This window comes from Myotis yumanensis, unplaced genomic scaffold (genome assembly GCF_028538775.1).
Source record: "Myotis yumanensis isolate MYYU_CA2020_CCGP unplaced genomic scaffold, mMyoYum1.0.hap1 SCAF_10, whole genome shotgun sequence".
NCBI classification, from domain to species: domain Eukaryota; kingdom Metazoa; phylum Chordata; class Mammalia; order Chiroptera; family Vespertilionidae; genus Myotis; species Myotis yumanensis.
Genome location: NW_027223761.1, coordinates 37,215,447 through 37,266,688, shown reverse-complemented (window position 1 = coordinate 37,266,688; position 51,242 = coordinate 37,215,447). Strand labels below are relative to the sequence as shown.

General features: G+C 39.0%; 1 protein-coding gene and 1 pseudogene across 1 annotated transcript; both read right to left on the bottom strand.

The window, feature by feature from the left end:
- Positions 1-2,553: 2,553 nt before the first annotated feature.
- On the bottom strand, positions 2,554-4,791 carry LOC139017221 (GTP-binding nuclear protein Ran-like; annotated as a pseudogene).
- Positions 4,792-4,878: 87 nt separating this feature from the next.
- On the bottom strand, positions 4,879-41,020 carry TMEM41B (transmembrane protein 41B). The gene is made up of 7 exons (XM_070425329.1): positions 40,751-41,020; positions 19,965-20,082; positions 16,597-16,725; positions 11,799-11,892; positions 10,881-10,985; positions 8,147-8,285; positions 4,879-6,510 (listed from the first exon to the last, which is right to left on the bottom strand). The coding sequence occupies exons 1-7, from the start codon at positions 40,869-40,871 to the stop codon at positions 6,341-6,343; spliced, it is 876 nt and encodes a 291-aa protein (XP_070281430.1). The 5' UTR covers positions 40,872-41,020; the 3' UTR covers positions 4,879-6,340.
- Positions 41,021-51,242: the final 10,222 nt, after the last annotated feature.

Genomic DNA, 51,242 nt, shown 5'->3' with positions numbered 1-51,242 from the left:
CTTTTCTGCTTAAAATATCTAGAATACAGTTGCTTGAAACTAACTCCAAAATGTCACACATTCTAATGGAATGTACTTCTACCATAATATCCTTAATAATGATGAAACTAAGCTAAAACATCTGGTCAATTTAAAAAAATAACTCATATCTGGCCAGCGTGGCTCAGTGGTTGAGCGGTCGACCTATGAACTGGGAGGTCACGGTTTAATTCTTGTTCAGGGCACATGCCCCAGTGTGAGGTGTGCAGGAGGCAGCCAATCAATGATTCTCTCATCATTGGTATTTCTCTCTCCCTCTCCCTCTCCCTTCCTCTCTGAAATCAATAAAAACATATTTATTTTAAAAACGAGTAATTTGTAAGTATATATTTATTCAACGTCCCCTTTTTTTTAATAAGAGAAAGTTTATTTAGAAAGTTACATAGGCAATAAATAAATAAAAAGAAGCCCTTGGAAGGAAGACATGGACTCAGGGAACAAGTTACAGAGACAAAAAGAAGGAGGACCCTTGGAGCTTAGGAGAGAAAAGCTAACGCCCTTGGGGGAAAAGCAGGGAAGGGGACAGGCTCGGATGTGCTTCTTGGAGGGAGAGCACTTTAAACCCTTTCTTGACTTGAAACAAACAAGCCTGGAGTAGTTTCTTTGACTACACTGACCCATGTCCTGACTCTTCCAACTCAGATTCCAGACTTCACGTTCAGAGCGTTTTCAACAGCACTTCTCTTTTTTGAATGCAGGAAGTTGAAAACTTTGAGCTCTAATCTGCTCAGACCCAGCCTTTGTCCAACTTCTCCTCCCTGAAGTTGCTTCTCTCTGAGCACCCTTCTCATCCCTCTGCACCTCGTCCATGCTCACTACCTGCCTCCCACCTCCTGGGATTTCTAATTTCTTCAATGCTCCTTTCTCCAAGCAACACAGGACGTCAATCTTCCCTCCCATCAGCCTATGTCTTGACCTCAAAGAGCTAATGGTTAGGTAAGAGAGGTAGAAGAGTAAGTAAATCTAACAATATTGAGAACTTTTTCTTTCTTTAGAAGCTGTCAAAAAAATTTCTTGTGAAGGCCATCTTGTGGTGTAAGGCTGATATTCCAAAGATTATATTTTAAGATGGTAGATCCTATTAACTGGTGTCACATTTGTTGAGTCCCGAAACCCTGCCAATGCCTCACTTTGTTTTTTTCTTTTAATATGTTTTTAAGGATTTCAGGAGGGGGAGGGAGAGATAGCTAGAACATCGATGAAAGGGAAACATCAATCTGCTGCCTCCTGCTCCTCCCCTACTGGGGATCCAGCTGCAACCCAGGCATGTGCCCTGACTGGAATTGAACCAGCAACCTCTTGGTGCATGGGAGGATGCTCAACCAACTGAACTACACCAGCTGAGCTCATTTTAGTTTAAATTTGTTTATTCTGCTAGGTGCTTTAAAAAATTAAATTTAATGAAATTGATTATATCAACTCAAATAAAAGTTTTATCTTTCCCTTCCAATCTTTACACCTAATACTTCTTTCTCTTTCCTTAAAGCATTTGGCCAAAGCCTTCAGCACCATATCCAATTGCAGCAATGATAGTGGGATTCTTTATTTACTTCCCAATCTTAAAGAGAGTGCATCTAAAATTTTCTATTAAAAATAACATTTAATGTAGTTTTTTGGTAAACAATGTATCAAAATAAATTATTCTTATTACCGACTTGCTGCAATTTTTGTTATATATAGGTATTGAACTTTATCAAAAAGTTTTCCTGTATCTATCAAGATAATATTTTCTCCTCTTAATGTGGTAAATGACACTGATACATTTTTCTGATGTTTAACTATCCCAATAGTCTGAGTATAAACTCTGTTCTTGATGTATTTTCTAAATATAAGAGCTGGCTCTAGTTATACATTACACACACACACACACACACACACACACACACACACTAGAGGCCCAGTGCATGAAATTCTGGTATGGGTAGGGTCCCTAGGCCTGGCTGGCGATCAGGGCCTTCCTTCGTTCTGCACCACCCCCTGGTGGTAAGCACACGTCATAACGAGCAGTTGAACGCCTGAGGGGACAATTTGCATATTAGCCTTTTATAGTCAGTGTTCATAAATTAAATGAGTCTTTTCTTTACTGCATTAGCACCTTTTACACATCTAACTGACAATCAATGAATGATCATTTACACACCAGGAAAGCTTCAGCCCTTTTAATTTATTCTGCCCCATTTTCTAAAAGCCAAAGAGAACATTAAATTTCTTTAAGGTTCTCAAAAGTCAACTATAGCCCTAGCCAGTTTGGCTCAGTGGATAGAGCGTCGGCCTGCAGACTGAAGGGTCCCAGGTTTGATTCCAGTTAAGGGCACATGCAGGAGGCAGTTGATCAATGGCTCTCTCTCATCATTGATGTTTCTATCTCTCTCTCCCTCGCCCTTCCTCTCTGAAATCAATAAAAATATATTAAAAAATAAACAAACTAATTATTTTTTTAAAAGTCAACTATAAAAAAATTTAAGTTTTTTTAAAATTTGAAATACAACTTTATTCGGATTCTAAACGAAAAAGAATGGGAATGACAGTAACAAACAAGGTTTCACCACTGAGTATTGTGATGCAACTGCAGCTTTCTTATAGTTGAAACTCAATAAGAAAACAACTGCATTCAAAAAACAGCTAAATATGCAGGTCCAAAAAGTGAAGGTATTTTTAACTGCCACATTCTCTCCGAAGCCCATTCATCTTTCAGCATCCCAAGGATCAAGCACAGGTTCTGATTAGCTATATAACAAAGTAGCAAACACACGGCACCACTGACATCACAGGACAGTTGCCTGACGCTGGGCTCCAGCTTCCCTCTCACAGGTTGTCATCCTCGTCTGGAAGCACCGTGGTCTGAGCAACCTCTAGATCAGTGATGGCGAACCTTTTGAGCTCGGCATGTCAGCATTTTGAAAAACCCTAACTTAACTCTGGTGCCGTGTCACATATAGAAATTTTTTGATATTTGCAACCATAGTAAAACAAAGATTTATATTTTTGATATTTATTTTATATATTTAAATGCCATTTAACAAAGAAAAATCAACCAAAAAAATGAGTTCACGTGTCACCTCTGACATGCGTGTCATAGGTTCGCCATCACTGCTCTAGATCATGCTCATACTGTGCTGCCAGCGCTGGGCCATAACAACCTCTGGAGGGGGAAGAGCAGGCATGGCGACAAACTCCAAGTTAGGGTCTCCGATTAGTTTTCTAGCAAGCCAGAGGAAGGGCTTTTCAAAGTTGTAGTTACTTTTGGCAGAAATGTCGTAGTACTGAGGGTTCTTTTTACGGTGGAAGACAATTGATTTTGCCTTCACTTTCCGGTCCTTGATGTCCACTTTGTTGCCACACAAGACAATGGGGATGTTCTCACACATGCGCGCACCAGATCTCTATGCCAGTTAGGCACATTCTTGTAAGTAACTCTCCAAGTTACATCAAACATTATAATGGCACACTGGGCTTGGATGCAGTAGCAGTCTCGCAGCCCCCCAAACTTCTCCTGGCTGGCAGTGTCCAGCACATTGAACTTGATGGGCCCTCGGTTGGTGTGGAACACGAGGGGGTGCTCTTCCACACCCAGGGTGGCTACATACTTTTCTCAAATTCACCTGTCAGGTCGTCTTCCCAGTCCCACCGTCACCAACCAATACAAGTTTGAAAGAACTTGGGGTTCTCCTTGGGCGGCCATGGTGATGTCAGTCAGAATCGTCTCCCGGGCCATCTGACTGAGAACAAAATTTAAGGTTTTAAAAATTTTCTTTTGCCGAAACCGGTTTGGCTCAGTGGATAGAGCGTCGGCCTGCGGACTGAAGGGTCCCAGGTTCGATTCCGGTCAAGGGCATGTACCTGGGTTGCGGGCACATCCCCAGTGGGAGGTGTGCAGGAGGCAGCTGATCGATGTTTCTCTCTCATGGATGTTTCTAACTCTCTATCTCTCTCCCTTCCTCTCTGTAAAAAATCAATAAAATATATATTAAAAAAAAATTTTTCTTTGTTCTTGAAAATGCACATCAGAATTTCAAGAGAATATATTTCTATTTGATGAAAGATGTTTTAATACAAATACTAAGCATGAAAAAAATACCAAATTTAATCTTTTCGGTATAATTTATTCTTATTACATTTTAGTTTGCATTTATTAAGTATCTTAGAAATATTACACTCAAGGTAATAGAATTCCAGAGAGGGGCTATTAAGAGGGGTACAGTCTCACTTAGTATGTCAATTTCGTAGTTAGCTCTCTGTGGTTATTATATGTAACTGTCTCAAGATGTTGCTGAAGCTTAAATCTACATCTGTGGTTATTACACATACTTACTCTCTGTGGTTATTATATGTAACTGTCTTCAAGATGTGGCTGAAGCTTAAATCTACATCTGGCATCAGGCCAAGTATGTGAATCTATGAATATGGGCACCAACGGCATTTAGAGTATAGCCTGCTACAGGATTCTTTCTTGGCAGTCAATGATGATGAATCTAGGAAGGTTGGCTATTCTCTTGAGAGAAAAAATACCCTACTTGGAGTGACAGTTACAGTTTTCTAACAGAAAAAAAAAACCAGCAAAGGGAAAGAATCAATGATAAGGATAGAAAAAATACTCTGAGAATAGAGTAAGTACAATATATACACAATGGAGTGAATAGTGAGACCTCTTCTAAAAAGTCTGATAAAAATTTATTCAATTACATTTTATACAGTAATATTTAGTGACCTTTGTTCAAAATATTATGTTTTAAATTCACATGTAAAAATAACAAAAGCTTATCACTCAGTCTCTGGTCAATAAGAAAGGAAGAAAACCTTGCTAGGTATAACAATAAATAATTTCACACAAAGGCCAGGTGACATAAGAATAGTATATTAATCAATATATTTTCTTCGTATTTACAATAAATCCATTTGTTAATACTGTGATAGAAAAAATAATAAATCAGTCCACATTATGTAGTAGAAACAGGCTCTGAGGATGATCATACCTCTCACAATAAAAACATACAAGGATTTCTCCCACAGTTACAGTACTTTTCAACATGACAGTCTTAACTGAAGGTAAAACTGACAGAGTACTTTACTTTAGATCAGTTATGTCCTAGAATCAAGTGTATTACCATTAAGCAAGCAGCAAAAAGCTGTTTCATTTAAATATAGTAGTTACCATGTGAGAAGTTAATTATATTTTGAGTTATAAAAAGTACAAACACTAAATTGGGAAATTGCATTAACCAAAAGTAGCCCCAAACAAAAGAGGCATTAATAGAAATGAAACAAGGCATTCTTATAAGTATATCATGCATAAAAAAGGATAATTACATAATACAGATGTTAAAGACCAGACTAATAAATAAATTAAGTAAATTTCATAGTCATTGGAACAAATAAACTATATTTAACCACTTAAGTGTTATGCTGTCACTGTTTCAAAATATAAGGTAATATAATTAATATAACATCTAAAACCTGCATGTTAAATGTTTGCTTTTTTTGATCCCCTTTTGAGATAGTAAGAGGGAACTGTGTAACAAAATATTATCTGAATATAAATTATCAACACCAAAATGATACAATTATCATGTAATCACCATTTTGTATATGCACAATGGAAATATTGTGAAAGCTAGAAAAAGAAGATGAAAATATATTGGTCAGAATTTTACATTTCAAACGAATCCATGATAATCTGGAACAGAAAAAAAATAAAATAAAATTCACTAAGTAGATATAACTTGATATCCTTTCCCAATTCAGTAGTACACTAAGATGCAACTTCTAAACAAATCCATTACCTCAAAGGTAAGAGGAAGATGTAAATCTCCTTTAAATACTGGCTTTAAGTTTATGCTCTGAAAGATGGTTGCTATTAGCCAGAACTACAATACTATTTTTAAAAATGTAGAATTTTTGCTTTTGTATATCTACTTTATTAGCAAGGGATAAAAAAGAAAAATATTAAAATATCAAGCCCAGGATAAGTATTTATAGCCAGTTCATGAATAAATTAAATTAACCAATTGGGTCAAAAATTTCCTACTAATGCTGGTTTTAATTTGTTATAGCTACTCTTAGAATAAAGTAATTTAGAAGATGGCTATCATAACTACTGATAGCACTTTTCATGGTGTATCAATTTCCATTCTTTCTACTCTCCTTTGCCACTTAAATGCATTATTTTAACTATTTAATAGAGAATCTTATTTTACAAATTCCTTGTTTCAATTACTGAAGAAGTGATTTGAACACATAAACCTGCCAGTCCTGAGATGATGATGGTGATGATGATAGGAAAACTAAAACCTAGGATGATTTTTCACTCAAATTTCTGCTTTAGTTTTTTTTGGAAGATGGCTGGCAGTATAGAAAGAAGAGCCAAAATCATTAGGACAAATACTGAGTTCCAGGAAACAGCTTCCCCTGCTGTTGTAAGCTGGTACAGTGTTGTTCCTGCCTTAATGGCTATAAAAGAGGGAGGTGCAACACCTAAAAAAACAAACAGACAAAACCAATAAAAACCATCATTGTTCATCTTTTAACATTATAATTTTCTGCATGTATTAATTATCTTTTGAGAATATAGCAACCTCCATTTCGGAAATTTTTAATTTGAAGTCCCTTAAGTTTATTTCCATATAAAGGATTAAAATTTTCATAATCACTTTTTAAGAAAATAAATATAAGAACCCAAGAAAAGTTTCCAGAAAAATTTTACAATTATGAACAACCTTAAAAAAAAGAATGTGCTCTGATCCAGCAATTTCAACTTTCGCAAATAATGTATATGAGCAAAGGTATAATCTCAAGGATGTTCATCAAAGCATTATAATAATAAAAATCTGGAAATAATCTAAATATTCAAAGATAAGACTGAGTAAATTGTCATTCACCCTTGACAGAATATACCTAAAATAAAATAAAATGGTAGGATACTCAGAAATGAAATGAGACTCAAAATACAAGTAAAAAGAATTTATACAAGAGCATACACAAAATGATCATATTTCATTAAAAACCAGAACCGAATGCCCTGACCAGTGTGGCTCAGCTGGTCGTCCCATGCATTGAAAGGTTGCTGGTTCAATTTTAGGTCAGGGCACATGCCTGGGTTGTGGGCTCAATACCTAGTAGGGGCCATGCAGGAGGCAGCAGATTGATGTTTCTTTCTCACACTGATGTTTCTCTCTCTCTCTCTCTCTCTCCCTCTCCTTTTCTCTCTCTCTAAAATTCAATTAAGAAAATAAAAGTTATAATAAATAAAAAAAGCAGAACCAAAAAAATTAATTCAGCCAAAGCTGAAGTTAGCTAAATCTCTAGGTATTTAATCTGTAAAGTAAGAAAATATGGACAAAAATTCTCTTTTGATTCCATAAACGTTAACATTAATTTACAAAATTCCAAATTAACCCTGTGATATTTTTTTAAGTTTGACAATAAATTTTTGAAGTAGCAATAAAAATTGATTTTGATTATTTTTTTCAAAAAGATCTATTCTCGCATGTATTAACTTAAATGAGTACTCATTACATGAGGAATCTGCTCCTTTTGTTGGTAGCGAAACAATTCAACTTAAATTTGAAAGCAGAATACTCTTACTAAAGAACCATTAGAATTCATAAAATATACAAATGAATCTTTATATCCACTGATTAATTTCAAAATTAAGTGCAGCTCCTTGAAAGCAATATATTTGTTAATCCTTGCTTCCCACACACTTTTGGTAATGCCCATAATGAATATTGATTTCAATAAAATAAAAAATAGGATCAATTCTTTACTGAAAGTTCAATATTTCAGTGCCTGATTAGAGGACAAAGGAGAAAATTATTCAAAAAAGGCTTTTTTCTCTCCACTGAAGGAGAAAATGGAGTTTAAAAATCCTGCTTACTAGTAATCCTGCATGATTAAAAAAATATCCATAGAGAATGCTCCTCTTTAAAAGAAGCAACACAAAAATACTTAAATTAAGACAATCCAGCCAACATTTCTGAGTATCTGTTTACACAGGCCAGGCACTGTGCCACTGTCCTGGCATGTCTGCAAAGCATGAAATCCAGCCCAGCTGGACACTGCTAGATATGTACACAATGAGTTCTAATACAGAGTGAACCAGAGACCTTACCTAGAAAAGTGCCAATAAAAAAAACTTTCAATGGCACATTTATCACAGGAGATGTAATATTAATAAACCAATTAGGCAGAAATGGTGTTATTCTCAAAAATATAATGTAGTTAATGAGATGTTCTCTATGACGTTCAACCTGTCAAGAAAAAAGAAAAGAATTGGGATCAAGATAAAGTCAATCTTGAAAACAATGCGCTTAACATAAAATACCTTATTTCAAATTCTCATCCTTGATAGTTCAGAGTTTATCCAATAGCAATAATCAAAAGGGAGCTTGAAAATGACAATGAACTACTTGTCAAATGCTCACTACCAGAGCTAAATTAACTTGGGATGAGAGGTTTTTAAAATTGTGCTTAAAGCTTAATGTTACTAAAGATGGTTCTATACCAACCTAGATAATGATGCATCAACAATGACATTTTAAACCTAAAATGGCAAAATTAAACTTATGACTAGATATAAGAAACACATCAAGTAATCAACTTTTCAATGCCTTTAACTTCCTATAATGTAAAGGGCTAATATAACACATCAGCATACCCAGCCTTCAATTTTTTAAAAAAATATATTTTATTGATTTTTACAGAGAGGAAGGGAGAGGGATAGAGAGTTAGAAACATCCATGAGAGAGAAACATCAATCAGCTGCCTCCTGCACACCCCCTACTGGGGATGTGCCTGCAACCAAGGTACATGCCCTTGACCGGAATCGAACCTGGGACTCTTCAGTCCACAGGCCGACGCTCTAGCCACTGAGCCAAACTGGTCAGGGCACCAGCCTTCAATTTTTAAAAATTTCTGATCTTTATTTTACCATTGGCATGCAGGAGGCAGCCAATCGATGATTCTATCTCATCATTGATGTTTCTATCTCTATCTCCCTCTCCTTCTTCTCTAAAATCAATAAAAATATTTTAAAAATAAATAAAAATAAATGAGATTAAAGTATATGGAAATAGTTAACCAATTAAATATAGGCAATGATTACATTAGTTAATACTTCCTTTGAATAACAAGCTTACTTATGAAAAATAGGTATTCCAAAAATATATGTAAAATAATTTTATTTTATTTATTTTGAGAGCAAGAGAGACATTGATTTATTGTTCTACTTATTTATGCACTCATTGGTTGCTTCTTTTTTTAAATATATCTTTATTGATTTCAGAGAAGAAAGGAGAAGGGTAGAGAGACAGAAACATCAATGATGAGAATCACTGATCGGCTGCCTCCTACACGCCCCCAACTGGGGATCAAGCCCACAACCCAAGCATGTGCCCTTGACCGGAATCGAAACCAGGACCCTTCAGTCTGCAGGCTGACACTCTATACCCTGCGCCAAACCGGCTAGGGGCGCCTCATTGGTTGCTTCTTAAATGTGCCCTAACGGGGGATCAAACCCACAACTTTGGTGTATATGAGTATGATGTTCTAAACAACTGAGCCATCCAGCCAGGACCACATGTAAATTAATTTTAATATTCAGTACATATGCGGTAAAGTGAGAAGAGCACTGGACTAAAAGTCTAGAGATCTGAGATTCTGCACCTTGCTTTACAAGTAAATAAATGTTTGATTCTAGGTCAAATGCTTAATTTCTGTTAATATGCTAATCATAAAACAAAGGGATAAGGCAAAGGTAATCTATAAAATTCCTCTGAGTTAAGTGTTTCTTTTGATTCTTTATAAAAATAGAATTTTCTTAGCAATACTATGTTAGATTTTTCTGTATAGTATAGCTTACTTTATATTGCTAGTCTTTGCAGAGACCCTGACTAAAGATAACAGTTGTGCCAGACCAGTGCAGCTCAGTGGATGAGCATCAACCTATGAACTAGGAGGTCACGGTTGTCAGGGCATATGTCTGGGTTGCAGGCTTAAGCCCGTGAGGGGCATGCAGGAGGCAGTCGATCAATGATTCTCTCTCAGCATTGGTATTTCTTTCTCTCTCTCCCTCTTGCTTCCTCTCTGAAATCAATGAAATATACCAATATATATAAAAGCCTAAGCAATGGTTGGACCACTCAACTGTTCAACCGGTAGCTATGACACGCACTGACCACCAGGGGGCAGACGCTCAATGCACAGGCATGGAAACATGGAACAGACTGATGAATCTCAGAGGGATAGGGGGGAGAGCAGGAAGAGATTAACCAAAGATCTTATATGCATATTAGAGGCCCGATGCACGAATTCGTGCACCGGTGAGGTCCCTTGGCCTGGCCTGCGGGGATCAGGCTGAAACCAGCAGTCCGACATCCCCCAAGGGATCCCAGATTGTGAGAGGGTGCAGGCCACGCCAAGGGACCCCGCTGGTGCACAAATCCCTGTACTGGGCCTCTAGTATATACATAAAAAGATAAGAGTTGTTCCCACAGGTGAAATGCATTAGAGGAGTTTTTCATTACAAGTTTTTCACTGACAACATAACTACATCAACACAAAACAGGTGAAGCATCTAAGTATGTGGTTGCCTTTACACTGACATTTTGACTTCTCTGCTCTAATTGAACTTACTAGAAATGAAGAATTAAAATTATTGTTATGGGTACAAAAACTTTGTCTTTGAAATTATTAACATTTATCATTTGCTTCCCACTTGATTTTATTTTGGCCAAAAGATCATTTTTATTAAAGCCTTGAGTCTGAGTTAATTTATGTAAGGACTATATATTGACCTCCCAATTAGCCAAAGACTTACATTAAATAATTTAAAAACACATGTTTACCTGCTGTGACCATTTTACTGCTTTCTCTGTTAGATATTTGTATACAACTGGTCTCCCAACTAAATAGGAGAGCATATAGCAGAATGAGGCACCAAGTCCAGAACACTAGAAAACAATAAGAAGCCATGAGCATTTTGTAGTTATTCATATGGATATATTCACCTAAGGAAATGCTGAACTACTTTACTTCTTTGGGGGCTGGGAAGGATACTCTGCACGCCATCTCTTGTGCAGAGAGCAAGAACCCATTTGATCGAGTCCTTTCACAGACCAAATTATAACTAAACTAAGATCAGCTAAAACTAACTGACACTTACAATTAAATTTAGTGACTATATCAAAATAGTTAATGTTAGCCTTTAGCCTAAGAATAAAACTTCAAGAGCCAATTTTTTCTTTCAATTGTTTTGCTTGAAAACACCATCCCTAGCTCTTCGACTTAATTCATTGTCAGTCAATACTCTTGGACTATTTGAATTACAAAATACAATAGAACAGTGGTTCTCAACCTTGGCTGCACATTAGAATCACCTGGGAATCTTTTTAAAATCCTGATTTCTGGGCCCCATGATTCCCAGGTGATTCTAATGTGCAGCCAAGGTTGAGAACCATTGCAATAGAAGAAGAAAAGGTTAAAACAGAGCCTATAAATGCAATCAAGTCTATGATACCCCTGTTCCAGGAAAAAAAAGAACCTAAGTTAATCTAACATAATACATCCTTATGGAGGGACTTAACAAATTAACATTAAACTCCTCTTAAAACGAATGAGTTTACATTTATATAAATAAGTGGGACTAGTAATGCCCTCCTCCTTCTCCTCCTCCTGCTCCTCCTCCCCCTTCCCCTCCCCCTCCTCCTCTTCCTTCTATTTTAAGCTGTTTTTTATAGTTTTCCAATTTGATTTAATATACTTACCAAACAAACAAGAAATAAGGCCAGTGGAAATGGATAAAGAAACCCTGAGAGTATACTGAGAAATATAGAACCTGGAATAGCAAATGTTTGCAAGCTGTTAACTTTTAAGTTAAGGATTAAAACATAATTAAGTGGAATTTTCAAGACATAGCCAACATTTCTGGAAAAAATATCAGTACAGAAGTAATCATGTTAATAAGATTACATCCACATTTCAGTATTAAAAATAAAGTAAAATTATATCCAAAAGTTTAAAAAATATATGTCTTCTCAGTTGTAATTCCTTTATCTCGAAGTTCACTAATACAAGCCAGGAATCAGGCATTGGCAAAAAAACAAACAAAAAAGAGGAGGAAAAGAAAAAAAAACAAAAGAGGTCTCCAATAATCTTTTTTTTGTTCATTATTTTTATTTTTTTTAATTGTCTAAAGTTTTACATATGTCTCCTTTTTCCCCAATTGACGCCCCCACCGCCCCAGTGTCCAGTAATCTTGTAAATATGCTTCTCTAATGCACTGCACTTACTCCAAAATATTTTCAGGAAATACGATTTCTGTGGAAATCTAGGTACATATAAGGTATAATAATTCCTTATTTGTAATTTAACTTATACACGTTTGCCTAAATTCATTAATCTAGAAAAAAGATAAGGGTTACAAAATGTAATAAAAGTCACAAATCTTATTTTAAAAACAATTATGTGTTTTCCTTTAGTTGCCAGTTTGGGCTTGGACCCCTTTTTAAGCCCTCACATGATTTACTTACAAGGTCAGTCAAACTGAGTGAACTCCCTCAACATCTCTCCTTCCTACTTGAAAATTTCTGTCTTCATCCATAAAGTCTCCTTCTCCTTCTTTCTCTAGTTTCCACTTTACTCATGTTTTCATTTGAATCTTCTTCCTCCTCATGTGTTTCTTAAACCTCTTGTTCTTCCACAAGAGCTGTCCTGTTTAAAACCACTCAGATGCCTATAAAGAAAATCTAGGCTTTCCTTGACCAAGGTTATCCTACCCAATTACTGCCTCTCATCTTTCTTCCTTGCAAGACATTCTCTCCTCTTCCCTTACAAACTGGCTTACCCATCCACCACTCCACTGAAACTTCCTCCTGGCCAAAATAAATGACTTTTCTCATTTTTTAGCAATTCCTGCATAGGATTAAACATCCTCTCTCATTTAAAAAAACAAAGCACTTTTCTTCTACATTACAGATCATTACATTTCTAGCTTTTTTCTTCTTCTCACCCTCAACTCTTAAGGTTTTTCTACCATTCTGTTGACCATACTCTTCTCTCCCTTTCCTTCAATAAATTCAGCGATTTGCATGGTTTCAAGTATATGGCCATATATGTTGATAACTCTGAATTCTCTATCTTGATTCAATCTTGCTAATCAAACACAAGTCTCAAATTTTCTATCTATCAACTGGATGCCTCCATTAAAAATAAATTTTATCAATTTATTTATTACAGGGTTCTTTAGAACCTGATGGAAAAGTTTCAAACATATGAAAGTATAGAAATTAGTATGATGATGCCCTATATACCTATGCACAAATTCAACAATTAACACTCAACCAATCTTAATTTGTCTTTTTCCCTTACACTGGATTATTTTGAAGAAAATCCGAGACATATCAATTCATGTGCAACTACTTTAATACCTTAAAAGGATAAGGATTCCTTCTCTTTTTACCATAACTATAATACCGCTGTCAGACTTCCAGAGATTTCTTACTATAATTCCTTACTATTCTGAATATCTATTTAGTCTGTATTCAGATTTCCCAAAGACCTCATAATTTTTTTCTTTTACAGCTAGTTTGATTAAATCAGTATTTAAAAAAATGCTCAAACATGGTATTGCTTACTTTATCACTTAAATATAGCTTCCATTTTTCCTTCTTCCAATGTATTTGTTGAAGAAACCAGTCATTTGTAGAATTAACCACCTTTTAAATTTTGCCTATTGTGTCTCTTAGAATGGTTTAATATGTCCCTGTCCTTTATCTTGTAGTATTAATAAAGCTATTCTCTCTGCATGGGAATGTCATTCGAGCTTAACTTTCTAGCTCTGTTTAGATTGGTATTTCTTTTCTCTTACACTGATAAATAGGAAAGATAATGACAAAGGGCCTACACAAAGCACACTAAGTAAGCAATGTTTGCCTTAGCAGCAAAAGCTTTTGTAAATGTATTTGTTACTAAGACATATATTTTATATGTATAATATGTAATCCAATATGTAGTATTATTTGCAAATGACATGATATTGTACATAGCAAACCCTAAAGACACCATCAAAAAACTACTAGATTTAATAAAGGGGTTTGGCAACGTGGCAGGATACAAAATTAACATTCAGAAATCGGTGGCAATTTTATACACCAATAATGAATTCTCAGAAAGAGAAACTAAACAAACAATCCCATTTACCACTACAACAACATCTTAAGATATTGAGGAATAAACTTAACCAAGTAGGTAAAAGACTTGTACTCGGAAAACTATAGGATATTGAAAAAAAGAGAGAGGAAGATATAAACAAGTGGAAGAATATACAGTGTTCATGGATTGGTAGAATTAACATCATTAAAATGTCCATACTACCCAAAACAATCTATAGATTCAATGCAATCCCTATTAAAATACCAACAGCATATTTCACAGATCTAGAACAAATACTCCAAAAATTTATATGGAACCAAAAAAGACCCTGAATAGCTGCAGCAATCTTCAGAAAGAAGAACAAAGTTGGAGGAATCACGATAAAAGATATCAAGTTATACTACAAAGCCACTGTAATCAAAAGAGCCTGATACTGGCACAAGAACAGGTATATAGATCAGTGGAATAGAACAGAGACCCCAGAAATCGGCCCAAGCCATTACGTTCAATTAATATTTGACAAAGGAGGCAAGAACATACAACAGAGTCAAGACAATCTCTTCAATAAATGGTGTTGAGAAAATTGGGCAGATACATACAAAAAAAATGAAACTAGACCACCAATTTACACCATAGACAAGAATAAACTCAAAATGGATAAAAGACTTAAATGTAAGTCGTGAAACCATAAAAATCCTAGAAGAAACCATAGGCAGCAAAATCTCAGACCTCGTTCATTGCAATGTTTATGGGTGCATCTCCTAGGGCAGTGGTTGGCAAACTGTGGCTCTTTGGCCCCTTGAGTGTGGCTCTTCCACAAAATACCATGTGTGGGCGCACATGTACAGTGCGATTAAAACTTCGTGGCCCATGCGCAGAAGTCAGTATTTTGTGGAAGAGCCACACTCAAGGGGCCAGAGAGCCGCATGTGGCTCGCGAGCCGCAGTTTGCCGGCCACTGCCTAGGGCAAAGGAAATTAAGGAGAAAATAAACAAATGTGACTACATCAAAATAAAAAGCTTCTGCATAGCAAAAGAAACCATCAACAAAATGAAAAGGGAGCCCACTGTATGGGAGAACATATTTAGCAATGATACATCTGATAAAGGGTTAATATCCAAAATACATAAGGAACTCATACAACTTAACAAAAGTTAGATAAGCAATCCAATTAAAAAATGGGCAAAGGGTCTTAATAGACACTTTCTAGGAATTTGTCCTAAGAAACACGAAATACCAATCAGAAAGAATGTATGTGCACCCCCTATGTTCATAGCAGCACAATTTACAATAGCTAAGATTTGGAAACAGCCCAAGTGCCCATCAGTACATGAGTGGATAAAAAAGCTGTGGTACATTTACACTATTTCATGCAGCAGTAAAAAAAGAAAGATCTCTTACCCTTTGAGACAGCATGGAGGGACCTGGAGAGTATTATGCTTAGCAAAATAAGCCTGTCAGAGAAAGACAATTATCACATGATCTCACTCATATGTGGAATCTAATTAACAAAATAAACGGATAAACAAAAAAGACCCAGAGACATAGAAGCATAGAACAGATTGCAGAATCTCAGAGGGAAGTGGGAGAGGGTAGGTAGGTGGGAAGAGATCAACCAAAGAACTTGTATACACATATGCATAATCCATGGACACAGACAATAAGGTGGTGAAGGCCTGGGACAGGGGGCAGGGTGGGCTAGAAGGGGCTTATGGGGGGGAAAAGGGGACATATGTAATACTTTCAACAATAAAGATTTAATAAAAAGAAGATTAATCACTAGTAGCCTAAGCAACTTGAAAATATTTAGAAAGAATAAAGTTATTTTCCTGACTAGTTAAAAATATAACATAAATGTCTATAAAACAAAGAAATAAATACTAAGTACTATTTTTAAAAATCCATATCCTTTGAATAATTATCCTTTTAGAATTTTTTTTGACAAAGAAAACCATTAAATGGAAGAAAAAATATCACACACAAAAAGATTCATAACACAAAATCTAAAAAAAAAATTAAACACAAATTATATCTTCAAACCTAAGAGAATGTTTTAAAATTATGGTATGGTAACTAGTAATTCAAAATTATTATTTAAATTAAATTAAGACAACAAATAATCATAAATAAAATAATTATCTCAAATAATACAGAGGGAAGGAAAATGTTTATAATAAGCGAAATAAGCAGAATATAATAAAACATAATATCCAAAAATAGTAATTGAGTTGAAGAGATTGGATTAAAGTGGGAAAGTTTTGCATTTTAATTTTTCAATATTCTATTTAATATTGTTATATTGCAGTAATAATTTTTAAAAGAAAAAATAGTTATGTATAACGGAGCAGCAGATTTTTAAAAAAACCATTCTCTTGAACAAAACTAGAAGACATTTTTCAGTTAAAAGGATACAAAATATATGTAGCAAAATAAGCTACAAGTACTTGTACATAAAAGGTGTCCTTATATTTGGATAAAACTTTCCCTAGAGCCTTGGCATCATCCATATCTCTGGGAACCTTCATATTCACTCTTTCTTCTCTAAAAAAAACAAAATCAAAGTGAAACATTTTAAAGCAGAAATTTGCTAAGATAATTAACATTACAGTCAGTCAACTTCAAAACATGAAGTTTTATCCAAAATGATGCCTTGATCTATATTAAGCATAAATTCATAAATTTTAACTTTAAAAGTCCATACGTTTGTTAATGCTTTAATATAATTAATATGAGACATGTGCTCTACATATGAAAGTTCAAAGTGACCCAAGCTATATGGGTTTTTTAAAGCATTTGTTCCAACTTTGGTATAAATTTTGAATTAAGAAATAAACCACTGCTGAAACCGGTTTTGCTCAGTGGATAGAGCGTCGGCCTGTGGACTGAAGGGTCCCGGGTTCGATTCCGGTCAAGGGCATGTACCTGGGTTGCGGGCACATCCCCAGTGAGGGATGTGCAGGAGGCAGCTGGTCGATGTTTCTAACTCTCTATCTCTCTCCCTTCATCTCTCTGTAAAAAAATCAATAAAATACATTAAAAAAAAAAAAAAAAAGAAAAGAAATAAACCACTGATAGTAGCAATATTTAAAACACATTTAACATCATTTTGGGCAATCCTCACGATAAGCTAAAGTTAATAATCAACTACAACTGAAATTAAGTAAGCATTTTATTAAATTTATAATCTGTACCCTTTCTGAAATATTCCAGCTCAGAATCCAGAAAACTTAAAACATTTTCTGTTGCCTGACTGGTTTGGCTCAGTGGATAGAGCGTCGGCCTGCGGACCAAAGGGTCCCAGGTTCGATTCCAGTCAAGGGCATGTACCTTGGTTGTGGGCATGTCCCCAGTGGGGGGTGTGCAGGAGGCGGCTGATCGATGTTTCTCTCTCATCGATGTCTAACTCTCTATCCCTCTCCCTCCTCTCTGTAAAAAATCAATAAAATATATATTAAAAAAAAAACAAAAAACATTTTCTGTTATATACCTGAAACTAACATAACATTATATGTCAACTATAATTAGAAAATAAATTTCAAAAAACTTTAACATTTTCCCCCTTTCTATTAATTTTACTTTATATTTGGTTTCTTGCTTGGAACTGAATAATTCCTTGCTTATAAAAGCCTCAAATAATCACCTTTGCATTTAGTGTATATTGTGCCCATTTGTTTACATGATAAAATGTAACTGACCTTGCAGAAAAATGATAGAGTACTGCTTAAGTCCTATAAAAATAGCAGGTAAGCCCTAAGCGGTTTGGCTCAGTGGATAGAGTGTCGGCCTGCGGACTGAAGGGTCCAAGGTTCGATTCCGGTCAAGGGCATGTACCTTCTTTGCGGGCACATACCCAGTAGGGGGTGTGCAGAAGGCAGCTGATTGATGTTTCTCTCTCATCGATGTTCCTAACTCTCTATCCCTCTCCCTTCCTATCTGTAAAAAACAAAACAAACAATAAAATATATATTTTTTTAAAAAGCAGGTAAATGCCCAGCTGATGTGGCTCAGTGGTTGAGTGTCGACCCATGAACAAGGAGGTCACGGTTCGGTTTGATTCCCGGTCAAGGCACATGACCAGGTTGCAGGCTCATCCCCAGTAGCGGGTGTGCAGGAAACACCCAGTCAATGATTATCTCTCATTGATGTTTCTATCCCTCTCTCCCTCTCCCTTCCTCTCTCTGAAATCAATAAAAATAAAAAAGGGAAAATAGCAGGTAAACTAAAATGGGTTTTCTCACTATAAATTTAAACACTGCCATATGCATGCTTATACACACACATAACACATAGAAAGAAATAAGCAGAACAACAGGTTTATAATAACACATTATTATATACATGTAATATTATTCTTAAAGCAGAGTGAAAACAAAGACAACCTTAATCTATACTCTATTTCCCTCTTTCAATCAGTTCTCTATTTCCTAATCTCTGATCAAAACCAGACAGAATCTAAAATTCAAACACACTAGTATTAACATAATACATGCTATCTTCCCAAAGGCATTTCAAGAAATCAAAGTATTAAAATATATATAAGTTTAACTATACATTTTCAAGCATAAGAAATTGTTAGTGAGGAATTTAGAGGAAACAGTAACTTCCTGGTACTATGAAATCACATTTCAGTTATCTGTTACCACACCAGGCTGGCCCTGGTTGAAAGTCTAACTACATTTCAGAATTCTTTTGCAAGGTCCATTTCACTGTGAAAAGTACATATTGAGACCATATTATTTCCATAAAACAGGGAAAAGAAAAAGTGCTGGGAGACACAGAACTAATGGATGAGGAAACGAGTAAACAGAAGACAAAATTTGGTCATAAAGAAAAGTAAGAAGGGAGAAAACAGGGATGGATAAAAAGGGGAAAGCAGAGAAGATCATCACTATTTTACAAAATAAGGTCAATATCTATTATAGACTGTAAAATAAACTTACTTGATCACTATTATCATTAAAAAATAAAATGCAATAAACCAAATAGTTTAGAAAATATCAGAAACCACCACTTGTTTCACAAAACTTTAAGTTAGTTTTATATGTATATATGTATGCAAGTGAAGGGAGAAGAGGAGAAGGAGGTAAATAAGCACATACATATATGCAAGATCATTAAAAACATTACACCTTAATTAGAGGAGCAGTGCTAGAAAAATCTTTCATAGAAAATCAAGAGGCATATTTGGACAGAAGTAATTTTTTTAAAAATATATATTTTATTGATTTTTTCTTTTAGAGAGGAAGGGAGAGGGAGAGATAGAAACATTAATGATGAGAGAGAATCATTGATTGGCTGCCTTCTGCACGCCCCCTACTGGAGATGATGCCTGCAACCCAGGCATGTGCCCTTGGCCAGAATCGAACTTGGGACCCTTCAGTCTGCAGGCCAATGCTTTATTCATTCAGCCAAACCAGCTAGAGCAGAAGTAATTTTTTAAAAATAGGTTTTAATTGATTTTAGAGAGAGAAACATTGATGAGAAAGAAACATCTACCCACTGCTTCCTACATGCCCCCTACTGAAGATCAAGCCCACAACCAGGGCATGTGCCCTGACCAAGAATCGAACCACCAACCTTTTGGTACATGGGACAACGCTCAACCAACTCTTACCAGCCAGGGCAAGAAGTATTTAAATAACAGTGTCAATATCAATATGAACTTGCCACAATCCGTGAGAGCTGATATACAATCACCATGACAGTTCTGTTGCTTAAAATTAGTTTAACTTTTAATCTACAGATGTCTAGATATTTTCAGTTTCTTTCAGTATACTTACTCACTAAGCTGAGGAAAGTTTTTATATACCAAAAACATAACAAAAGCCGCAGATAAGAAAATGGACACCAATATAAGAAGTGACATTCTTGCTGACCCAGCTTCTACACAGGCTTTTTCTGAAACAAATAAATAAAAAAAGATGTTATAATTATAATAAATATAAAGGAAGACAGTATTCCAAACCAGCAAATAATTTCCTTAAAGGCTTTACTCCCAAAAAGCTGTTCACACTTTTGCCCCCCCAAAAAACCTGTAACATTAAATTTTAGGTAGTTATTAACCAGGCATAGTACTTTTCTGCCTATATCCATTTTATTTTATTTTTATTTATTTATTTTTAAAATATGTTTTTACTGATATTAGAGATGGGAAGGGGGAGAGAGGGATAGAGAGAAACATCAATTGGCAGCCCACAACACGGGCATGTGCCCTGGCCAGGAATCAGATTGGCAATCTTTTGGTGGAAGGGACGATACCCAACCAACTGAGCCACTCCAGCCAGGTCTGGCCTATATCCGTTTTAGAAGCATAAAAAAACAAAAAAACAAAAACAAAACACCAGAATTTGTAGCACTGGTTTGTTGATAAGCCAAAGGGGGAAAATGGGTATTGCTCTAAGTGCTATCACTGACTTTCAATTTTATTATCTACCAGAGGCCCGGTGCATGAAATTCATGCACGGGCAGGGTCCCCAGGCCTGGCCCGGGGATCAGGGCCTATCGGGGCCTTCTGGATGCCGGCCAGGGCTTTCCTTCATTCCACACCGCCCCCTTGTGGGTCAGCACATGTCATAGCAAGCAATCAAACTCCTGGTCTCCTGGTTGAACTCCAGAGGGGACATTTGTATATTAGCCTTTTACATATATAAATATTGGGAGGTAAAAAAAAAAAAAAAAATATTGGGAGGTGACAGCATAGGCAAAATAACCTCAGGAAAAATGAGGTACTCTGGCAATTACATCAACTGTCATAAAAACCTAGAGATTTTGCTAATGCAGTGATTTTCAACTTTTTTAATCTCATGGCACACCTTAATGAATTACTAAAATTCTGTGGCACTGACAAAAAATTAAGTATAATTTTGATTCATTCACACCAGACAGCTATTATGTTGATTGTTGTCATTTTTTTATTTTACTTAACAATCTAAGGGAAAATAGGTCAGTGCCCCTGATTAAATAGTCAGGTATGGCATGTTTTAAAAATTCTTGCAGCACTGCCATGGCACACCGAATGAAAACTGCTGTGCTAATACAACTGGTTAATGCTTCTCTCTACACCAAAGGCTTCAGAATATAGTTGAACCTCAAATGTATCTGGGTGGCTCTATCTGCGATTCCAAGAATGGGACAATTTGTTTGCATTCCCTCACAAGTTAATCTTACTGTTACCTTTAAAATTTTATGCAAGATAAAAGTATGAAATGAGATCCAGGAAACAATAAGCAGAAGAATGAGCAGGCTGTTTTTCCCTGGAAGCAGTCAATAGTACACCTTAATAGTACTCACTGGGGAAGAGGGAGATACATTATTCCATGTATATACTGATAACATTCATGAGATTTAAAAAATATATGTATACTATAATTAGGATTTATTACTTTAAGTTCTCTGAGAATGGATTTACCACTATGCCCCACCCAATCACTGTCTATATAACTTTTATTCATGCTTTTATGAAGTATGCTTTTACTCTATTCAATTTAGCAAATCATTCTTCATGAAAATTTATAAAGGTGTATCAGGCAAATGTTATTGCCTGCTCTAGTAAGACTCCCCTTCTCTGGCAACAAGCACCTTTCCCATGTCCACCCCCCTCTCCAAAGAGGCTAATCTCATTGGCCCTATTCTTACCATGTGATCCCAAACATAGGCTAGCTCAATCAAGGTTGGACACCTGACCCAAGTAGAAACAATTCATTCCTAAGCATCTAAACCAGTGGTTCTCAACCTTCCTAATGCCGTGACCCTTCAATACAGTTCCTCATGTTGTGGTGACACCCAACCATAAAATTATTTTCGTTGCTACTTCATAACTGTAATTTTGCTACTGTTATGAATCATAATGGAAATATCTGATATGCAGGATGTATTTAAAGGGGTCGCGACCCACAGGTTGAGAACCGCTGAATTCTAAACTAAGAAAAAAAGATACTGCTGTCAAGGTCTTGAGGCTGAGAAGTCAAACAATATAGGCCACAGTCAATAACATGGCAAGCCAAAGACATGTATCAGAAAACATAAGAGGGGAGATTGGAAAAGAAATCCAAAGAGCAGAAATGGGAGATATAGATCAGCTACTAGATTTTTAACTTTCCACTTCACTTGAAACCTGGCTAAATTATTTTTTGCTCATAGATACCAGTGAGATTGTCTCATATTCTTAGAACAACTTCCTTATTTATTTATTTACTTACTTACATCCTCACCCAAGAATATTTTTCCATTGCTTTTTAGAGAGAGTGGAAGAGAGAGGGAAAGACAGAGAGAAATATTGATGTGAGAGAAACCATCGTTTGGTTGCTTCCTACCCTGAACAGGGCCCAGGCCAGAGAGGAGCCTGCAACCAAGATACATGCCTTGACCAGAATCGAACCCGGGACTCTTTGATCCACAGGCCAACGCTCTATCCATTGAGCCAAACCAGCCAGGGCCAACTTCCCTTTTTATTTGTGCTGGTTTAAACAGATTACTGTTCCTTTTCAACCTAAAAGCTTTAACTTTCATGTTATCTTTTGTCTCATTAGGAGTTTATGTTACAATTGAATTAGCAAGATTTTGCTAAATCCTATGTTGAACATAAAGCAATAGAAACCATCAAGCCCTTCCTACTCAAAGCATGTTCTGTGAACTACAGGAATCAACTTCATCAGTGAGGGTGTTGAAAATGCAGATTCTCAGGCCAAAATTCCAGACCTACTAAATCAGAATCTGTATTTTAATAAGATACCCAGTAGATCTGCATGCACATTAAAGCTTAAGAAACAACAATCTGATTCACCCTACCTATTTTAAAGGTAAGTAAATAGAGGCCCAAAGGAAGTTATACTATTAAAAAAAAAAGTACTAAGCAACCAAATAGTGTTAAGTATATCTCCAAGGCATTTTACTATCAATTTACAGTTAACTCATAATCTCTGCTGAAACACCAATTGCTTAGGTTAATGCTTTAATATACTAAATGTAAATTATTCTTACCTGTTCATTAAAGCAGGTTTTCTAAAAGATAATATAAGGTTTATTGAGTTCTAGTATGTGAACACTAAGGTTAAAAAATGTTCTTTTCCAACTTTCTATAATGTATACATATCACAAATCAGTCTAACCTCTTAACTAGTACCTATCACTTTAACTTTGTTATGTTTCATCTTAATCTCAAAAAGAACTTTACTTCAAAAACCAAGACAAAAATAGAAATTTATTTGCTCATATCATACTTCTAAAATGCACTGCAGGAAAAAAAAAAATCTATACATATAAAAGGCTAATATGCTAAGTGTCCATCTGGGTAATGACATCACGTAGCAATGCCTGGCTTCCTCTCCCTAGCAACGACTAGCCTCCTTGCAGTTTCTTCAGCCCAGGAATATGACTTGCTTTATAGCCAGGTGGAAACATTTCACCCTTTAACCAAATGTCTGTGAAGCATTTTCCCATGCCTCATCTCATTTGATCCTCACAGAAGTCCTGGAGTAGGTAGATAGAAGACTTGGTGGAAACCTATTTTCTTTTCATTAGCCAGAAAACAGAGAATTAGAAAGTTTAGAAACTTGACCCGACTGAAAAGAAGTAAGAAATGGTGGACCTTGAAAATGACTTCCGGTTTCTCATTGTGCAGAATATAGTCAAACGCTGCTGCAGTTAAATAGTTTACCGTTTGCTCTCCCTGCATGATCTACAATAATAATCTGCTTCATGTTGATATTTACTGCTGTGTTGCTGACAATTACCTGAAAGAGAAGTTGGGGTGCTTCACTGGGCTGGAAAAAGTTTAGCTAAAACAGGTCTAATTAAGCAAGTTTATTCTATATATAGTAGAGGCCTGATGCATGAAATTCATGCAAGAGTAGGCCTTCCTTTCCCCGGCTGCCAGCACCAGCTTCCCTCTGGCACCTGGGACCCGGACTTCCTTCGCAGCCCCGGCTTCATCTGGAAGGTCATCTGGAAGAGTGTCATAGCCAAACGTCCTTCTGGATGAAGCCGGGGCGAGGACCGAGACAAACCACCACAGCTGTGAGGGCCGAGCCCCTTGCACAAATTTCGTACTTCGGGCCTCTAGTTATAGATAAAAGGCTAAGTTGACTTGTGCATGTGAGATACATATAAAGCTCTCACTGGCGCCAATCGAACGCATGTGTTTCGATCTGTCATTATCAATCATGAATTTGGTTGACACTTCTATTATAGAGAAAGGGCGAATAGCGATATTAAAATATTTCTCCTAATTAATTTCCTTTCAATGTGCATGAATCCATGCACCAGGCCACGAGTGGGACCATAAAATAATACAAAAGATACCTTCAATGAAAAATAAACCAAGCATACTTGCCTTTTTTTTTTTAATCCTCACCAGAAGATATGCTGTGTGTGTGTGTGTATTTTTTAAATTGATTTTAGAGAAAGGAAGGAAAAGAGAGAGGGAGGGAGGAGAGAGGGAGAGAGGTAAGGGGAAAAGAGGAGGGGAAGTGTAGGGGGCAGGAGGAGGGGAGAGAGAGAGAGAGAGAGAGAGAGAGAGAGAGAGAGAAACATTGATGTTAGAGAGAAACATCCATTGGTTGCCTCCTGCACACACCTTGACCGGGGATCAAATCCACAACCTAGGTATGTGCCCTGACTGGGAACTGAATCCGCAACCTTTTGGTGTACAGGAGAAAAATCAACTGAGCCACCCAGTCAGGGCAGCGGCATGCCTGTCTCTTAATACTCTAGTTCAAGCATGTCAAGCTTATGGCCCATGAGCCGCATGCAGCCCACAAGGAATATTTTTGCGGCCCAGCCAATATAGCGGTGTATAAGAAACGTTTTAATAAAAATTTCATAGCTTAATTTTTACAATATCCTGTTATACATAATCTATACCAATAAAGGGTAATAGGCTAATTAGACCAGGAGATCTTCTGGATGTCCTTCCGGACAAAGCCATGGTGGCAGGGCTGAGGCAGAGGCAGTTAGGGGCAATCAGGCCGGCAGTGGGGGGAGATCAGGCCAGCAGGGGGAGGCAGTTGGGGACGAGAATGCCAGTGGGGGGAACAGTTGGGGGTGAGCAGGCTGGCAGGCAGAGTGGTTAGGGGCAATCAAGCAGGCAGGCAGGTGAGTGGTTAGGAGCCAGCAGTCCCAGATTGAGAGAGGGATGTCCCAGATTAGAGAGAGTGCAGGCCGGGCTGAGGGACACTCCCCCCACCCCCCTGTGCACGAATTTCGTGTACCAGGCCACTAGTTATTAATAACAAATTACAACTTTTGCTCATGACTAATAACTATAATCATGTTGTATCCATTTCCCTTATGCGCCTTATGCACAGGTGCACCATTTCTCCCCACTAATATAAGCAGTGAATATTTTAGCGGCAGGTTGCCACATCACTAGTCTTGTACTGAGTTGTTTGGTGTGCGCAATAGGAAATATTTCGCTTTCAAAGAACAAGAAAAATAGACTTTTTGCATTATGCTTATTAATTTGTGCAGTTATTCAGTGTCTGGCAAGTTAATGTTCAAGAAAAAGTTGATTTTTATTAAAATGTCCTATTATTTTATGTTAACAATTAACTCATTTATGTCAGCCCTTTGTATTTAGCATGTCTCTATCGAAATAAAGCTACGTTTCTGACCGGGATGAGCAGCGCTCCCACAGCAGGAGCAGCCACTCAGAGCACGGGTCCACAGCCACTCAGAGGGCAGATCCACAGCCACTCAGAGGGCGGGTCCACAGCCGCTCGGCTGACCAGGATGTGTGGCACTCCCACAGCGGGCCAATCCCTGCAGGCCATGCCCCCCCCCCCCCCCCCCCCCCCCAGTGCACGAATCCGTCCACCGGGCCTCTAGTATATAAATATTGAGTATTTTGACATAGTTTTTGATAGGTTGACATCAAAGCAAAGACACATTGCCCTGGCCAGGTGGCTCAGTTGGTTGGAGCATCGTCCCCTACACCAAAAAGGTTGCAGGTTCGATTCCAGATCAGGGCACATACCTAGGTTGTGAGTTCAATAGCCAGTTGGGGTGGGTAGGAGACAACTGATCCATCTTTCTCCCTCACACTGATGTTTCTCTCTCTCCCTCCCTCCCTTCTTCTCTCTCTAAAAACAATAACAACAACAAATACCAAATTAACATAGGTGTATAGTCTGTATGATTTTTCTGGAGGCCTATTACCTCTTCAAGGTATGGTACTTTTAAATCTATCTGGAATTAATTTGCCTAGCCCTTACTTTCCACTTACTTCCTTGCTAAAATCAGGTCCAGAGTACAAAAACTATTGATACAAATAATTTAATATTAAGGGTATCTTTTAAACTCTTCAAAACCACCAATAACTTGATTTTTTGTTTTTTCATCCTGTAGAATAGATATTTGTGTACACAGAATAACTTCTAAGAATAAATGGTTGATTTTCTCCCCTTTCTTGGAACATCTCTTAGGGTTTCTACTATGCAAGGTGTGCCCTCAAATGTATTGTTGCTTAGAACTAACTATCTGCTAAGAAACCAAGATGGCGGCATAGGTTAACGCTGGAGTTTGCTGCCTTGAACAACCACTTCAAAAATACAACTAAAAGACAGAACAGACATCATCCAGAACCACAGGAAGGCTGGTTGAATGGAAATTTTACAACTAGGAGGAACTGAGAATCAGAGGAGGCGCAGTGCTGAAGTAAAATACTAAGGTGCGGAGTGCGCGAGGTGCGGGCTGGTGGCTGAGGGCATGGTTGTCTGTTTCAATCCGGAGGGAGCCTCAGACTCAGAGCTCCAGATCTGGGTGAGTCTCTAGGGACCCAGACTCAATCGGGAGAAGCAGGACTGTCTGGCTACCGTCCCTCCGAGGTTTGCAGCTGTTGCTGGGACAGAGAGGCAGAGCCCCTGGGGACGGACTGAGAGCAGCCATAACTGCTCCCTCCTCTGCCCTGTTGATCCCGTGGGACCTGCCCCGCCCAAGCCCTGCACAGAGGCATTTGCCCGTTAGCCTCAGGCAAAGGCTAGATTAGCACCTCCCTAGAGGACACAAGTTCTTCCACTGCAGACACAGCTGATTATCACAGCCAGTCGGCCTGGAGGTCAAATCCCTCTAGTATTAACTACAACAATCAAGGCTTAACTACAACAAGACTGCGCACAAAGACCACTAGGGGGTGTACCAAGAAAGCGTAAAAAATGCGGAGACAAAGAAACAGGACAAAACTATCAAGGGAGGATATTGAGTTCAGAACCACACTTTTGAGGTCTCTCAAGAGGCTTCTAGAGTCTGTCGATAAACTTGATGAGATGTACAGGAAATCTAATGAGACCCTCGATGGTGTGATAAAGGACCATCTAGAAAGTAAGCATACACTGACTGAAATAAAGAATATTATACAGACTCCCAACAGCAGACCAGAGGAGCACAAGAATCAAGTCAAAGATTTGAAATGCGAAGAAGAGAGAAACAACCAACCGGAAAGCAAAATGAAAAAAGAACCCAAAAATACGAAGATAGTGTAAGGAGACTCTGGGACAGCTTCAAACGTACCAACATCCGAATTATAGGGGTACCAGAAGATGAAAGAGAGCAAGATATTGAAAACCTATTTGAAGAAATAATGACAGAAAACTTCCCCCACCTGGTGAAAGAAATGGACTTACAGGTCCAGGAAGCGCAGAGAACCCCAAACAAAAGGAATCCAAAGAGGACCACACCAAGACACATCATCATTAAAATGCCAAGAGCAAAAGACAAAGAGAGACTCTTAAAAGCAGCAAGAGAAAGAAACTCAGTTACCTACAAGGGACTACCCATACGACTGTCAGCTGACTTCTCAACAGAAACTTTGCAGGCCAGAAGGGAGTGGCAAGAAATATTCAAAGTGATGAATGCCAAGAACCTACAACCAAGATTACTTTATCCAGCAAAGCTATCATTCAGAATTGAAGGTCAGCTAAAGAGCTTCACAGATAAGAAAAAGCTAAAGGAGTTCATCACCACCAAACCAGTATTATATGAAATGCTGAAAGGTATCCTTTAAGAAGAGGAAGAAGAAGAAAAAGGTAAAGATACAAATTATGAACAACAAATATGCATCTATCAACAAGTGAATCTAAGAATCAAGTGAATAAATAATCTGATGTACAGAATGAACTGGTGATTATAATAGAATCAGGGGCATAGAAAGGGAATGGACTGACTATTCTTGGAGGGGAAAGAGGTGTGGAGGAAAAGGGGTGTGGGAGATGCGGGAAGAGACTGGACAAAAATCGTGCACCTATGGATGAGAACAGTGGGTGGGGAGTGAGGGCGGAGGGTGGGGTGGGAGCTGGAAGGAGGGGAGTTATGGGGGGAAAAAAGAGGAACAAATGTAATAATCTGAACAATAAAGATTTAATAAAAAAAATTAAATAAAATTAAAAAAAGAACTATCTGCTGAACATCAATTATGTACCAAATATTTTGCTCAATCTCAATTCTTAAGAATCTGATGCTGCTCTCTTAGCTAGACCCCCAAGGAATGTTAAAAGGGGCTTCGAAGTTTATAGAAAAGCAAGATTACTGGGCTTGAGTGATGGGTGCAAGATTCAAAGAACAGGTGGAAATTTAGTTGAAGACTAAAAGATGAGAAAAGAATATACAGCCTTGCCCTAGCCAGTTTAGCTCAGTGGATAGAGTGTTGGCCTACAGACTGAAGGTCCCGGGTTCGAGTCCAGTCAAGGGCATATCCCTGGGGTGTGGGCTCAATCCCCAGTAGGGGGCATGCAGGAGGCAGCCGATCAATGATTCTCATCATTGATGTTTCTATCTCTCTATCCTTTCTTTTCTGAAATCAATAAAAAAAAATGCATAAAAGAATATACAGCCTTCATTGATCAGTTGCTTCCCATATGCACCTTGACCAGGGATAGAACCCGCAACCTAGGTATGTACCCTGACTGGGTATGGAACCTGCAATCTTTTAGTATATGGGCCAAACACTCCAACCAACTGAGCCACCCGGCCATGGCTAAACATATTTTGAAGACTTCAACAGGTAACACAGTTCTCTTAAATTAAAAATTAGCCCAACCGGGTGTGGCTCAGCAGTTGAGTGTTGACCCAGGAACCAAGGATTCAATTCCCGGTCAGGGCACATGCCCAGGCTGCTGGCTCCATCCCCAGTAGAGGGTGTGCAGGAGGCAGCCAAGCAATGATTCTCTCTCATCACTGATGTCTCTATCTTTCTCTGCCTCTCCTTTCCTCTCTGAAATCAATAAAAACATATTTTTTAAAAAAATTAAATAAGACATTTAGCATGCTAGTCCTAAAATTAAACTGTAATATTTTTCTTTCCATTATGAACTCACCAGTCCTAAGTAAAGAGTTAGAGGTGAGAAAGGTGTCAGACAACATTTAACAGGACTACAGAACACTAACTACCCTGACAGTTTTTTAACTACACATCTCTGATTGCTACCCGTCTTACAGTTGGATGATGAAATAGATAGACACTTGAACAAATTAACCTCCAAGTTCATTTTCTTCACTTTCTAAAATTAGGCAAACTTGTGTAAACATTGTGTTCAACAGTAATACAAACACTGATAAGAATACAATAAAACTAAGTGACATTCCATTTTGAAGCCCCCTTTCAAACAAACTGGTAAATAGGGAAAACTGGCTATTAGGATTCAAAAATCCTTCTTGAATATAATCCTAATAAACCCAGATACTAGCATGTAATTCATTTACTTCTAAACAGATAAAAGGTAAAGAATTTGTTCTAAGGATAACTCTACATCTAAATGTGTAGTATAAATCCAGGGTGTCCCCAAAAATGTATATGCACTTTGAATGATTATAAAAGTCAGTATTTATTAATATACAGTTCATTTTCAAATTTTAAAAGCTTCTACAGAAATGAATATTGTTTTTATCAATGCGTGTTTTCAAATGAATAAATTTTTTAAATCAATGTCTTTTTTTTTGTTTGTTTAATCAATGCCTGTTCTGATCCAGGCACTGCTGATAACTCGAAGCAATGGAATCACAAACATTAAGAATAATTTCATTCAGTATTTGTGTGCTCTCACTTCGTCAACTGTTACTGGTTTTATACTGTAAACTTTATCTTTTATTTATCCCCATAAAAACAAGTCTAGTGGCAAGTTAGGATAAATTTTCTTCGTTCAAAGTGTAGTCTGGCTTCACCCATTATTTAAAACCAGTGCAACTGTGAAAATTGAGTGAGTTATCAGCTATTAAAGTGCGTATATATTTTGGGGGGACACCCTATATTTATAATGTGCCTTCTTCTGGCTGCATTAGACACGTGTCATTAAGCATTTAGAGCTATCCACACCAGTACTTTGTACATTCATTAACCTCTAACTCTTCCATCATACCAATTCACAATCAGAATCATCCTATTATCTGCTTTCCAACCCCTCCCTAGCCAAAGGTACTGTTAGAAAAAGTCAGATCATTGTGCTCCCTTGGCCTAGAACAAGTTCACATGTTTTTCTATCTTTATTTTTTTTTATATTTATTTATTTATTTATTATTAAATCTTTATTGTTCAGATTATTACATTTGTTCCTCTTTTTTCCCCCCATAACTCCCCTCCTTCCAGCTCCCACCCCACCCTCCACCCTCACTCCCCACCCACTGTCCTCTTTCATAGGTGCACGATTTTTGTCCAGTCTCTTCCTGCATCCCCCACACCCCTTTCCCCCAAAGAATAGTCAGTCCATTCCCTTTCTATGCCCCTGATTCTATTATAATCACCAGTTCATTCTGTTCATCAGATTATTTATTCACTTGGTTTTTAGATTCACTTGTTGATAGATGTTGTTTATAATTTGTATCTTTACCTTTTTCTTCTTCTTCCTCTTCTTAAAGGATACCTTTCAGCATTTCATATAATACTGGTTTGGTGGTGATGAACTCCTTTAGCTTTTTCTTATCTGTGAAGCTCTTTAGCTGACCTTCAATTCTGAATGATAGCTTTGCTGGATAAAGTAATCTTGGTTGTAGGTTCTTGGCATTCATCACTTTGAATATTTCTTGCCACTCCCTTCTGGCCTGCAAAGTTTCTGTTGAGAAATCAGCTGACAGTCATATGGGTAGTCCCTTGTAGGTAACTGAGTTTCTTTCTCTTGCTGCTTTTAAGATTCTCTCTTTGTCTTTTGCTCTTGGCATTTTAATGATGATGTGTCTTGGTGTGGTCCTCTTTGGATTCCTTTTGTTTGAGGTTCTCTGCGCTTCCTGGACTTGGCAGTCTATTTCTTTCACCAGGTATGGGAAGTTTTCTGTCATTATTTCTTCAAATAGGTTTTCAGTATCTTGCTCTCTCTATTCTTCTGGCACCCCTATAATTCGGATGTTGGTACACTTGAAGCTGTCCCAGAGGCTCCTTACACTATCTTCGTATTTTTGGATTCTTTTTTCATTTTGCTTTTCCAGTTGGATGTTTTTTGCTTCTTCATATTTCAAATCTTTGACTTGATTCTTGCGATCCTCTGGTCTGCTGTTGGGAGTCTGTATAATATTCTTTATTTCAGTCAGTGTATGCTTAATTTCTAGTTGGTCCTTTATCACAACATCGAGGGTCTCACTAGATTTCTTGAGGATCTCACTACATTTATCGGCAGTTTCTAGAAAATTCTTGAAAAACCTTAAAAGTGTGGTTTTGAACTCTATATCCAGCAGTTTGTTTTCCTCCATTTCTGTCATTTGTGTCCTGTTTCTTTGTCTCCGCATTTTTTATGCTTCCTTGTGTCGATAAAGTGGTGTTCTGTGCTAAGTGTCCTCTGGGGCCCAGTGGTTCAGCCTCCCCAATTACCTGAGGAGGACACTCTTGGTGCTCCCCCTTGTGGTCTTTGTGCACAGTCTTGTTGTAGTTAAGCCTTGGTTGTTGTAAGTAACACTGGGAGGATTGGCCTCCAGGCCAATTGGCTGTGAGAATCAGCTGTGTCGGCAGTGGGAGAACTTCTGTCCTGGAGCTCTAGGGAGGTGCTAATCTAGCCTCTGCCTAAGGCTATCCAGCAAACGCCTCTGTGCAAGGCTTGGGCAGGGCGGGTCCAAAGGGATCAACAGGGCGGGCGGAGCGAGCAGTTATGGCTGCTCTCAGTCCTGCCTTCAGAGGCCCGGCTTCTCAGTGTCCCAGCAATTGCTGCAAGTACCTCCAAGAGAAAGCTGCCCTCGAGTTCCGACCGATGCCAGACAGTCCGCTTCTCCCGTATGAGTCTAGGTCCCCAAAGACTCGCCCGGAACTGGAGCTCAGAGCCTGAGACTCCCTCCGGATTGAAAAAGACAACCGCACCCTCAGCCGCCAGCCCGCTCCGAGTGCGCCTCTGTACCTTAGTATTTTACTTCCGCCCCTCACCTCCTCTGAGTCTTGGTATGCTTTTCTCTTTCCTTCTAGTTGTAGAATTTTCACTCAGCCAGCCCTCCTGTGGTTCTGAGTGATGTCCGTTCCGTCTTTTAGTTGTATTTTTGAAGTGGTTATGCGAGGCAGCAAACTCCGGTGTTTACCTATGCTGCCATCTTGGTTTCTCTGAGATGTTTTTCTATCTTTAATTAAGGTTATCACTGGCAAACAATAATTCTTTTACAGCACTCTCCATGAGGGCTATTTCAAATCTCTTCAAGTCTTTAATTTTACCTTCCACTACTATCAACCAATGACACTGCCTCCACACTTTAGTGAGCTCCCAATCTCTAACTCAAGATCTGCTCACAAAATTATCTTGCCTTGTCCCGTTCCCCTTATCTTTGCATTAAATGCCAGAATACTCCCTTTCAGATCTTACTCTCAGAATTATTTCTCCATTCAGGTAGTATCTTTAATTCCTCCCTCTTACAAGTACCTTTTCTCCAACTTCTAATATGTATATATACATCCTGAAAAAGCCTAATTTAACCTTAATGCCCTTGTACTAACTTCCTATTTCTCTTATTACTTACAAATCAAAATCTTCCTATGTCTCTAAGATCTTAGGAATGACTCTTAATGGTCATCTAGTCCATTAGTTTTCAATATTCTGTTTCCGTTAGACCTACTTAATCCTAACATGAAGGAAGCAAAATACATATCTCCTGAGAATATAACTTTACAGGGACTCTAACAAGTTTTTAAGTTCACAAGAATTTACTGTAGTACTGTTGGAAGTAGATTTTATTTCAAGGACTTTCAAGTTTTTAAATTATTAATAAAAGTGGTGCCAAAGCTGGTTTTGCTCAGTGGATAGAGCATCGGCCTGCGGACTGAAAGGTCCCAGGTTCGATTCCAGTCAAGGGCATGTGCCTTGCTTGTGGGCATATCCCCGGTGGGAGATGTACAGGAGGCGGCTGATCGATGTTTCTCTCTCATCGATGTTTCTGACTCTCTGTCTTTCTCCCTTCCTCTCTGTGGGGAATCAATAAAATATATATTAAAAAAAAAAAAGTGTGCCGAAACTGGTTTGGCTCAGTGGATAGAGTGTTGGCCTGCGGACTGAGGGGTCCCGGGTTCGATTCCGGTCAAGGGCATGTACCTGGGTTGCGGGCACATCCCCAGTGGGAGATGTGCAGGAGGCAGCTAATCGATGTTTCTCTCTCATCGATGTTTCTAGCTCTCTATCTCTCTCCCTTCCTCTCTGTAAAAAATCAATAAAATATATATTTAAAATGAAATAAAAAAATAAAAAAATAAAAAAAATAAAAAAAGTGGTAATATCATCAAGCATAAATTTAAACAGTTAAAATAACTATAAATTACCAAAAAAAAATAACCATTAAAAATCAAAGAAAGTATATTTGTAGGTAGCAGAAGAAACAGCACTACCTATTTTGCATAAAAGCTCATTCTCTTAAGGCTTATGCCCTACAACTCTGCTACCATTCAACCCACACACCCTCACTCACTATCATCTGATTAGATGTGCCTTTCAGGCACTTCCCCCCATCACTGAAGACTGAGACCAAGTTTATAGCAAACTTCTTTATAATCCTAAAGGATTCATCATCCATTTTTATGATCCATCCAGCCTCAAAATTTTTAGACCTTCATTTCTATTCAACCTTAGCCAACCACTTCCAGGGTACACTAAGTTCTCACATCACCTGAGACTGCTCCACCATGGACATTTTAAACTCCAGTATGTCATTCTTTGATCGCTTGTATTCTTTCTTGAGCTTACTCACTTCATTTTCTACCTTCTGTTGGATTCCTCACTTCTCTTCCTTTCATGAAAACAGCCTGGACTTGATAGTGTATCATCTGAAGCAGCACCTTTGATTGGAATCTTTATCCTTTCCTTATATATACTCTAACCCAAAATAGGAATTACAAGTTCACTTTCTTCATTCCTACTCTCTTTTCTAGGTGTAGGATCAGGCTGGCCCAATCATGTTATTCTTACCTTCTGACAACAGTGCATTTGATTGACAATCTAATCAGAGTGAATAACTAGACTTTTATTGTTAATGTTAAGAAAATAATTCTCAAAATTAACAAGATAGCATTTAGCTACCTTCAAGAGGAATCAACCTTAAAGTAAAGCTAACATCAAGCAAGCAGACCACGACATGAAAGAAATCTAATCCTGATGTTACCATTGAGCCACTGGTTCCACACTGAAGCCAGTGAATCCCACTTAATCTCTCAACTTTTTAATTCTATGAATCAATAAACTTCCTTTTAGCAAGGATTTAAATTGTGTTTTCTATTAATTATAAGCAAAAGAATCCTGATACATAATATTTGGATTGAGACTGGCATCAACAAATCAGGCTAATAATACATTGGTTAATGTCCAGTTGCCAATTTTAATCTAACTTTAGTTCCCAGTTATCAGTAACCAGAGCTTTCTTTTTCCTCTTAGCTAGTACCTTGCTCATAGCAGATCCTCAAAGAGTATTTGTTTAAACAAATTAGCATGGCAGGATCTAGAATAAGCATTTAAGAGGGATTTATTGTCCAAGTTCTAGCAATATTATCTTCTAAAAGCAAAAAAACAACTTCAAGACAGTGTTTCTCAAACATTTTTGCCTGCATTCCACAATAAGCAATATATTTTATATCATGATCTGATACACACAAAACCTATATAACTGGCCCTAGCTGGTTTGGCTCAGTGGATAGAGTGTTGACCTGTGGACTGAAGGGTCCTGGGTTCGATTCTGGTCAAGAGCACATGCCTGGGTTGCAGGCTCAGTCCCCAGTGGGGGGCAGCCAATCAATAATTCTTTCTTCCATCTCCCTCCCTTTCTTTTCCTCTCTGAAATCAATATATATGTATATATTCTATATAACTAAAAAGAAATTCAAAGAAAACATCCCCTGCTACCTGTAAAGCACTCTATTTTCTCTCTCTTTTTTTAAATGGCTCATCTTTACTGATCAAATTGATTTCACACTGTTCAAAAGGGTAATAACTTACATGTGGAAAAAACATGATTTTAGGAATTCTCTTAAGTAAAAATGGGGAACTTCTACGACTTGCTAGTAAACAGATCATTGAGGACAAATAACACAAAAGAAAAGAAAATACCTTGTTCCAAGCACGATTGCATACAGATTAGGTCAAGAGCTTTTTAAGTGGTTCTACCTCCTGTTTCTCACCCTTCTTCATCATGCAAGAATTAGATTTCAGAATATTAAACTGGGAGGAGAAACCAAGATGGTGGCATAGGTAAACACCTGAAATTGTTGCCTTGCACAACCACTTCAAAACTACAACTAAAAGACAAAACAGACATCATCCAGAACCACAGGAAGGCTGGCTGAGTGGAAATTCTACAACTAGAAGGAAAGAGAAAAGCACACTGAGACTCAGAGGAGGTGCGGAAGTAAAGTGCAGAGGTACGGAGGCGTGTGGGGAAAGGGTTGGCAATGGAGGACGCTGGTGTCTTTTTCAATAGGGAGGGAGTCACAAGCTCTCGATGGCTCTGAACTCCAGTTCCGGGAAGTCTCTGGGGACTCAGACTCATATGGGGAGAAACTGGACTGTCTGGCAACAGGCAGAACTCGAGGGCGGCTTTCTCTCAGAGGTGCTTGCAGCGGTTACTGTGGGACACTGAGACGGGTCACTGAGACTCGAGGGCCTCTTAGGACAGGGCTGAGGATCAGCCATAGCTGTTTGCTCCGCCCTGGTGATTCCCTGAGACCCCGCCCCACCCAAGCTGCTAGCAGAGGCTTTTGCATATGAATGGGCTGGCCCTTTGAGATCTAAAATTACCTAACCAACTGTAGCTGGGTCAGAGAGACCCAGAACATCCAAAAGAAGGCCCAAGGCCCCACAGCAGCTTGCATTGCTTCACAGCTGGGCCTCATCTGGGCACCTCCAAACCCCAAACAAGGAAGAGGAATCTGCAGATCTCTCCGTAGCCCCTGCTGGGTAGCCTCAGGCAGAGGCTAAATTAGCACCTCCTTAGAGATCCAAGTGCCAGTGTACCTAGTGGTCAGAGTGGGACCATCCAGATTACAACTCCTCAGATCCATAAGGGACACACTCAGGGGGAAAACTCAGTGAGCACCAAAACCCCACTGAAGCAAGTCTTGCCCCATAAGGGTGTCTTCAGCACAGAAGTTCTCCCATTGCAGACACAGCTGATTCTCACAGACAATTGGCCTGGAGGTCAATTCCTCCCAGTGATACCTGCGCTTAACTACAACAAGACTGTGCACACAGCCCAAAAAGGGGTCCGCCAAGAGTGTGCACCTCAGGTAATTGGGGAGGCTGAGCCACTGGGCCCTATAGGACACCTAACACACAAAGCCACTCTACCAACACAGGGAAGTAGCCAAAATGCGGAGACAAAGAAACAGGTCACAAATGACAGAAATGGAGGAAAGCAAACGACTGGATATAGAGTTCAAAACCACGGTTATATGGTTTTTCAAGAATTTTCTGGAAACCGCCGATAAATTTGGTGAGACCCTGGAGGACATGAAAAAAGACAAACTAGAAATTAAGCATACACTGACTGAAATAAAGAATAATATACAGAGATCCAACAGCAGACATGAGGATCCCAAGAATCAAGTCAAAGATTTGAAATACGAAGAAGCAAAAAATACCCAACCGGAAAAGAAAAAAGAATCCAAAAATATCAAGATAGTGTAAGGAGCCTCTGGGACAACTTCAAGCGTACCAACATCCAAATTATAGGGGTGCCAGAAGAAGAGACAGAGCAAGATATTGAAAACCTATTTGAAGAAATAATGACAGAAAACTTCCCCCACCTGGTGAAAGAAATAGACTTACAAGTCCAGGAACCCCAGAGAACCTCAAACAAAAGGAATCCAAAGAGGACCACACCAAGACACATCATCATTAAAATGCCAAGGGCAAAAGACAAAGAGAGAATCTTAAAAGCAGCAAGAGAAAAAAAGTCAGTTACCTACAAGGGACTACCCATACGACTGTCAGCTGATTTCTCAACAGAAACTATGCAGGCCAGAAGGGAGTGGCAAGAAATATTCAAAGTGATACATAGCAAGAACCTACAACCAAGATTACTTTATCCAGCAAAGCTATCATTCAGAATTGAAGGTCAGATAAAGAGCTTCACTGATAAGAAAGAGTTAAAGGAGTTCATCACCACCAAACCAGTATTATATGAAATCCTGAAAGGTATTCTTTAAGAAGAGGAAGAAGAAGAAAAAGGTAAAGATAAAAATTATGAACAACAAATACATATCTATCAATAAGTGAATCTAAAAATCAAGTGAATAAAAAATCTGATGAACAGAGTAAACTGGTGAATACAATAGAATCAGGGGCATAGAAAGGGAGTGGACTGACAATTCTCCAGGGGGGAAAGGGTTTGGAGGGTGTGGGAAGAGACTGGACAAAAATCGTACACCTATGGATGAGGACAGTGTGGGGGTAAGGGCAGAGGGTGGAGTGGGAACTGGGTGGAGGGGAGCTATGGGGGGAAAAAAGAGGAACAACTGTAATAATCTGAACAATAAAGATGTATTAAAAAAAAAAAAAGAATTAGATTTCAGTGTCATTGCTTTTCTCAAGTCTTCACAGTAGTCCTTAGTCTGTAAGGTTCAGATGTTAGATTAGAGACCAGTCATGGCAAGGCACACACCAAATGTACCAAACACTGCATATACTGTGTGAAATACTGCAAGCATACACACAATGACAACTATTTGTCAAAGTTAGGTAGATATGTCAATTAATAAAACTACAAATTTATTTACTATCATTAGTATATATTTTTCAATTAAGAGTTACTAACAATTTTATCTGTTCTCTAAAATCTTTTCTTTTTTGAATGTCAAGTTACCACCTGCAGTGAACAAAAATTCCTTTTTTATAACCTGAAAAATCGGTGGTTAAGTATTTCGAATGACATCACATCACAAGCTGATTTCCACCAGCAAGTAAATCAAAACCTCTTATGTAAAATTTCCTACCCACGAAAGGTACAGAGAATCCTAACACTAACTAGAGACAGACAAACTGACAGAGAAAGGAAGACAAGAAAAAGAAAAAACTAGAAATTTTTTTAAAAAATATGTTTTTATTGATTTTTAGAGAGGAAGTGAGAGTGAGAGAAAGATAGAAACATCAATGATGAGAAAGAATAGAACCATGACCTTCTGGTTCCTAGGTCAATTGCTAAACCACTGACCCACGCCAGCTGGGTTTGCCTAGCCCTTTAAAGTCCTCCATATTATCACATAATTTTGACCATGCCATGGCCAACTTTATTTCCTACTAATTACAAAAATTCTTCACTCCTGATAAGTTACTCTCTTTATTGACACACATAAAGGGTTCACATTTAACTTCAATTCCATTCCCTTCTCTTTTCCAAAACCTATTTATCCAAACCCAAGGAGTCCATGAAGGCATGCTTTCACTTCTCTTCCCTCTATCTTCCTATAGATGTGTAGTCTACAGAAGTCATTTGACAGCATCATAAAAAATAACTGTGTTGAATGTGTTGTTCAAATGATAAAATAAGATAAACAATTTAAAAGTACTTTGGAGATTTCAAGTTTTTATTTTCTGAACAGAATTAGGTTTTTTTAAAAAAGGAATAAATCAACTGACTGCTATCACAAAGCAAATGACAATCTTTTGGGATGCGCTACCTGGAAAACACTTTTCAGGAAAACCCTGGATTATTGTCACTCTCACTAGCAGCATCTTCAAAACAACATTTATTTCATCTGAGTGGGTTTATACATTGAGAGCAATTCATTTCTGAGTTACTAAAGTTATTTGGCTTTACTGTCTATGCATAGAGCTTAAAAAGCCAAAGTACACTGGAGACATTTAAAAATAAAATATCATTTTCTGCTAGACACTCTTTTCATTTAATACATTTTAAACTCGACTCAAAAAGTATTTCATGCCCTAACCGGTTTGGCTCAGTGGATAGAGCATCGGCCTGCGGACTCAAGGGTCCCAGGTTCGATTCCGGCCAAGGGCATGTACCTTGGTTTCGGGCACATACCCAGTAGGGAGTGTGCAGGAGGCAGCTGATCGATGTTTCTCTCTCATCGATGTTTCTAACTCTCTATCCCATTCCCTTCCTCTCTGTAAAAAAATCAATAAAATATATATTGTTTTTAAAAAAAAGTATTTCAGCTGAATGTTAAACATAGTAGCTTCATGTTTATAAATCTTAAGTGTACAATACTTTATTACTGACTATAGTTACAGTGCTGGTAGACACTCTTACAGTCCCTCTTCTTACCCATCACTGGTTGTGAAACACAATAGTGTGAGTAAACTGCAGACAACACAATGGCCATTTGATAGGATCTCTACAAGGTAATGGGCTTTAAAAGCATCTAAAGAACTTGATCATGTTAGTTGCTGGGAAGCAATGAAAAACCTTATGCCAAGGTGGAATCAAAATATGTAATTTCTAGGTATGCTTCTTTTTTGTGGGGAGGGGAAGGGGTTGAGAGAGAGCTCTTATAGCTACAATAGTAATCGCTAACATTTAGCCCTTACTTCATACAAGCCAAGCATTACCCTAAATCCTTTACGTGAATTACTTCGTTTAATCCACGCACCAGTCTAAATAGACACCATTAATTTTATCATCATCCCCACTGCACAGTTCAGACACTAAGCTTTGAAAGATAACAAGTCCAAAGTCATAAGTAAGTAGTAAAGCAGGGACTCAAACCCAAGTGTTCCTGCCACCTGAAGTCACACCTGGACGTAGGTAAGTCCTTGCTCCTAACGAGACCTTACTAATCTGGCTTTGTCACTTTGCGCAAGTCATACAGCCGCCCAGGGCCTCAGCCTCCTCACCTACGAAAATAAAGCAAGGAATGCCAGAGTTCTGACAGCCGTCTAGCTCCAGTATTATCAACCTTACAGTCTCCCTAGCGTCAACCAGCCAGTGCCATTCCTTCTTTTAGCTGAATTTAACTAAAACACTATTTATTACGGCTCACCTACCAGGTGTCCCGCCTGGTGCTGGGCAGCGGCCCAAACGCAGGTGCCCCATTCTCCCTCCTCTCGCCTGGAGAGAACAGGCCCCAGACCCCCCAGCAACCCCCCGGAACCCAGCTGGGGTCCTTCCCCCCGCCCCCCGGAACCCCTACCGGCACCCTCCCGCCTCAGATCCAGGCCCAGCTCTGGTCCCTGGATCCACTCACCCTTCAAGTGGTCTCTGCTGCCCGGCGCTGTGGGAGCCCGCGTCCCCGCAGCCCGGTCCCCCGCCGGGGTCGACTGGAGTGACCCCGCCTGCGATCTTTCGGCGACTCTGCCTTTCGCCATGGCTATTGCAGCCAAGGTGGAGGGAGCGGGGTGATGCCGCGCCTCCTTCAGCACAACTCCGCGTCAGGTCCTTGGAACACCCAGGGCCACAACCACAGACAGTTCCGGGGCGACCGCCTAACCTGAGTCGCCCTCAGTCGGCCGGCACAGTGACGCTCCGCGGAGACCTGCAGCGCCCACTCGCACTAGGCTCCGCCCCGCGGCGCTCGCGCGCCCGCCCAGTGACCGCGAGACCAGTCAGGGTGCCGGCCCGCCCCATCCACTGACCCGCCCCGCCTCGCGACTGCGGGGAGCATGCGCAGTGGCGGCACCGGAGTCACCCCGTGTGACTCGCGGACCCGGACTTCCAGTGCGCAGCTTGAGTTATCCGGAAGTGCAGTTCCTGCGGCTGCGAACCCTTTGTCCCGGCCGCCGGAAGTGCCCGCGAATGACTAGTGGGCGGTTTGCCGCGGGGGCTGGTTCAGCCCACTCCCATCTCCACCAATTCCGACGCTATTGTCTGGAATTGGGAGGGGCTAGAGAGAATGCTTGGTATGCAGATGTTGGAGGACATGAAACCTGGGGCGATTCTACCGAGTTTCAGAAAACTAAGGCTGAGGGAGGAGCTATAACCTGTGAAGGTCACTGGGTGGCAGACATGGGTTTAGAATCGGAGTTTTCCTGTTCCCAAGGGAGTGCTGTCCTTTGTCATCACCCTGCGCCCCTGGCTTGTAAACCCAGGTCTGCTTCATTACAGTTAGCTTTTCCTTTTGCTGAGCCCAAACGTGCCATTTTTTTAGTTACTTTTTCCATTCCTACCTCTCCCTTCAGTAGTCGGTTTTCTCACTGGAGAGTGTATTGGAATTACCTCTTGAAAGCAATTTGACAGTGTGTATAAAAGTACTGTTCCTATCCAGCAATTACATTTATAGGAACCTAATCCTTGGAAATATACAAAGAGAGTTGTTTCTTATTATTTATTAGTGTAATGGTAAATGTGGAAGCAATCTAAAAACGCAACAGTAAAGAAAAATGGTTCAGGCCCTGGCCGGATGTTCAGGTGGTTAGAGCATCGTCCAGAACCCGCCAATGGTGCGGGTTCCATGCCTGGTCAGGGCACATACAAGAATCAACTGATGAATGCATGGATGAGTGGAACAACAAATTGATGTTTCAAACTCTCTCTTCCTTCCTCTCTTTCTAAAATAAAAATAAGTTTAAATGGTTACGTAAATTATGGGAGATCCATTTAATGCAGTGGTTCTCAACCTTGGCTGCACATTAGAATCACCTGGGAATCTTGTTAAAATCCTGATTTCTGGGCCTCATCCTCTGGAAATTCTGTTCCTTTGTTACTAATGATGAGGCCCAGAAATCAGGATTTCAACAAGATTCCCAGGTGATTCTAATGTGCAGCCAAGATTGAGAACCACTGATTTAATGGAAGTGTTTTATGTGCACGTCACGTCCTCTGCCTACTAACATTAAGGCCTTCAGTGACCACTCTAAGAAGTAGATACCCATTTTATTTCCTTCATAGTTGTTTTTAAAAGCAATAATTACTTGGATTATTTGTTTGCTTGTTTATTGTTTGCCTGCACCTCTAGAATGTAGGCTTTATAAGGTAGCGGCCTTGTCTTTTTTTCATCTTGTATTCCTCAGCAGCTAAGTGGACATTTGATAAATTTATTGAATAAATTTTCAGCCATAGAAAATGATATTTATGAAGAAACTAATAATCTCAAAAATGCTTATTCCAAGAACTCCAAGAGCTAATTATAAAAATATATATATATATTAGAAGACATATTTAAGCAAGTAAATTTATACCAGTGTAGAGGTCTTCTAGATATATTTTACTACACACAAAAATTAAGTATGAGAAAAACACACACAAAAAACCCAACAAACTAAAACTAAGACCAGACTGAGAAAAAATATTTGTCACATAAATAGGAATTTCTATAAATTAATAAGAAAATCACAACTCGACAGAAAAGTGAACAAAATATAAATTGTCAATTCCCAGGAGAAAAAACTAAATAGCCAAAAACGGATGAATAATCTCATTTATACAGTGTGATAACACTAATAGGTGCATGGATTGCAATAGCAGAAAGAGACATATTTAAATTAGAATGGGGCTGCAGTGAAGAATTATTTTTAAATTGATTTACAGGATAAGTGCAATTTTTTTTCAAGATCTTTTTTAAAAGTTGATTTTAGAGAGAAAGAGGGAGAAAAAGAGAAACATCAATTTGTTATTCCACTTACTTATGCATTCATTGGTTGATTCTTGTATGAGCCCTGACAAGGGATCAAACCTGCAACCTTGGTGAGATTATGTTCTAACTAACCGAGCTACCCAGCCTGGGCAGAATTGAGTGGGAATTAATAACAAAAGGAAGGAAGGAAGGAAGGAAGGAAGGAAGGAAGGAAGGAAAACTACTGCTTATTTTTTAAAAAGCTGCAAGTAAGGAGAAGGAGAATGGAAATGAATAAGATGAAAGAGATAAGACCAAGGACCTTATGACAAAGTGCTAGAAGTTTGAACTAAACCCTCCAACATCCAAAGCCACTGAAGAACTTTTTTTCTGAGTGCCTTTTCAGAGCTAATTTATTTATTTGTTTGTTTATTTTACTTTTCAATGACAGTTTACATTCAATATTATTTTGTATTAGTTTCAGATGTACAGATAGTGGTTAGACAATTACATACTTTACAAAGTATTCCCCCTGATATTTCCAGTACTCACCACGCACCATACATAATTATTACAATATTATTGGCTATATTCCCTATACTGTACTTTATATCCCTGTGACTATTTTGTAACTACTAATTTGTACTTCCTTTTTTATTATTGTGAATCCTCATCCGAGGATATTTTTCCCATTGATTTTTAGAGAGAGTGGAAGGGAGAAGGAGAGACAGAGAGAAACATCGATGTGAGAGAGACACATTAATTGGTTGCCTCCTGCATGCACTCCGACCAGGGCCAATGCAACCAATGTATGTGCCCTTGACCGGAATCATACTCGGGACCCTTCAGTCCAAGGGCCGACGTTCTATCTACTGAGCCAAACTGGCTAGGGTCTAATTTGTACTTCGTAATTCCTTTACTTTTACACCCAGTCCCCCATACCCGTTCCTCTCTGGCAACCATCAGTCTGTTCTCTGTACTCTTAGTCTGTTTCCATTTTGTTTGTTCATTTATATTGTTCTTTAGATTTCACATATAAGTGAAATCATATGGTATTTGCCTTTTTCTGTCTGACTTATTTCACTTACCATAATACTCTCTAGGTCAAGCATGTCAAACGCCAGCCACATGCAGCCCACACAAATATTTTGCGGCCCTGCCAATATAATGGTGTGAGCAGTTATGTACAACTAAAGGCCTGGTGCACGAAACTTGTGCAGGCGGGGGTGAGGGGGGAGGTCCCTCAGCCAAGCCTCCGCCATCTCCAATCCGGGACCCTTCGTGGGATGTCCGACTGCTGGTTTAGGCCTGACACTGCATGACATCCCTCTCACAAACCGAAACTGCTGGCTCCTAACTGCTCACCTGCCTGCCTGCCTGATCGCCCCTATCTGCTCTCTCCTACCAGCCTGATTGCCCCTAACTGCTCTCCCCTGCTGGCCTGATTGCCCCTAACTTCTCTTCCCTGCCAGCCTGATTGCCCCTAACCGCCTCTGCCTCAGCCCCCACCACCGTGGCTTTGTCCTGAAGGACGTCCGGAAGGATGTCCAGCTAATTAGCATATTACATTTAGTATAGATTATGAAAGGAAATAAGTCTCCTATCAGATCCAGAATTACTGACATTCACCTTGGGTTAGTTTTGAAAGAAATCACTGCGAGCAAGATTTCCCCCGAAGTAGGAAAATTAGCAGCAAAGAAGAGATGCCAAGTGTCAGGAAGAAAACATTAATTTTATCATTGCTCTTGTTCTTTTTTTTTATGCTATACTTTTCGAAATAAACCTACATTTCTATGAAAATTGAAGCTTTTGTTTTTTTGCGGCCCACATAAACTTAAACCTTGTTTATTTGGCCTGTGTTGGCCTTTGAGTTTAACATGCTTGCTCTAGGTTGATCCATACCATTGCAAAAGATATGATTTCATTCTTTTTTATGGCTGAGTAATATTCCATTGAATATATGTACCACCACTTTTTTATCCACTTGTCTATTATCCACTTGGCACTTAGGTTGCTTCCTTATCTTGGCTATTATAAATAAACATAGGGGTGCATATATTCTTTCCAATTAGTGTTTTGGGATTCTTCAGATGTATGACCCTGAAGTATTGCTGGGTCATAAGGCAATTCCATTTTTTAAAAGATTTTTAAAATTGATTTTTAGGAGAGTAAAGGAGAGGGAGAGAGCGGGAGAAAGAAAGAAACATTGATGTGACACCTAAACATGGATTGGCTGCCTCCTGCACACCCCCTTCTGGAAATCAAGCCCACAACCCCAGGCATGTGCCCTGACCAGGAATTGAACCAGCAACCTCCAAACAGCACGGGAGAACTTCCAACCAACTGAGCCACACTGGCCAGGGCAAAAAGGTAGCATTTTAAATCAGAAAAGAAAAAGATTATTCAACAAATGTTACAGAAAAAATGTTTTTACCAATTTTTTTAAAGTCAGATTCTTCTTCCACTTTTAGAGAGAATGTTTTGTTTTGTTTTTAATATATATATATTTTAATATATTTTATTGATTTTTTACAGAGAGGAAGGGAGAGAGATAGAGAGTTAGAAACATCGACGAGAGAGAAATATCGATCAGCTGCCTCCTGCACATCCCCTACTGGGGATGTGCCCGCAACCCAGGTACATGCCCTTGACCGGAATCAAACCTGGGACCTTTCAGTCCGCAGGCCGACGCTCTATCCACTGAGCCAAACCGGTTCGGCTGTTTTGTTTTTAATATATTTTTATTGATTTCAGAGAGGGAGAGGGAGAGTAATAGAAACATCAATAATGAGAGAGAATCATTGATCAGCTGCCTCCTGCACGTCCCTTACTGGGGAGGGGGCCCACAACCTGGGCATGTGCCCTGACCGGGAATTGAACCGTGAGCTCCTGATTCATAGGTCAATGCTCAACCACTGAGCCACTCCAGCCAGGCTATTGGTTGATTCTTGTATGTGCCCTGACCAGGGGGTCGAACCTGAAACCTTGGACTTTCAGGATGATGCTCTAACCAACTGAGCTACCTGGTCAGAGTGAAATAACTTTTTTTTTTTTTAAGTGTGGAGTCTAAAAAAAAATCATGCTTTTCCCTCCACCTTCTAAATTCTTCTAGCCAAGATATGGAAGTACCTAAGTGCCAAGTGGACAATAATCAAATTAACAGAGACAGATTAACAGGAGAAAATAAAAATTTTAATACATCTGCATGGGAATTCACATATGCATGAAAATTTCAAGGCAGTGATGTAAAATGGGGTATATGTTATTTTGGACAAAGAAGAAAAGGAGGGAATGGGGTCTTAGATTTCAAAAGTGAGATTGGGAGCCGAAACCGGTTTGGCTCAGTGGATAGAGCGTCGGCCTGCGAACTGAAGGGTCCCGGGTTCAATTCCGGTCAAGGGCATGTACCTGGGTTGCGGGCACATCCCCCAGTAGGGGATGTGCAGGAGGCGGCTGATCAATGTTTCTCTCTCATCGATGTTTCTAGCTCTCTATCTCTCTCCCTTCCTCACTGTAATAAATCAATAAAAAATATATATATTAAAAAAAAAGTGAGATTGGGTGATTGAGAAAGATCAGAACATGTGAGAGATGAAGTTCTTTGGGGGTAGGGGGCAGATCTTAGAGGTGTTTGAGGAAGATTAGAACATGTGTCATTACAAAGTAAATCAATGACCTAACTTTACACCTTAAGGAACTAGAAAAAGAAGAGCAAACTAAACCCATCGTTAGCAGTAGAAAGAGAATAATAGAGTAGAGTGGAGACAAACCCAATAGAAAATAGAAAAATATAGAGAAAATCAACAAAACCAGAAGCCAGTTCATTATAAGAATCAACAAAATTGACAAATATTGGTTAGATTGACTAAGATATAAAGTGGGGGAAATCAAATTACTAAAATCAGAAAAGAAAGTAGGACATTACTATAGATTTTATAGAAATAAAAAGGAGCATAAGAGAATACTATGAACAATTTGCTTCAGGGAGAGGAACTAGATGGCAGGGGAACAGTGAGATTTTACTTTTTGAATTTTGTCTTGTATGCATGAGTAATACGTTTAACAAGTAACAACAAACTTGTGAGCATGAGAACAGATCAAAAGGAAAATAATATATTAAAGTGTAAATTATCTGTGCTGCACTTTCTAATGTTCCTGCGATAAGCTTGTGTTACCTTCATGATTGGAATAAAAACCAGCCCTGGCCGATGGTTAGAGCATCGGCCTGGGAACTGAAGGATCTTGGGTTTGACTCCCAGGCAAAGGCACGTTATCTGGGTTGCAGATTCAATCCCCAGCCCAGTTCCAGGTGCGTTTGGCAGGTAACCAATCGTTATGTCTCTCTCACATCAATGTCTCTCTCTCTCTCTCTTTCTCTCTCTCTTCTCTTCCTCTCTCCCTTTCTTCCTTCCACTCTCTCTAAAAATCAATGAAAAAATATCCTTGGGTGAGGACTAACAAAACAACAACAATAAAAAAGATTTTTTAAAAAGGTATGTTTTTATTGATTTTAGAGAGAGGAAAGGAGAGGAAGAAACAGAAACATTGATGAGAGAGAAACATCAACATCGATTGGCTGCCTCCTGCATGCCCTCTGCTAGGGATCAAGCCCCAAACCTGGCATGTGCCCTGACCAGGAACCGAATTGTGACCTCTTGTTTCACAGGTCCATGCTCAACCACTGAGCCATACCGGCTAGGCCCAAAAAGATTTTTTAATATTTGTCATATTCGTGTGTATACAATTTTTCTTGTGTCTTTAAGATTTAATATCATATCAACTTTTACCTCTTCTTTGACTAGAGGAATTCAGTGAAAACAGTATCTTCTCCTTGTTTGTGAGCAGGAACTGGAAATCCTAAGTTTTGCATTCCCAGGTGAGACCTCTGCCTGAACTGAGAATGGAAGCACTTCAGAAACAGAAAAGAAGTCCTAGCCAGTTTGGCTCAGTGGATAGAGCACAGCCTGTTCGGACTGAAGGGTCCTGGGTTTGATTCCCGTCAAAGGCACAAGCCCGGGTTGCGGCTTGATCCCCAGCGGGGGGCCTGCAGGAGGCAGCTGATCAATGATTCTCTCTCATCATTGATGTTTGTATCTCTCTCTCCCTCTCCCTTCCTCTCTGAAATCAATAAAAATATATTGAGAGAAAGAAAGAAAGAAAGAAAGAAAGAAAGAAAGAAAGAAAGAAAGAAAAGAGCAGGTTCTCAGGGAGCCAAAGAAGGAGGATGTCATTCTAAATATAGATTGGAATGTGATGACTGGACTCAGGCATTTCAGAACTAATTTTTAAGTCCCAGTGTTCAGGCAACTGTCAGACAAAGGCTGGCGGAAGCCAGTGTGATCATGTCGCTGGAAACCAGCTGGTGAAGCTGGAAAGAAGAAGCTGGCTATGGATGTGGGGTAGGCAGGGTCAGCACCTTCAAATACTGACAGCGGTGAATTCTGTACCCACACTAAGAGGGGAAAGGCCTGGGCTCTGGTCAAAGGCAACGAGCCAGGTCAGTCTCTGGATTGACATCACTCTCGTGCCAAAAGAACACAGGCGGCTCAGACTGCCTTTTCATTTGTGCTGGATGGAAAGCGTGCTGGACAAGAATCCAAATAGTTCAAAGCTTTGAGGCTTGGCCCTCTGGCCCATTTCTCTCTGTGCTGCTCTTTGCCCAGGCCAGTGAAGAACTCCGGTCTCTACAGACTCAAGATTATCTGGACAAATCAGAATATCCTAACTTTTTTAAATGAACACTTTTTTTTTTTTAATCCTCCCCCCCGCCCCCCCCGTAGAATATGTCATCAACCATCATTATATTATGTGGAATATTTGTTTGGATTTTGTGTTGCCTCCTCAATAAGAATGGAAGCTCCATGAGGACAGGGGGCTTTTTCTGCTCCATTCACTGCCGTTTTCTCAAAGCTCAGAAGATAGCCTGATGCAAGCAATTGCTCAGAAGATTCTTGTAGAGTTACAAAAAAAAACAATATTGCCAACAAATTGTTACAAAATATTCAAATAGTAAAGGTAAAAAAGGTATGAATTGAGTTTGCCCATATCTGCATCGAATTCTACTCCCCCAAGATAACCATTATAACATTTTTATGTGTACAATATTAATCCTAAAACAATTTTCTGTCTTGTTTATTTCTGTATCTCTTACTTAAGCAGCCCACAGTGCCTGGCATAGAAATACTTGATAAAAACTAGTTGAAAATCTGATGAATTAGTTGTAAAAAGTCTCAGGGTGGGAGGGCTAAAAAAAAAAAAAAAGGTTGGCAGTTATAGGTTAGTTCCCCACACAAGTTAGGGTGAGTTCCTTGAGTTAGGCATTCATCTATATATCGCAAGTATCATGGAGAGTGCCTGAACACTGCCAATTATTTATTCAGCACTTCCTCAATGACCCAACCAAATAATGAGGAGGGAAATTTGATTCTCTAGCCTGCTACACGACATCTGGCTTCCTTGCATAAGAACTCCCTGCCCTATTAAACTGGCCCAATGCCTTCCTACCATACATAGCGTGCTGGCCAAGGCAGAATTCCCATCCCAAGAGGCTCTCTATGCCTTTTTGCTGCTTGCAAGATAGAATGAGAGGCCCCTCCCATGGGGGTCCACAAATACCCATGCTCATGCCCAGCACGTCTGGATGGACCTCTGCCAAGTTAGAACCTCTGAGAGACAGAGACCTGTCAGCATCTCTTTGTGACGATGTCACAGGAGATTTGCCTGAGTGCCAGCTTTTCTGTGGAAAAGGTAGTTAAAGCCAGAAAAGTCAGTGATTCAGTCACGCTGAAAATACAATATTGAAGCATTAAGCTGGTATGTGGCAATTTACAGCTGTCACACCACACTCACTAAGTGAAATAACATTTTGTGCCAGACTTCCAAAGACATAATCACATGAAAACTATTTTTATTGCCTAGATGCATGGTTAAAAGTAGTTTACCACAAATGTAGGAAAGTCTACTACAGGATCTCCGCTGAGAAGCATAAATTCAGAGAGCAAAGTGGTTGTTTCCAATTTTACTTCAGAAAGCATTTAGTTATAAATAAAGTGATGCACTAAGCATAGAAATATGACTCAGGGTGGAATCCTTGCTAGTTAATAACTTTATTGAGTCAACAAAACTAAGTCAACTTTCCTAGAATTCACTTTTATGATAGAAAAACTTCTTAGTAGGCCTGGTACACTTTTAGGTTCCAATTCACTTTTATTTTCTTCTTGACTTCTGCTTATTTCCACACCAGGTCCTTTATCTTCCAGAAGTTAAGCAAAATCTTTCAGTCTTGCACTGTACTTACTGCTGGGTTCTCTTAGTCTGAATAAGTCTATCTGCTACCACAGGGGGCAGGGGACGGGTTGGGAAATGAAGAGAGGACTGTATTATCAGTGTCTAAAGCATTAAACGTTGCCAAATAAGTCCTAGGGCCCTTGCACCTGCTAGCCCCTTGGATTGAGAAACTCTTTTCCCAAATCTTTGAGTGGCTGCTTCCTCATCATTCAGGTTTCAGCCAAAGGTCAGTCCTTCCTGACTATCCTATTTAATGTTGCCCTCCTCCCATCCCTCTGTTTCATGACATTTAGTCTTATTTTTCTCACATCACATCATCTGAAATTATATTATTTATTTTATTATTGTCTGTCTCATTAGATAAGACCTAAGCACCATGTTTGCCTTGGGTATTACAGTATCCCAGCACCTTGAACATTGCCTGGGGAAAAAATATTTGGCAAGGCTGGAAGGAGGATAGATATTGGGATAAGGCAGGATTTAAACAAAAAAGAATGGGAGCAAGGCTAATGTAGAAATGTGGGCAAGGCTAACATACCAAGAAAGGAGCCTAGGAGGCAGGAGACAATTAGGAAAAGAAGGCTACAGAGTGGTAGTGACTATAGAGAGTGTGGCTTGCAAGAAAGGCTCAATGTGGGAGGTATTGGTGGTTGAGGTTAGAAAATTTGGGACGATTAGGAGAAATTCAGTTTGGGACATTTTGCAGTGTTTGCAGACTACCTAGGGGGGTTAAACACCAGGAGAGTATAAATTAGGACCTAAAGCTCAGCAAACTTTATGGCTATGAATAATAAATAAGGAAGTCATCAGCCTATGAGTGAGAAAGAAAATTGTGGTAGCAGATAGACTTATTCAGCAAGGAGAGTAGATGAAGATGAGGAGATGGCCAAGAACAGAATCT

Bases quoted from the DNA above. Each gene is read 5' to 3' on its own strand.
- TMEM41B (XM_070425329.1), bottom strand. From the start codon at position 40,871: ATGGCGAAAGGCAGAGTCGCCGAAAGATCGCAGGCGGGGTCACTCCAG. The intron at 11,893-16,596 runs GTATCCTTTTAA...AAAAGTTAACAG, and splicing joins TATTTTGCTACATATATTTT to CTTGCAAACATTTGCTATTC. The intron at 8,286-10,880 runs GTAAACATGTGT...TTTTCTTGACAG, and splicing joins CAGTAAAATGGTCACAGCAG to GTTGAACGTCATAGAGAACA.